The sequence below is a fragment of the Rhinoderma darwinii genome, chromosome 10 (assembly GCF_050947455.1).
Source record: "Rhinoderma darwinii isolate aRhiDar2 chromosome 10, aRhiDar2.hap1, whole genome shotgun sequence".
Taxonomy (NCBI): domain Eukaryota; kingdom Metazoa; phylum Chordata; class Amphibia; order Anura; family Rhinodermatidae; genus Rhinoderma; species Rhinoderma darwinii.
In genome coordinates, this window is record NC_134696.1 from 6212138 (window position 1) to 6281746 (window position 69609).

The following is a 69609-nucleotide window of genomic DNA, read 5'->3' on the forward strand; positions in this document are numbered from 1 at the left end:
CAAGCAGTTATTAAGTCTAAGGGGTAGATACTCTTTCTCATAGGCTATATGGATAAGTGATCACTCAAAGTGGCAATAATGCAAAAACTAGAGACCTGGGGGTGCAAATATTTTTTCACGGCACCGTATTTATGCAGTGTATCTTCGTGAACAACTTAATTGTTGGAACGCCATTGAATTCACACGGTGCGGTTAAATTGCAGTTTATTTCCACGATTACAGTGAAATTGCAGCAAATTTCTACCGTTTTGCAAAAACTGATTTGGTGATAATCGCAGCCATAGACCGCCATTGGACCACACCATGTGACTAGATCCGGAACGGTTATGTTAACACCATTCTGAAGAAATGGCTCGTTTCTTACGGCCTAATTAGGAACATTTAGAGAAAATTGATGCTAAATTAAATAAATGACATTGCGAGATGGGCTATATATACTGAAATCATTATTACAGATGAAAAGCCAAACTGATGGGACGGTTAAACAAGTTTGTGTTTTGCAGCTCGATATTGTACATAAGTCATAGAACTCACTTATAGCACAGGTTAAGATTTCGGAATATGACAGCGCTCTAGAGAAAAGCATAGATAGGACAAGAGGTTAGGACAAAGTTTGACCTTCCATCCTGTACAAGTTACAGATCCTTCAGAAGCCAAGCATCACGTTGAGGTGTCTTACAGAAAGTTATGTTTGGCTGGACATCTGACAAGCGGTGCCTCTGAGCTATCGTGCCGCCAATCCTACTGTCATAAAAGGATGGAAAATATCTTTGTGCAATATTAAGTGCTTCTAGTTATCAAAAGAGGTCAATAGATGGGACATGCATAAACCAATCATCGTCACGTGGGGCCAAAATATCAAAATGAGCGTGGCCGACTTGGCAAATATTCTAGAAGTTCTTGGATATCATCGGTTATGTAGAGATAAGAACCAGCATCCACATCTTGGCTGGTCAAACATCGACATGCCTTCAAGAAGCAACACAATAGATGTTATATGGCACGTGATGGCTGGAAGCCCAGGCCGAGAAGATGCATCAATGCTAGTTAAAAACCTGCCACCCAACAATGGTTATTAGGATGAAATATATCACCGGCTGCTTCCCAGTCCATCATGCCCCAGGGCCGTGCCAAATGTTTTCTTTAACACCCTAACAGCTTTCTCCAAATCTAATAAAAGTTGATTTACAGGCCTCCTGGACTAGAAGAAACATCAAACAAACTATCAAGAAAATGGATCTGTCCGAGTCCATTTCTCTACCCAGAGATACTTGAACAGAATTGATGGATGAGATGTAATGTTTTGTGATCGCTGACATAATGTCACCACAGTGAAGGTCAATGTGAACCATGAGCTCTGCCCTAGACCATCTTCTGGATATCGACTACATGAAATATGAACCTGCAGATCATCATTTTCCGGCTTGGGGAAGGTATTGAGAAGGTGTGATCATTGTCAGATAGCTGCTGTGTGTGTAGATTGCTCTATTCTCCTCTCGGCAGTATTGCAGGACGCTGCTCCCGGGTGGTGTTGTATCTTAGTATTTATTTTCTCACCCCTGTCTATCTTATTACAGCGCCCTGCACCACCTTTGCGTTATATAACGGCTGCTATCTGTTCTCATCACCAAATCATTACTGTGAATAGCAGAAGCCGGAGTCGCACTGGGCCCCAATGTAACACTCAGGATAAATTCTGCGCATTTAACACACATTACCAAGAATGGCTGGTTAGAAAACGAGATAATAAGCTGGACCCTACGCCACAAAACCCTATTGACCATATCAACGCTGTGACAGGGCCTCGTACTCCAGGACTTTGCTGCTCACAATTGATGCACGGGGGATATTTGTAGGGAAATAAGAAAGAATTGAATGATACATAAAAGCAGAATTGTATCTATTGAGTGTTAATTTAGAATGAACTAATTGTTACATTTAACAATAAGGTCACACATCGGTACTTCATGCAGACACCGTGTTAAGCCAAGTCACTTGCAGAGATGACAAACATTGGTATCACTTTTTATATTTTTTCAAAATAGTTCAGAATATGGAAAGTTGAGATGCCACAAATTTCGCTACGTAACAACTCCACGACTACGGATTCACTGCAGGGCAGCAGAGGTCTAGCACCAAGGGGACAAGCAAAAAGAGAGCGTCCTCACATCCTGGAGAACAAAGTCTGTACCATTATAGACGGATACACGCACCTCCCTGAGCAACCATTCCCCCTCTATATAATGCAGAGCTGGTTATACGCAGCAGTATAAGAGCCCCTGGTACCTTCCCAGTGCTGGCCCCATCTGTGTAATAATGAGTGACCTGGACGAAAATAGCCCCCCTGGCCCCTTACCGCCCTCCTTCCTATAGTGTGTTATATAACAAGTACCCACAAAGTACCCAGTTGTTTGGCTCCTATTCTTCTATTTTGTTATTTCATTCACTTCATATCAGTTTGCGAAAATCTGTTGTAAAATTTCTAACCAAAAATTCTACCCTTCCTTAGGTCTTTCTGCCACCTCCAGGTACCAGACAAGATTCTGCAGAAAGCCAGTAAAGAAGCTTTAGATATTGAAGAGCTCATTATATAGACGGCCTCTGAACTCCTTCTTTATGAAATCAGTCATTCAGCCCCATTGCCCTCACAAAAGGCAATTTCCATCCTCCCAGCAGTGACATGTTCTTCTCATTTCTACCCCCCCCCCCCCCCTGTAATATCAGCCACAGATGCACCATACAGGAGGCCAGATCTGGGCATATAACTACATTTAAGATGAGACCTCGCAGGATGGTCTTACATAAAGCCCACGGTCTGCAAATTGTCACAGGTGGAACGGAGACATGAGGGCAATAAAGTCTGCCACTGCTGCAGAAAGCCTTGGAACGAGCTTACATTTATAAGCCTTGATGCACAATTCCAGCACAATGAGCTTTCCAAGATCCCCCTCTGCAGATAAAGCCTTTACGCTCAGTCTATATATGCAGCAGAATTAATATACCTCTCACTAGGTAGACGACCATTAAACTATACGGAACATATCCGCATGACTGGACCTGTTGGGCGAGATTGTGTCAGACAAAGTGTCATCCCTATCAATTGATGCCAATCCACCCCCATACGTCTTACAGCCCCTTCACACTCCAAGGAACCTATGCCCATCCAGGCGATCACGACAATATCACCCACCCTTGCCATTTATCATCCCCAAAGCACAATCTTGAAGCTGAGTAGGGGTGGTCTCACCCATAATAAGTAAGTGAAGGCTTAGTAGTGGTATATCATTTCACGAAAGCCTATTAAAGGGCGCCAGATAAATGCAGTTGCTAAGTGACTTGCTTCGAAGCCTGAGGCTCATATCTACAATCAACTGATGCAAAACTAAATGTAAAAGTTATGGGGGAGGAAATACTTGTATTCTGCACTTCCCCCTCCATCAGTAGGCACCAGTACTATCAGTGCGGTGCAGGTGGAGACAGGAGAGGAAACACAGGCACTGACCAAGCAATATAGACACCACAGTGGATCTGGTGGTAGAGGGATGAAGTGAATGGACCATACCTCATTGTGGAAAGAAGAGCGGCTCCATTCTCTACTCTGATCTCTGACTCTCATTCATTCCTTAATCCTTCCTGCTCTGGGAACAGAGAACAATTCACGTCCGCTCAGTGCATCCTTTGTGTGTACCGCAGAGCTGCTCACAAGGATCCTGGGTCTCAAGGCACAAGATCCTCAATCAGATCACACAGGAGTCTTGACAGGCTCATAGATATTGCACAACTGTGGTCGCAGGGCTGCAGATGTTCACCCTCCTGCCCGGCGGTCAGTGATGCGCCGCATGGACCAGTAGATAGCTATTGCATCCAAGACCCAGACAAAGCCCCAGCTCCTTACATGCAGCACAGAGACCGAGCTGCTCACATAGAGACACAGCGAACTGCACAGTGCATGGTCTCTACCAATCTACCAACGTTGTGGGGGGAAGCAGCAGGCAGAACAATACACTTGGTACAAGCTGCAACGCCTCTTGGAATCCAAAATACATCGCCTTTCATAGAGCAGGTGGTGGACGGGGCAGGCGGCCTTTACTAGTTTACATAGGAGCTGCCCACTGCTCTCCCTCAAGTCCATTTTTGAGTCAACTTGCAATAGACCACCATCCATATGACGAGTGTGATAGAGGAGATGTGAGCTGGGCTGTAATCGGTGCCGTTCACGGATAAACGGGACATGGACAGATTTATTTTTTTTGCAAAACAAACAATCCAATATTTTCTAGATCTTCGCACAATTGTCTTATAATAACTATCCCACACGTAACGATTATTTAAGTGATTTTTTGGGGGTTTGGTCTACAGAATGGATCACAGTTCCCCCAATTATAAGCTGATAAACTAGCCCCCTTTGTGATCAGCTGTTATTGACGGAGGACGTAGCCCCCTCCCGAGTCCTCATACAAAATAAGGCACCGTGTAATGAATGGACACGTCGGGTATCCAGAAAATTTGATTCCCCTCTATAACCTCCGAATGCTCTTATAGGACATTTTAAAAGCAGTTTCTAACCAGACAGTCCCTTTAAATTGACCAGTCCTGATTTATCCTCATATAAATACATGACAATATCTGATGGCTGCTATGAACAGATTAAAGTAATTCAATAGGTCGCATCAGACGGCCTTGGTGACATAGACAACCCAACCTGGCATAAAACAAACTGCAAATCCACCTAGTTATATAGCCATAGATTCCCCCAGTCCTATGCCGCTGCATGACGAGGATAATTTGCCATTCAGGACCAAAGAAAGCTGGGTGACAATCTCAGTGGGAATTATAATAGTGCCATATTGGTTGTCACACAGCTTTCCCAGAAACAGATAGGACTAAGAAATAGCTAAACAGACTTTACAGGCAACTCAAGGTAACAATGACAGTACTGGTGAAGTTGTATAAAACCCTGCATGATATTTTATGTTTGCTGCACAACGGGGGTTTTCCACCTAAGTCCATTGGATATGACGTAAAAACAGAAAATCACATTGTCACAATTATATATATTTATTTGCATTGTGCACAGAGAAATAAGTATTTGATCCCTTTGGCAAACAAGACTTAATACTTGGTGGCAAAACCCTTGTTGGCAAGCACAGCAGTCAGACTTTTTTTGTAGTTGATGATGAGGTTTGCACATATGTTAGATGGAATTTTGGCCCACTCCTCTTTGCAGATCATCTGTAAATCATTAAGATTTCGAGGCTGTCACTTGGCAACTCGGATCTTCAGCTCCCTCCATAAGTTTTCGATGGGATTAAGGTCTGGAGACTGGCTAGGCCACTCCATGACCTTAATGTGCTTCTTTTTGAGCCACTCCTTTGTTGCCTTGGCTGTATGTTTTGGGTCATTGTCGTGCTGGAAGACCCAGCCACGAGCCATTTTTAATGTCCTTGTGGAGGGAAGGAGGTTGTCACTCAGGATTTGACGGTACATGGCTCCATCCATTCTCCCATTGATGCGGTGAAGTAGTCCTGTGCCCTTAGCAGAGAAACACCCCCAAAACATAATGTTTCCACCTCCATGCTTGATAGTGGGGACGGTGTTCTTTGGGTCATAGGCAGCATTTCTCTTCCTCCAAACACGACGAGTTGAGTTAATGCCAAAGAGCTCAATTTTAGTCTCATCTGACCACAGCACCTTCTCCCAATCACTCTCACAATCATCCAGATGTTCATTTGCAAACTTCAGACGGGCCTGTACATGTGCCTTCTTGAGCAGGGGGACCTTGCGGGCACTGCAGGATTTTAATCCATTACGGCGTAATGCGTTACCAATGGTTTTCTTGGTGACTGTGGTCCCAGCTGCCTTGAGATCATTAACAAGTTCCCCCCGTGTAGTTTTGGGCTGAGCTCTCATCTTCGTTAGGATCAAGGATACCCCACAAGGTGAGATTTTGCATGGAGCCCCAGATCGATGTCGATTGACAGTCATTTTGTATGTCTTCCATGTTCTTACTATTGCACCAACAGTTGTCTCCTTCTCACCCAGCGTCTTACTTATGGTTTTGTAGCCCATTCCAGCCTTGTGCAGGTCTATAATCTTGTCCCTGACATCCTTAGAAAGCTCTTTGGTCTTGCCCATGTTGTAGAGGTTAGAGTCAGACTGATTCATTGAGTCTGTGGACAGGAGTCTTTTATACAGATGACCATGTAAGAGCTGTCTATAATGCAGGCACCAAGTTGATTTGGAGCGTGTAACTGGTCTGGAGGAGGCTGAACTCTTAATGGTTGGTAGGGGATCAAATACTTATTTCTCTGTGCACAATGCAAATAAATATATATCATTTTGACAATGTGATTTTCTTTTTTTTATATAATCTATCTCTCACTGGTAAAATTAACCTAGCCTAAAAATTCTAGACTGTTCATGTCTTTGACAGTGGGCAAACTTACAAAATCAGCAAGGGATCAAATACTTATTTCCTTCACTGTATATACATATATATATATATATATATATATACAGCTCCCATAGAATTACAGGATAACATTCTTCTGCCTGCAGTCACCAATAGGGGGAGCTCACTGCATACAGATATATAAAGCTGCCATAGAGTTACATGATAACATTCCAGCTATCTTCAGCCACCACTAGGGGAGCTAAATGTATACAGATTTATTCAGCTCCCATAAGGTTACATGATAACATTCTTCTACCTGCAGCCACCACTAGGGGGAGCTCACTACATACAGATATATACAGCTCCCATAGAGTTACATGATAAGATTCCGCTGCCTCCAGCTACTTACTACCAGGGGGAGCTCACTACATGCAGATTTATGCAGCGCTCAGTTATCCAGTTGCTAAAAATTGATGGCCATCAATAGCTGATGGGTCGGATTCACATTCCCGCAGCTGTTTTGAAGGGGGTGCAGAGCTCGTACGAGCGCTGCTTCCCCTCCATTTCTTCTTGCTCACTGTGAATCGTCGACATGGATGTAGCGGCGATTTACAAGTATTGCAGCCTCTTCTCCCATTCACTTCACATCAATGGGAAAAAAGGCTGCAATACCTGTGAATCGCCGCTACATCAGCGTTGACGAATCAAGGTGAGCAAGTAAAAATGAAGGGGTAGCATCGCTTGTTCGAGCACTGAACTCCCACAAAACAGCTGATCGGCGGGGGTCCCAGGAGATGGACCCCGACCCATCAGCTATTGATGGCCTATCCTTTAAATAAACTCCTCAGCTCCCATAGAAATGGCTACAGACAGTCATAATGTTATCACCGGTCCCATCGTGGTATTCTTTCGGACGGCTATACTTTATGGATAGATTGCAACAGCAATTACATTTCAACTTAGGTACAATCCTACAATATACTAAGTTGATGCAAGCAATGATTCTGTCGGGGTAACCCAGGTAGTGACAGCCATTAGTTTCTATAAAACCTCCAGCTTCCTGCTGACTGTTTCCACACATGTAACAAGGCAGCAGTCATGGATATATTTAATCATTCTCCTGCCCCAGATTATGAGATGTGACAATAATGACCGAAGCAGCTTTAATTGACCAGAATCTGGCAAACCAAGCAATCTGTAATGATTTTAGGTTTGAAAACCACTTAGCTGTGAAATGTCAGGTGGCCCTACAGTAAATCACTCATTTAAAGCAGTTAAGTAAGTAGTGCATTGTATGCTCAATAACCTCCACTGCGCTGCTACAAACATAGAACATGAATCATTCTTGATTGTGTTTTGCTCATTGCCTGTCCCTCTCCGACCATCACCCAGGAAAACATCAAAAAACACCAAAAACACGTGCAGTTGCAGCAGAGCCGAGTTTGTCATTTAGCACAGCTCATTGTGATATCTCAATGTGTTATCTGTCGTTTTCTACAGGACTGTAGGCGAGTCCACTACATCTTAAAGGAGTTTGTCAACCCCAAGTAAATAAAGTATCATTATTGTATACTAGTTCTTTAATATAATTTTTTCTAAAATCTATGTTTGCTGTCAGTGAATGTAAATATTCTGCCAGAGGATGGTAGTGCTGAGGTGGTCCAGGTCACAGCTAGGAGTTTGCTACAATAGTATCCATTCTACATAATCCTCTGTAACATGAAGTTACATATTACCTGCACTGATACATTGTTACAATTTATCAGCACAGGAGAGAGATGATGATGTGTTTAGCTCTAAAGGGATTGTCAAGACTGGAAACAATAGTAGCAAATTCTGAGCTGTGAGAAGTATTGGGTCTGTACAGGTGTAATGCTTGGTTTTCCAAATCGTGATGACTGGTTGCTCCCCTCCTGTCAATAATAATGGCCAAACAAAATGACCGATATAGCGCCTCCTCCCTGTACAGTCAGCTCTGCACACAACACAGAGCATGCCCACTACACTCTACCATAGAAGTCAATGAGTCATTTTCTAACTTATGTCCAGATGTCTGCTGTAAAGCAAATTTCTGAAACTACAGTTCCCAGCTCAGAGCAGCAATGGCTAGCATTATGGCCGCCCCCAACATCATGTAAAAAAACAAAAAAAACAAAAATAGAATAGAATAAAATTAGATGAGAAAAACCCCCAAAGTTATTATTTGTATTTACTTTTAATACAAGTAATGCAGTAAAAAAGGTGATACTTGCGTAAATGGAAGATGCTAGATCACCTCCCGCTGGTCACAAATCCTAATTTTTTAATTTATTTTTTTTTGTAAATATGAGATAAAAAAATGGTGTGAAAGTAAGTAATTAGCGGATTACATGGGAATTGCATGTCACAATGGACAAAAATCTACATCGACAATGGGAACGGATTCAAGTACAGAGAAATTATGTTTAGCAGATGCAACATTGTAAGTCACAAAGTCTGGCGTGATAGACCTGCGCTTCTTTATTTGCTGTGTGCGGCCAGTCTGTCATGGGATCCTACACAGCAGAAACTAAATGGCCGGGGCCCCCTGCAAATGCTCTCTGTGATCTGCCAATTAACTAAACTTATGGCAGCGAGAAGACAAGTGATACCTACAGGGCTGATCTTCAGAAAGCGGACACAGGGGCCCTGCACAATGGAGATGGCACAAAGACACTTTGTCTTTAAGAAGAAATATAGCGCTGAGCACATAGCAACAGAAAGGGGTTGATGGTAAAATCCATTCATCTTCGGATGTGCAGCAGCAGCAGGGAAATCTCCCAGTGCCTGTAGCATGTCAGGCTCAGTTCAGTCTTGGTTTCAGTCTACTTTACAGGCGATAATCCTCAGATAAATGTCCCCCAAGATGCATTAGACTAAGCTGACTACCATAGGATACATATGCTGTAACATCTGGAGCTTAGAAAACATCAAGCTCTCCAGCAGAGCTGGCTTATTCGTGTCATAGCAGCGTTACTTGCAGTCCTCTGTGGCTCTCAACCTGTAATGGACAGAGCCGGAAACATTCTGCCATGCTTTGCGGCTTGCAGTATCAACCGCCTGCAGTGAATATTTCGCATAAAAGCATAACTAGGTCTCACTGTATGATTTGCAGATTTATTGTCAGTTCACACAGCGGTTTTTGCATGGAGGGTCCCGCTGAAAAATACACTGTGTAATTATTCCTCCTCCCAATGACTTCAATGTGAGGTTCGGGCAGAATCCGCCCAAAGATAGGGCGGGATGCTTCTTTTTCCTGCTAGCTGAAAAAATCCACTAGAAGGAAAAACAAGCGTCTGACTCCCATTGAAATAAATGGGAGGTGTAATTTTGTGGCGGGTTCTGCTGCAAAAATTCCGCCGTGTTTACAGGGGACCTAAAAGGGTAACTAAACTTTCAAAAACTTCTGACATGTCATAGTGACCTGTCAGAAATTCTGATCGGAGAGGCTCTAAACACAGAGACCCCCACCGATCGCTAAAACTTAGCAGCTGAAGTGTTGGGTGAGCCCTGAGCCGATTCGTTTCTAATCGGCTTTTCTCATGAAGCCGAGCAGTTGGTGTACGGGCTTCATAGACTTTCTATTGAGTCTGTACAACAATTGCTGGGCTTTCCGAGAAAAGCTGCACACCAGTGGGAGTCTGAGTGCTCTGACCCTCTCGGATCAAAACTTGTGACGTGTCACTATGACACGTCAGAAGTTTTTTGATAGTTTAGTTACCCTTTAAAGAGACCTTTCACAATAACCTTCCTTATCAGGGTCATGCTGGGGTTCCGTGGGCCCGCCAGAGGAGATGATCCTGAGGACCCCCTCTATCTATACAGAACATATACATGTCCACTTTAAATTGCATTGTAATCTTTATTACTATAATTGTACACACCGGACATATAAGGTCTAATAGGTTCGATTTGATTCATCCCACAAGAAATAGACCCTTGTGACAAGGGATTGATTAGATCCAAAAGTCAGGTCCAAATGGGGTTGTCTTCTGCTGAATCACTGGGGCCCATTATTGTGTCAGAGACTGTGCCCATTCGGAGATCCCCTGGTACCCCGGTGCGCCAATCCAACCCTTTTCTTTATCATTTATTGTAGCATCACATTGTGCATCATGTAGTACAAAGTTAGAGGGTTTCCGGGGGACACTATTCACTTCTATCCAAATCACAAACTATTCACCTCTTTCTAAGATACATCCCAGCCTGAAGGACCTTGTTCCGGTCTCTTGAGATCACACATAGACAGGCATGAGATTACTTTTTCGGCAAACTCTTGATTTACGTATATTCCCTATAGGCTGCTTGGGGTTTATTCTTGCTCCTGATGAATGTCATTGGGATGTTTGTCACCTTTTCAATTCTTTATTGCCAAAAAGAAAAACTATTTTAATAAATTCAGAATTTGCTAAATTTAGGCCTTCCCCAGTTTTGAAATGGAGCACAATGAACCGTATGGATGAGAACTATTCAAAAGGGTCTGCGGAAGGATATAGAACATGTTTATGACAATGTATCTACACGAATAGGCTGCTTGTTATAACTTATACTGCAGGGTTTCTCAACCATGGTTCTCCAAAACATCAGGTATTCCAGCTCTTTGTAGCAGCTGACAGACCTAGGTCCTGTACAGGATCCCCTCCCCTAACTAACACAAAGTTCCCCAATTTGAAGAGGAGTTGTCTTAACCAAATGGGATGATTTTCTGTCCCCCTGAATTTATAGGAGCTCATTTTAGCAGTAAGGGGTGTAACGGACGATAAGCTTACTCATTGTTTCCAATGACAGCCAACAGAACTGTAAATGCAGCTCTGGAGTATATTACAGGATCGGTAAGAGAAAAGTGATACAATGCAATTGATAAGATATTTAGCATTAACAGTTAAGTAAATCTAACTCTAAATTGTATTCAAAAAGGTATACATATGTTCTAAGTGCTTTAAGAGAAACTTATACCATATTGAACACAGTTGTTTCATGCTTCTCAGCCCTTATCAAAGCATGATATTGAGACCATGGCTCTGAGGAGGAGGAGAAGGAAACACCATCACAGGTAACAGATTTAATTAATTTGCATGTCAAAACCTCATTGTGCTGCATGAATGGAGATATTTTTCCCTAAAAGTAATGGTCTTAGGAGAAAACACCTCCGGACATAAAACATCCAATGGAACATACATACATACATATATACATACATACATGAAATCGGTGGTATACGGAGGTAGAGTACGGACTTCATGCATACCTATGAAAACCCTATATACTTTTGGGGTACAGGGAGAATGTATCATTAGGTATTTCAGTTGCTATTTTTGGGATAAAGCCTTTAGCAGATTATCAATTCTAGCAATTTACCATAATAAGTGACACCATAGACAGTAGTAAACCTTGTTCTGTAACCGAATTATACTCCTGAAGGCAACAAGGATGAACAAAAGCAATTATAATAATAATGATCATAATGTTCTAATTCTGCCCCCAACTGCATCCGGATATATACTGAACTGCCTGCAAGCTACAGGCAAACATGCAATTCAGCCGCACACAGCGACATCAAGGAAATCAGTCCCAGTATCCCCATGAAAGTCTGAGGAGTCCAATCAATATTCTCCTAAAGCCACCGAGACAAACTGAACAAAACAAGCCCAAGATACAGCGACGACTGCAGCTCAAGGCTTTTATACGAACTGCTACAAAGGAACGGTCATTGCTGAGACCCATATACAGTAATCCATGAGAAGGGAAGGTTCAATGGAAAGGGATATTTTGTGGCGTAATAAAAATATAATCCTACCAGCCTGCGTCTCTCATGACATGCTGGGACGTGTAGTTTCACCGTGGTTAGAGTAAGGCTATATTCACACAGTGACACAGATGTGCCCACAGAAGGTTGCAGCTTGACCACTATCAACAAGTCAACAAGCTTTTGTACATCCCCACCCCTAAACATCTTAGTGGAGCTGCTCTAACCCAAGGGAGTTAATTTGTTTTCCCTACTTTAGATTACTATACAGAACCTGGTGTAAAGATTACATTTTCCACAATGTAAATCACCAAACAGGAAATACTGGGAGATTTCAGCTCTGAAGCCTGCAGAACTGTGAATACAGCTCTGAATTATAATATAGCCAGAGAGTAATGTTAAATTTTTCTCCTGCAATTGTTGGGAAGGGAGTAGCAAGCACCGGGTTGATCTTTTCCAGCATAGTGGTGGTGGCGGCATGTAGCATCACATGCAGTGGGCCAGTTTTTCTTTTTGTAACAGGACCCTCTTTGCTCTACATATGTACACAGGGTCGGTGTAAGCACCCGGAGAAGTGCCAGGCGCCACTTCACTTGGGGGGGCCCACTCGGCCGCTGAGTGCTGACGCTGCCGTCGTCACGTCATCACTGTCCATATATGGACAGTGATGTAAGGAGGAGTGAAGGAGTCCCAGGCAGTGGCGTAGCTATAGGGGTTGCAATGGTCGCAACTGCGCCCCAAAGCCTGGGGGGCCCACAGAGCCCCCATTGCCACACAGCGCTGACTGTGCTGGTCCCGCTTCCAACTGAATCTGCATTCGCAGGACGCACATTCACTTGGGTTCAACGCTGGAGCCTTGCTGTACTATGCAGCGAGCGACTCAGCGCAGGCAAGCACGATGTAGTGACGTCATTGTGCCTGTCTGCGCCGAGTCACTCAAAGCCCAGGGCAGAGGAGGAGAATGATCCTCCACCCATCGTGGAAACGGGGATAGGTAAGTAAATATGTTATTTTTCTATTAGGTACATACATATGGGGGCATTATACTGGGTGTGGGAGGGGGGCTCATATGGTAGCTGCTGAGGGGGGCATTATAATGTATGTGGCAGCTAAGGGGGCAATATACTGTATGGGGGCATTATACAGTATGGGACAGCTTTGGGGGGCATTATACTGTATGTGGCAGCTATGGGGGCATTATACTGTATGGGACAGATATGGGGGGGCACTATTCTGTATGGGGGCCTTATACTGTATGGGGCAGCTATGGGGGGGCATTATACCAAATGTAGCCTTAGTGTATAGGGCAACTATGGGGGCATTATACTGTATGTGGCAGCTATGGGTGGCAATATACTGTGGGGGTCAGCTATGGGGGGCATTATACTGTATGGTGCAGCTATGGGGGGCATTATACTGTATGGGGGCATTATACTGTATGTGGCAGCTATGGGTGGCAATATACTGTGGGGCAGCTATAGGGGCATTATACTGTGGGGGCAGCCATGGGGGCATTATACTGTGGTGGTCAGCTATGGGGGGCATTATACTGTGGGGGGCATTATACTGTGGGGATCAGCTATGGGGGCATTATACTGTTTGGGGGGGGCAGCGATGGGGGACATTATGCTGTGTGGTGGCATTATACTGTGGGGGGCGTTATACTGTGGGGGCATTCATGGGTTCTGTCGGGCAAAGCAGCTGGGCATAGGCGTGCGCAGGGGTCTGGTGGTGTTGGGGAGGGGTAGGGGGGCCCAAGCTGAATTCATGCACCAGGGCCCATGAGCCTTTAGCTACACCCCTTGTCCCAGGCAGAGTGCCATGTGAACACAGCCCATAGAGTAACTTCCTAGTGAACAGGTGTATGGTATATCTCTGTTATGTGGTGCTTTATAGATTCCGAACCACAGATCCACCACCACCTGATGTGATATGGAAGACACATAGCAAAGAGAACGTGATCAAAGATGCTTTGATTCAAAGGCTGTTTTGATTCAGTAATGTGCATTGGTACAAATACAACAAAAAGTGGCAGACATACAAGGACACCATCAGCATTTAAACTTTTTCCCAGGCAGAGCTTCTCCGGGTTTGGAAACCTTGTCAATATGTAGTATAATGTTTTATTCTGAATGTTATGATCTATCATGCATATTGTCCTGTGCTAATAGGATTCAATCTTCACAGGCACAGTAGAAATGTATCACATATATGAGCTGCAAGGACCACCAACCATGGAGGCTGTACATGCAGGTGCTGGGAGGTAATGGGAATTAGGGCTCCAGCTTAGGTTGGTCCTTCTCGATGGGCATTTGTACCTTCCTAGGACTTCTCTTCTAAAGGCTCCACAATGGTAACACAGAAGGGAGAGATGGTGCGGGTTTCCAAAGAAAATGTATGAAGTTACGACAGGTTGGATCGTCCGGAATTTAGTGAAGGATTATATGTATTTTGAGGAATTGGTGTGACATTTCAGCTTTAACTGATCTGCTTCATCCCACATCTACAAAATTCACACACATCCATGCATTTTTTATATATACAGTACTGTGCAAAAGTTTTAGGCAGTTGATGAAAAATGTTGGAAAGTAAGAATGCTTTCAAAATAGAAGCATTAATAGTTTTTTTTATCAATTAAAATAAAAAGGGAATTTACAGGAGAGAAATCTAAATCAAAGCAATATTTGGTGTGACCACCCTTTGCCTTCAAAACAGCATCAATTCTTCTAGGTACACTTGCAAACAATTTTTGAAGGAACTCGGCAGAGAGGTTGTTCCAAACATCTTGGAGAAGTAACCACAGATCTTCTGTGGATGTCTCTTCCTCAAATCCTTCTGTCTCTTCGTGTAATCCCAGACAGACTCGATGTTGAGATCTGGGCTCTGCGTGGGGCCATATCCTCACTTCCGGAGCTCCTTGTTCTTCTTTACACTGCAGATAGTTTTTAATGACATTTCTGTATGTTTGGGGTCGTTGTCCTGCTGCAGAATAAATTTGGAGCCAATCGGACGCCTCCCTGATGGTATTGCATGATGGATAAGTATCTGCCTGTATTTCTCAGCATTGACGACATCATTAACCCTGACCAAATCTCCAACTCCATTTGCTGAAACACAGCTCCAAACGTGCAAGGAACCTCTACCATGCGTCACTGTTACTTGCAGACACTCATTATTGTATCGATCTCCAGCTCTTCAGAGGACAAGCTGCCTTCTGTTACAGCCAAATAGTTCACATCTTGACTAATCAGTCTGGAGCACCTGCGGCCATTCTTCTGCACCCCGGTTCCTATGTTTTCATGCATTGTTTAGTCGCTTGGCCTTGTTTCCACGTCGTTGGTATGGCTTTTTGGCCTCAATTCTTCCATGAAGATCACTTCTGGCCAGACTTCTCCGAACAGTAGATGGGTACCTGGTTCCCACTGGTTCCTGCCAGTTCAGAGCTGATGACACTGCTGGAGATCTTCTGATTACGAAGAAAAATAAGCAGGCTGTATCTTTAATCTACTGCACTTCAGTTTCCTCGGCCGACCACTGTATCTACGTTGCCCGTTTCTTTGTGCTTCTTCAAAAGAGCTTGAACAGCACATCTTGAAACCCCAATCTGCTTTGAAATCTTTGCCTGGGAGAGACTTGCTGATTCATTATAACTACCCTGTGTCTTGTTGCGGTGCTCAGTCTTGCCATGGTGGACCTGTAACATGAAACGGTCTTCCACAACCTCAACCTTGTAGCAGGGTTTGGCTGTTCCTCATCCAGTTTTAAGCCTCCTACATAGCGGTTTCTGTTACAGTTAATGACTGTGGTATAACCTATGAAAATTATGATCATTATCACCTGTTTGGTATAATTGGATATATACATTGTAAAGGATCTGCCAGGCACAGCTTCGGGGTTAACGCCCATAGATAATCAGTCTGCACCTGCTTCTATGTCTGTGAGACTGACTCCATCTTCCACCACTCAGGGTGGCAGGCTTAGGAGTGGGAGAACCTATCACAGCCTGGCCAGACGGAGCTAGCTCCCGCCCTCTGTCTATTTATCCTGCCTTTCCTGTTCCTCCTTTGCTTGTGATTCTTCTCGTTTGGTTTCCTGGCCCTGCTGCAGCTTCTTGTACTATTGTCCTTGCTTCATATTGACCCCGGCTTGCTGACTACTCTCTTGCTCTGCGTTTGGTACCTCGTACACTCCTGGTTTGACTCGGCTTGTTTACTACTCTTCTGCTCTGCGTTTGGCACCTCGTACTCTCCTGGTTTGACTCGGCTTGTTCACTTCTCTTGTTGCTCACGGTGTTGCCGTGGGCAACTGCCCCTTTCTCCCCCTAGCTCTGTGTACCCTTGTCTGTTTGTCTGTTGTGCACTTATTGAGCGTAGGGACCGTCGCCCAGTTGTACCCCGTCGCCTAGGGCGGGTTGTTGCAAGTAGGCAGGGACTGAGTGGCAGGTAGATTAGGGCTCACTTGTCTGTCTCCCCACCCCCGTCATTACATAGGGAGGGTTAACTATGATATTGGCAACCGCGAACTCTTAGCCTTTAAATGGGCATTTGAAGAGTGGCGCCACTTCCTGGAAGGGGCTAGGCACCAGGTAACGGTCCTTACCGACCACAAGAATCTGGTTTTCCTAGAATCTGCCCGGAGGCTAAACCCGAGACAAGCTCGTTGGGCGTTATTTTTTACCAGATTCAACTTTTTGGTTACCTATAGGGCTGGGTCTAAAAATGTTAAGGCTGATGCACTGTCACGTAGCTTCATGGCCAGCCCTCCTTCGGAGGAAGATCCTGCTTGTATTTTGCTTCCAGGTATAATAATTTCCGCTATTGATTCTGATTTAGTCTCTGAAATTGCGGCTGATCAAGGTTCAGCTCCCGGGAGCCTTCCTCAGAACAAGCTGTTTGTTCCCCTGCAATTCCGGCTAAGGGTACTTAGGGAAAATCATGACTCTGCACTATCTGGCCATCCAGGCATCCTGGGTACCAAGCACCTCATTGCCAGAAACTATTGGTGGCCTGGGTTGCCTAAAGACGTTAAGGCCTACGTCGCCGCTTGTGAAGTTTGTGCTAGGTCCAAGACTCCCAGGTCTTGACCAGCGGGCTTACTATGTTCTTTGCCCATTCCCCAGAGACCTTGGACCCATATCTCCATGGATTTTATCACCGATTTGCCTCCATCTCAAGGCAAGTCGGTGGTGTGGGTTGTAGTAGACCACTTCAGTAAGATGTGCCATTTTGTGCCCCTCAAGAAACTACCCAATGCTAAGACGTTAGCTACCTTGTTTGTCAAACACATCCTGCGTCTCCATGGGGTCCCTGTCAATATTGTTTCTGATAGAGCGGTACAATTTGTTTCATTGTTTTGGAGAGCCTTCTGTAAAAAGTTGGAGATTGATCTGTCCTTCTCCTCTGCCTCCCATCCTGAAACTAATGGCCAAACTGAGAGGACTAATCAGTCTCTAGAACAATATTTAAGGTGTTTTATCTCCTACTGTCAATATGATTGGGTCTCATTCATTCCCCTCGCCAAATTTTCCCTTAATAAACGGGTCAGTAACTCGTCAGGGGTCTCCCCCTTTTTCTGTAATTTTGGGTTTAATCCACAGTTCTCTTACGTTTCACCTGGTAGTTCCAACAATCCCAAGGTAGAGGTCATTCATCGAGAACTGTGCACAGTCTGGGCTCAGGTTCAGAAGAACCTAGAGGCGTCCCAGAGCATACAAAAAACTCAGGCAGATAGAAAACTTTCTGCTAACCCCTTGTTTATGGTCGGGGATCTGGTGTGGCTATCGTCTAAAAATTTGCGCCTTAAGGTCCCGTCCAAGAAGTTTGCTCCCCGGTTTATGGGGCCGTAAAAGGTCATTGAAGTCCTCAATTAGGTCTCCTTCCGACTGGAGTTGCCCCCATCTTTTCGAGTACACGACGTGTTCCATGCCTCCCTCCTTAAACGCTGCTCCCCATCCTTGGCTCCCTCGAGGAAACCTCCGGTCCCTGTTCTCACCCCTGAGGGGGCAGAATTCGAGGTGGCTAAGATTGTGGACAGCAGGATGGTCCAAGGCTCCCTCCAGTACCTGGTCCATTGGAGAGGATACGGGCCTGAGGAGAGGACTTGGGTACCCGCTCGGGATGTTCACGCTGGGATATTGTTCATGAGGTTTCACCTTCGTTTCCCCAGTAAACCAGGTCCACTTAGAAAGGGTCCGGTGGCCCCTCATAAAAGGGGGGGTACTGTAAAGGATCTGCCAGGCACAGCTTCGGGGTTAACGCCCATAGATAATCAGTCTGCACCTGCTTCTATGTCTGTGAGACTGACTCTATCTTCCACCACTCAGAGTGGCAGGCTTAGGAGTGGGAGAACCTATCACAGCCTACAGCCTGGCCAGACGGAGCTAGCTCCCGCCCTCTGTCTATTTATACCTGCCTTTCCTGTTCCTCCTTTGCTTGTGATTCCTCTCGTTTGGTTTCCTGGCCTTGCTGCAGCTTCTTGTACTATTGTCTTGCTTCATATTGACCCCGGCTTGCTGACTACTCTCCTGCTCTGCGTTTGGTACCTCGTACACTCCTGGTTTGACTTGGCTTGTTTACTACTCTTCTGCTCTGCGATTGGCACCTCGTACTCTCCTGATTTGACTCGGCTTGTTCACTTCTCTTGTTGCTCACGGTGTTACCGTGGGCAACTGCCCCTTTCTCCCCCTAGCTCTGTGTACCCTTGTCTGTTTGTCTGTCGTGCACTTATTGAGCGTAGGGACCGTCGCCCAGTTGTACCCCGTTGCCTAGGGCGGGTCGTTGCAAGTAGGCAGGGACTGAGTGGCGGGTAGATTAGGGCTCACTTGTCTGTCTCCCCACCCCCGTCATTACATACATATCTTACTGTACAAAAGTTTTAGGTAGTTGTGAAAAAATGCTGCAAAGTAAGAATGCTTTCAAAAATAGAAGTGTTAATAGTTTTTTATTATATATATATATATATATATATATACACATACATACACACACACACACACACAGTTCATCACTGAAATTGCAACTCCAAGAAGGAAACATTTTGTAATTGTGGAAATCACAGACATGCTAATGATATTCATGTGATAAAAACACATAAACAAAATATTCCAAACACCTTGATTTATTCAGTATCGAGTATAAGCGCCACAAGCTGAAATACAGGCACTTTCATGCCTTGGCATGCTATCAATGAGGTTATTAATGGTTGTCTGAGGAATGTTGTGCCATGCTGAATGCACCTGGGTGCTCAAATCATCAAGATTGGCTGCTGGCAGATCCCTTTGCAATTGCCAACCAATGATGTCCTAGATGTGCTCGATGGGAGACAAGTCCAAAGACGCTACAGGACATGTTAGCACATTTAGGCCACACAGGCTGCTCACAGTAGTACAAGCAACATGCAACCTGGTGTTGTCCTGTTGGAAAACGGCTTCTGGGACATTTTGGAGAAATGTCCGTACCACTAGTTTCACTAAATGAAGACTGTACCTGAAATGAAGACTAGAGTGGTCCGGCTACTGCACATTATGCCACCCCACACTATAATCCCAGGAGTAGGACCTGTATGATGTTCCCTGGTGAAGAACACTTTATGGCGTTGCCCATGTGGTCTCCAGACCAATCTCCGGCTATCATCACTGAAGAGTATAGACCTCCATTCCTGCCTCCGTTGCCATCTTGCTGTGCACCATGATAGCCTTTAAGAGCGGTGGCGTGTGGTCAATGGAACACCTGTAGCTGGACGTCTGGCTCCTAGCCCAATGTTGTGCAAACGCCTTCTGCTGGTTTGTTTCGACACTGGTTGCCGCCCTAGGCTTGGGATGTGACGTCCAATATTCAACTGTAGTACTGAATGTATCACTACACAACACGCGTCCGTGCAGAGGTTCGCTTCCGTTCACCTCTTGCTGTCATTCCTGTTCGTTTTTGTTCTCCCAACCTCCGAGACATGCAACATTGAACAGTGGTGACCACTCGGCCTAGGCACGTAGCGATCTGCCGGAGTGCTAAACCAAGGTCTCTCAGTTGAAGGACTCTGTCCCTCTCAGTTTGCGACAAGTGGTGATAATTGACACGTCGACGAACAGGAGGCATCACACAATCAGCCCTCACCACTTGATCCGATTTTTGAGGTTTCATATGGCTAAAAAAACTTTGCTTTTAATCTGGCTTTTATGCTCCACCACATGCCACAAATTGGAGCTAGGTGCTTGAAAATTTGATAATTTGCAGATCCTAGCGACACCAGCTACTTCCTCGATTTGCATACTTTTACAGCTTGTCCTTCTTGTGTTGCAAATTCATTGATATAGAGATATATATATATATATATATATATATATATATATATATCTATATATCTATGAACCATAGGACAAAAGTTGGGGAATTGATTCATCCTCTGGTAACGTGCACATGGCCTAATATATAGCTGTGTGGTGTGCTGTGTTCATCTACAATTGAACTGTGTGTGTATATATATATATATATATATATATATATATATATATATACACACACACACACATATATACAAACACGCATATATACACACACACATACATGTGTTATATTTGCATTTTCTGTACTTCTCTATTTAGAAAGAACATAAGAAATCCCCCCCCACATCAACGTACACACAGTAAAGGAAGCAATATAAACAAGGCCTATAGATCCCCCGTAAACCTCAGCATATAATACACTGTTTAGTTTATTAATTACTTTGTAGGCTTAATTGTCCATTAAAGTGGTTATGCATATTTTGATTAATATTTTGGTGTCTGTCTAGGGAGTTAACATAGATTTATGCTGCCCTGTCAGTTAATCAACATACAACTGCAAATGTATGATGGTTTTTTAATTGCCATTCAACCTTGTACGGTCTTCATGACTTTCATGGCATTGTCTATAACTCTCCTGTTGCAGATGTATTTTTTTTTCCATATTCATCAGATTTCTGTGCGAGCCTCCACTTCAGCAATTGTCACCCGAACTCCTTTGGTTGTTTTATAGTTTCTATGTTGATATAATCTTCATATAAAGTTGGGTCACTGTGTACATATATTACATTACTTATCCTGTACTGATCCTGAGTTACATCCTGTATTATACTCCAGAGCTGTACTTGCTATTCTGCTGGTGGAGTCACTCTGTACATACATTACATTACTGATCCTGAGTTGCATCCTGTATTATACTCCAGAGCAGCACTCACTATTCTGCTGGTGGAGTCACTGTGTACATACATTACATTACTTATCCTGTACTGATCCTGAGTTACATCCTGTATTATACTCCATAGCTGCACTCACTATTCTGCTGGTGGAGTCACTGTGTACATACATGACATTACCTATCCTGTACTGATCCTAATTTATAATCTGTATTATATTCCAGAGCTGCACTCACTATTCTGCTGGTGGAGTCACTGTGTACATACATTACATTACTTATCCTGTACTGATCCTGAGTTACATCCTGTATTATACTCCAGAGCTGCACTCACTATTCTGCTGGTGGAGTCACTGTGTACATACATTACATTACTTATCCTGTACTGATCCTGAGTTACATCCTGTATTATACTCCAGAGCTGCACTCACTATTCTGCTGATGGAGTCACAGTGTACATATATTACATTACTTATCCTGTACTGATCCTGAGTTATATCCTGTATTATACTCCAGAGCTGCACTCACTATTCTGCTGGTGGAGTCACTGTGTACATACATTACATTACTTATCCTGTACTGATCCTGAGTTACATCCTGTATTATACTCCAGAGCTGCACCCACTATTCTGCTGGTGGAGTCACTGTGTACATACATTACATTACTTATCCTGTACTGATCCTGAGTTACATCCTATATTATACTCCAGAGCTGCACTCACTATTCTGCTGGTGGAGTCACTGTGTACATACATTACATTACTTATCCTGTACTGGTCCTGAGTTACATCTTGTATTATATTCCAGAGCTGCACTCACTATTCTGAGGGTGGAGTCACTGTGTATATACATTACATTACTTATCCTGTACTGATCCTGAGTTACATCCTGTATTATACTCCAGAGCTGCACTCACTATTCTGCTGGTGGAGTCACAGTGTACATACATTACATTACTTATCCTGTACTGATCCTGAGTTACATCCTGTATTATACTCCAGAGCTGCACTCACTATTCTGCTGGTGGAGTCACTGTGTACATACATTACATTACTTATCCTGTACTGATCCTGAGTTACATCCTGTATTATACTCCAGAGCTGCACTCACTATTCTGCTGGTGGAGTCACTGTGTACATACATTACATTACTTATCCTGTACTGATCCTGTATTATACTCCAGAACTGCACTCACTATTCTGCTGGTGGAGTCACTATATCCTGACTCCACACTATGGAACCCCCTCTATGAGCCAGAGTGGAGAGGTGCTAACAACCATATTACATACTACATATTAGGCTTCGTTCACACTTTCGTCAGGGCTCTGTTCTGGCGTTCCATCTGAGCTTTCCATCAGAACGGAACCCTTATGATGCAGCAACTGTGTATTGTGGAAACAATAATGATTTTCTGCATCACATTGAGGAGCACAATCTGACTGCATTGTCATCTATGAGACTGTAGATAACGGAGCGCCTTACAATCGATGCTGCCAGACTAATGAGAGGCTGTAATGGATTAACGTATATAAAAAACAATGGCAAGGGCAAAGGTGAATGTTCCCACGGTTTGTTAAAAGTTACATATTCTATTACAATTAGAAATGGCTTCATTAGGAGATTTTATCTGGGCACATCCAAAGGAGCCCTAGTAATGGGTGAAGGCGGGGATCTCAAGGCTCGGAAATCCTGCAGCGGAGTTGCTAATGATCTTAAATAAATGAATTGTGCCGCTACCTGATAAAGTGAATTCACATCTGCAGATCTCAGCGCACAGTGGACTGAAATCTATCACCTTATTGTCTGCTCTGCAAATAGGATGTGAGCAATTTTTTTTGTCATTAAAGATCCGTTCAAGTAAGACCCTGCAGTTCTGAGCCACGGGCATCGCTCAATCATCTGTTTTATTGCAAACATTGCTTTTATTTTACTGTTTAGTTATTTTTAGATCTGTCCAGCCACAAAGCTATGCAAAGCAGATCAAGCAGATTCTCGATTCTATAGTTATGTCATTCTGGTCATAAACCAGGAAGCTCAGGATGAACAATGAAGACCATCTGACACACCGGCAGGTAAGAGACAGGGAATTTAAAGAGGCTCTGTCACCATATTTTGCAACCCCTATCTCCTATTGCAGCAGATCGGCGCTGCAATGGAGATAAGAGTAACGTTTTGTTTTTTTTAAAACGAGCATTTTTGGCCAAGTTATGACCATTTTTATATTTATGTAAATGAGGCTTTCTAAAGTACTGGGCGTGTATTGTGTTCGTTACATCGGGGCGTTTTTACTTCTTTTACTAGCTGGGCGTTGTGTAGAGAAGTATCATCCACTTCTCTTCGTTACCACCCAGCTTCTGGCAGTGCAGACACACAGCGTGTTCTCGAGAGATCACGCTGTGACGTCACTCACTTCCTGCCCCAGGTCCTGCATCGTGTCGGCCACATCGGCACCAGAGGCTACATTTGATTCTGCAGCAGCATCAGCGTTTGCAGGTAAGTAGCTACATCGACTTACCTGCAAACGCTGATGCTGCTGCAGAATCAAATGTAGCCTCTGGTGCCGATGTGTCCTCGCTGGTCCGACACGATGCAGGACCTGGGGCAGGAAGTGAGTGACGTCACAGCGTGATCTCTCGAGAACACGCTGTGTGTCTGTGCACTGCCAGAAGCTGGGCGTTCTGAAGAGAAGTGGATGATACTTCTCGTCAGAACGCCCAGCTAGTAAAAGTAGTAAACACGCCCAGTTGTACTTTTACTGTAAACACGCCCACTTGTACTTTAGAAAGCCTCATTTACATAAATATAAAAATGGTCATAACTTGGCCAAAAATGCTCGTTTTTAAAAAAAAAAACGTTACTCTTATCTCCATTGCAGCGCCGATCTGCTGCAATACCAGATAGGGGTTGCAAAATCTGGTGACAGAGCCTCTTTAACTGCATAAGAATACAGATTTCTATGCCATTCAGGGTCTGTGAAAAGCTTGGATACAGCCTGTGGGCAATGTAATGGTATTTATTAGCAGTTGTTCTTTTTAGCAAGGACAGTGCAGTGTTGTAATTTGCTCTCTGCGTGAACGTGGTCCCAATAATGAAATCTCAAGTATACGTTGTACGGATGGAGTTTGTGTTTGTTAACACATGCATGTTCAAACAGTAGGGTCCTATTAGATGGCCCGAAGTTGGCCACGTAAATGAGCGCGGATCAACGAGACCGTTTGTTGATCAGCGCGCATTTGCTCCTTTCCCAGGGAGATGTGCGGTCAAAAACAATAATATTTTCTGTTGCAGAAACGTTACGATCAGCCGATAAACTGAGGTTTCCTGGTTCATCGGTTGATCGTTGCCCAGTTTACACAGGGCAATGATCGGGAACGAGCATTCTGTGAACGTCCATTTGCCCGATGATTGGCCCGTGAAAAAGGGCCATTATTCTTTGGACATTAATAGTCGGATCACCGTACGGACACTCATGAATAAACAAAGAAACGCACATCCATACAGAGAGGTTCCTGAGATCTCATGTAGATACCTGTTGTTATGAATGATCACGTCTGAAGGCAGTGCGGTGCACAATAAGATATCGGCTGGCGTATGCCGGGGCCATTGCATAGCAACAGTGCGTATCTGGTGACAACAGCAGATCCCCATCATCCTGTGTGATCTGCGGTCATCCTCATTGCCCCTTCCTGACCACTAGCAATTGATCCCAGTATTTCCATAAAGGAATGTTTTTTACATGCGGTTTTTAGCAACCCTTAGGCACTGTTCACATTGAGGCTTTTTTGGTGTTGATTTTGAAGCAGAAACTGTGACGGAATCAGCGCCAAAAAATAGTCAAAATCGCCCCCCTTTGATTTTAATGGGAGGCAGAGTCATTTTTTCCCCGGGCGGCCTTTAGCCGTTTGCGGGAGAAAAAAGGCAGCATATCCTTTCTTGCCAATTTCTGGACGTTTTTTGTGGCGTTTTTTTGCCCGTAATCCTTGCACTAGCATCAATGGCCGCGGGCGAGAAATGCAGCAAAAAAGCACAGGCAGGGCAAAATCGTTTTTCTGCCTACAAAAATAAAATAAAAACGTAAATGAGACTTTTAAAAATCTCATAACATTTAAAATAGCTTTTCTGCTTTTAATAATCCCCTTTTGTTAGAGGGGTCCCTAACGATATCCCGCCGTGATCAGCTATAATCTGGCAGCAAGTGTTCAATTCCTCTGCAGCGCCACCACAGGAGAAACTAAACACTGCACGATGCCTAATCAAAATGATTGCACAGACGTGCTGCCAGTCCTCCAGTGGGAAATGTTCTTTGTGGCGTCTCTCTGTTCTGGCTAAAAGATGAGGGTCCTGAACACACAGAGTTTCCGGATAGGGTATTTGAAAATTTGTTTTCTAAACCAGACACCCCTTTACGGACCATCTGGACCAGGCAGGTTTTCCACGACAAAAAAAAAAACGAAGATGAAAAACTACAATTTTGGGGAACCGGACAATTATCGAATGTGTTTGGGTGTGTACCGACTCTACCCCAAGGGTATATGCCGGTGGAAAGAAGGATCGGGCATGTTTAGTCTCAACATGCTCATGTTCCAGCGGGAGATAGGTTGCCTACTGAGGGATCTGGCAGGGGTTTATATCCCTCTCCCCATAGAAAACACATGCATGCTTGGCCAAGTCTTCTTTGGTAGACCAGTTCTTATTCCCTCTGCCCATACATATTGGGTAAACAGCCGCGTCCTAAACGTTTCATATTTATTGCATAAAAAGGGTTGGAAGTTATTTTTTTCCCTTGGGAACTCCTGGGTAGTTGAGTTGCATTCAATCCTATTGTGCTGGGTGATTCCGGTGGGAGGTTGTCACCGTCATTCATAAAGCCCATTTTGTTGAATTAGCACCCAGGTGTCACGCAGACAAAACACGCTTTCCACTGTATGCGAGCTCTCTAGAGTGCTGGGATATTGATTGCTGTTTTATCACTAATGTAAGACTTCCATTTGATTGTTCTAGAGAATTAAACATGAAGTGTCGCTTTTCTAATAAAGATGACTCCTGCAAAGACTGCTGAGCCGTATCGCTGTCACTTAAGGCGTCTTGTGACAAGTTTGATGCCTTGTATCTCTTTTAATGTATTATTCCATTAGAAAGCCACACGGGGAAGAATATCATGTCATATCTAACACTGCGCAGAATCTTGCCGAAATGGTAATGACGGTCGCACTTACTGCTGACGCTGAAGAAGAGAGAAGAAAGACGCTCCCTGGATATAAAAGGTGGAGATCAAGGAGTTCTGTGATCTCGGCAGCAGGAAGTAGAGCAGGGATTACAGGTGAATTGTGGATCATATTAGTCATATTACACAATTGCTCAGAACGCTAACATTTCGTTATCGGGTTATCCACATTATATGCCATAAATGCCTGAAAAATTACAACCATCTCTTCAGTCTAAGGCTTCGTTCACATCTGCGTTGGGACTCCGTTCATGGGTTCCATCTGACCTATCTGTCAGGGGAAATCATGAATGGAACCCAAACGGAAACCATAGGTTTCTGTTTGCAGCACCATTGATTTCAATGGTGACGGATCCAGTGCAAATGGTGTACGTTTGTCACGGTTATTTAAGGGTTCAGTCGTTTTGACCAAATGAATAGCGCAGTCGACTACCGTATTGCTTCTGTCAAAACGATGAAACCCTTCCACAACGAGGACAAATGGAAACCATTTGCACCAGATCCGTCACCATTGAAATCTATAGTGATGCAAACGGAGACCTATGGTTTCCGTTTGGATTCCGTTCATGGGTTTCCCTGATGGAAAGGTCAGATGGAACTCATGAACGGAGCCCTGACGCAGATGTGAACGAAGCCTAAGTCTGGATGCAGCTGCCACTCACCTCCTCACCTTGCATAACTAGGGTCAGGGGACCCGTTCTCTTGAAAGTTGGGGGTCCTAGAGGTGGGACCCCACTTATCAGAAATTTATGGTAAATCCCGTGGATATGTCATAAGATTAGCTAAAAAGTAATAATTGTATAATGAAATGTTCTTCAACTTTGAAATATACTTTGAATTTCAATTCCTCACCAGTTTAAAAATCTCTGTTCGCAGTTACTGAATGTAAACAATCTGATTTACATTCAAGCTGAAAAACTGCCCGCTGCGTGGTTCGGTACAAGAGAGAGATCTGATACACTGTAACAAGCCGTGCACCTGTGTCAGCTGGACAGGTTTTCATCCCCTGAATGTAAACAATAATTTCTCCATTCACAGGCCTCAAGCAGAGATCTTTAAAAGTCTCAGGAAATGAAACAAAAAGTATTTTAAAAAGTTGCAAAACTTTTCATGAGTACTCTTTATTTACATAAAACCCGCTTAAAAAACAATTGCGCTTAGTACTCGAGTGGAAAATGTTATTTTCTCCATACTCTGAAAAACAAAGCAAGTACATTCTGGAACAATCATAGCACTATATGTGCTTATTCTTTGAAGCTCGTCGGTAAATTGTTTTTTCATTAATGGCCGGAGTTGACTCTGTTATGACCGGACGGCCTAAGGGCTCATGAATGTTAAGCAGAATGGATTCTGTATGAAGAAAACGCATTATTATTCTATTATAGACTGTGATATATTCGCTGCCTGTAATAAGCTTCATAGGACAGGAGAGGACAGGCTGCAGGTGTCATAAACTTCCGCTTGTTCCTTGGAGTTGCACTTCAATAATCTTTAGGGCTCCGCCACATGTAGCCGAATTGCTGCGTATGTTCTGTCCGGAATTGCGGACGGAAAATCCGCAGCAGAATATAGTAGCAGCAAAGTGGGTGAGATCTAACATCTCATCCACACGCTGCGTAAAAATTACGAGCAGAAATTGACCCGCTGTGCGTATTTTTCGTACCGCAGCATGTCAATTCCTGCTGCGGAAAGTGACTGAATTGCTTTGTTTTTCAAAGGAGACACCATCTTCCAGCATTGCGAAAAACTAAGCAAAATACGCACCAATTTCTACAGTCAAAAGCGCAGGAAATGGTGAGTTTTTGTTGCAGCGGAAAGTCCGATACTTTCAACGGTACTGCTGCAGAAATTTTCTGCAGCAATTCCGTTATGTGTGGACAAGCTCTTACTGCTCGCATGTTTAAATGACAATTCCTGCCTGCTTTAACACACTGCAATATCAGACTGGCAAATTGTTATACAATTTGTGGATGACAAGCAAATATTCAATTAGTAACTACTACATAATTCACCACCACCCATAGAACTGCACTAAAATCTCACATTTATTAAAGCATCTAACATATAAAAATCCATAAAAGCTCATATGAACGTAATAACATCATCACTACAGCAACACGCAACGCGTAAGTGCGTATGTAAATTTCAAATAGGGCAGTCAGCTAATATTATGAAATACTTTGAATCAAGTCCAACACGAATTTCTGGCACTAAAATATCCTCCCCTACAAGCTGAAAGAGTGAGAAACTGTGTAATGTGTATAGATGATTTTATGATAATTATTATTGACAATATAAAATAATTATTAGCGGACAGCAACCATCACGGCACCATCAGAAAACATTCACTTTTCATGCATGATATATAACTTACCCTTCTGAAGACTATTTAAAGCCGCACTCCGTGGCCATCAAAACCTTAAAGGGGATTGTTTAGACCCATGTAAATATTTAAAAAATCCACAGGATATATAATACATGTATGATCGCTGGGGGTCCCACTACTGTGCTCGGCTGTCCCAGTCAGTCCCATAGATTCTCAACGCAGCACCATGTCCAAGCAACGACAATGCTTAGGAAGAATAGGGAACTCAAGACCCCGACCTAGTGATCGGTGGGGTCCCCCGCGATCATACAAATATCTCCTATCCTCTGCTGCTGCAGGGTTTAGCTCACAGACTACTGCCTGGAGTCGTACAGTGTTTCAAGCCTACACTGATTCCATTCAATGACAAAAAGCAGAAATCATGAAAATGGTGAAGAGTTGAACCACAAAGTATATTAGAAGGTTGCAAAACTTTGCTGTATACAATGATTAAGCTTTACTTACATACGAATGGAAACTCCCATTTAACTGGGAATTTTCTTGGCTGCAGATACATAGGGAGTGAAGTCATTATTGCTACAGACAGCTGACTGGATGTACTTCAGCTACTGATTCCTGCTTTAGTGCTGGGAAATCCTGCTGTGAGAGAGGCAAGAAGAGCAGCTTTAGCTACAGTATGGAATCTGATCTTTTCACATAGTCGCTGCAGTAATTGTATATTATTATTTTTTTAGAGGGGGGAGGGTGGATTTTGTGTTTACAACCCCTTAAAAATACATCACAATAAATTTTAAGTCACATTTATACATAATGACATTTCTAAATATTATTTAATCACATTAGATATCAGAAATTTTACTAGTTTATGGATTATTACCCTTGATTATTGGGGATTATGTTTCAAACAATGGGCCTTATGCATAAAAGCTAGTGCAGCCAAGAAGTGGATTAGACGCCCATGACAACCAATCAGATTGCTTCTTTTAACCTGCGCTGGAAGGTGATTGGTTGTATTGAGCAAATGATCCACTTTTTATCTGCAGTAATGTTTTAATTCATGTTGCCCAAAATTTCTTTCCGAGATGTCATTAGTCCCTACTAAAGGAAAGACGTTGAGAATTAGCCGGCTGCCCCATCATGTCTTCATCTCTCCCTATTTGTCTATATATTGGAAGAGTTGTGCGAGGAGCTGTGTAAATCTTATCTTAAGGCATAAAAATGTAACTCGGCATCCATAATCCATGCAGCAAGCAATCACAATACTATAGTCTGAAGTCACCGAGTATAAAAGGTTCAAACAGCAGCGGCTGATTTTTCTCAATTTGAGAGTTTAAAGGCAAAATTGACTTAACATGCAAAGTGGATCTCTGGATCATCATTATTCGCCGCAGAAAGTTCTCATTAAATTTTCACAGCGATGGAAGTGCCGTGTTAATCTGCAGGAATGTTTTATTCAGATGTGTTAAATGAATGCAGCTGAAACCCAGCAGATACATACCACACATCCCAGGGGGCCATACCTTCTTTACGTTTTTATGCCAGCCTTAGTCTTAATCATCATGACAAATGCTATTTTGAGCTTGCCCTCCGTAGTTTCACCCTTCGAAATATTAAGAGATACCCCCTCAGAGGACTAGAACAGAGCCTGGTCGCCAATGAACACTTAATATTCCGTATACAGCCAACTAAATATAGTCCTGAACATTATTTTACATTGATGACCCGTAGCGCACCAGTGATTATCCCACTTTGATAATCATAGCGCGAGACCCTAAGATTTTTTTTTTTTACTACCCATGATGCATCATTTCCAGTTGGCATTTTTAAATCTCCTCCCCCATGGGTGGTGCAGCGCTGTCACATGACTGTCACCGGTCAACTCACATTTATATAGAGATGACAGTCACTAGCTGCTACAATGTAGAAACCATACTGTAACAGGGAATACACAGAGCACAAATCCATCATGATCAAGAACTTATATAGACACTGTGTGAGGGAGTTATTAATTTTTTATGTGTTTTCCCCTAAATTAAAGAAATTAGCAGCCAATGACACAGAGGTATTAACAATAAACAATCTAGTTTATACTTTACATGAAGAACATTACAGAATCTACACTGCATTCCAAATTATTATGCAAATGCTATTTTTCGCTGATTTTCCTAAATAGTCGATGCAAATGACAGTCAGTATAATCTTCAAGCCGTCAACCATTGGAGTATAAAGCAAAATTTTATTGAACAAATCTCCTAATGATAACAGATTTTTTTTTAGAAGTAAAAAACTCAAAATGCTTCACATTATTATGCACAACAGAGATCAAAACATTTTACAGGTTGTAAAGAGAACTAAAATGGTAATTTGTTGAATTTGCAGCATCAGGAGGTCATATTTACATAAATAAAAAGCGCTTTCAATAAAAAAAACTTAGCAGGCCCCTTCTTTGATATCACCTTCACAATTCTTGCATCCATTGAATTTGTGAGTATTTGGACAGTTTCTACTTGAATATCTTTGCAGGATGTCAGAATCGCCTCCCAGAGCTTCTGTTTTGATGTGAACTGCCTCCCACCCTCATAGATATTTTGCTTGAGGATGCTCCAAAGGTTCTCAATAGGGTTGAGGTCAGGGGAACATGGGGGCCACACCATGAGTTTCTCTCCTTTTATGCCCATAGCAACCAATGACACAGAGGTATTCTTTACAGCATGAGATGGTGCATTGTCATGCATGAAGATAATTTTGCTACGGAAGGCATGGTTCTTTTTTTTGTACCACGGAAGAAAGTAGTCAGTCATAAACTCTACGTACTTTGCAGAGGTAATTTTCACACCGTCAGGGACCCTAAAGGGGCCTACCAGCTCTCTCTCCATGATTTCAGCCCAAAACATGACTCCGCCACCTCCTTGCTGACGTCGCAGCCTTGTTGGGACATGGTGGCCATTCACCAACCATCCACTACTCCATCCATCTGGACCATCCAGGGTTGCACGGCACTCATCAGTAAACAACACAGTTTGAAAATTAGTCTTCATGTATTTCTGAGCCTACTGCGACCGTTTCTGCTTGTGAGCATTGTTTAGCGGTGGCCGAATAATAGTTTTATGCACACTTGCAAACCTCTGGAGGATCCTACACCTTGAGGTTCGTGGGACTCCAGAGGCACCAGCGGCTTCAAATACCTGTTTGCTGCTTTGCAATGCCATTTTAGCAGCTGCTCTCCTAATCCTATTAATTTGTCTGGCAGAAACCTTCCTCATTATGCCTTTATCTGAACGAACCTGTCTGTGCTCTGAATCAGCCACAAATCTTTTCACAGTACGATGATCACGCTTAAGTTTTCTTGAAATATCCAATGTTTTCATACCTTGTCCAAGGTATTGCACTATTTCACGCTTTTCGGCAGCGGAGAGATCCTTTTTCTTTCCCATATTGCTTGAAACCTGTGGCTGCTTAATAATGTGGAACGTTCTTCTTAAGTAGTTTTCCTTTGATTGGGCACACCTGGCAAACTAATTATCACAGGTGTCTGAGATTGATTACAATGATCCAAAGAGCCCAAAGGGTATGTTCACACGGCCAAATTTCAGACGTATACGAGGCGTATTATGCCTCGTTTTACGTCTGAAAATAGGGCTGCAATACGTCGGCAAACATCTGCCCATTCATTTGAATGGGTTTGCCGACGTACTGTGCAGACGACCTGTAATTTACGCGTCGTCGTTTGACAGCTGTCAAACGACGACGCGTAAATTTACTGCCTCGGCAAAGAAGTGCAGGGCACTTCTTTGCCACGTAATTTGAGCCGTTCTTCATTGAAATCAATGAAGCACAGCTCAAGGTTTACGAGCGTCTCAGACGCCTCGTAAATTACGAGGAGGAGCTTTTACGTGTGAAACGAGGCAGCTGTTAACAGTCTGTCTTTTCACACGTAACTGCCTCTCAGCGTGTGAACATACCCTAAGACACAATACCATCCATGAGTTTCATTGAAAAACTAATAATTAAATCCAATGTGCATAATAATTTGGAACACGGTGTAGACAAGGCTCAAATAAATTAATTTAAAGTCTATGGGGTAGGGCTGGGCAATTAATAGAAAAAAAACAAAAACTGAAATTCAGTGCAATTAACCGACGTCATCTTGTGAATTAGACGGTGTATATCTAAGGCTTCATTCATATCTACGTCAGGGCTCCGTTCATGGGTTCCGTCTGAGCTTTTTGTCAGGGGAAACCATGAACGAAATCCAAAAAAACAGAAACCATACATTTCCGTTTGCAACACCATTGATTTCAATGGTGACGGATCCGATGCAAATGGTTTTTAAGGGTTCCGTCATTTTGATGGAATCAATACCGTAGTCAACTGCGCTATTCATTCTGTCAAAACGACAGAACCCTTAAACAACGGTGACAAATGGAAACCATTGGCATCGGATCCGTCACCACTGAAATAAATCGTGATGCAAACGGAAACCTATGGTGAACAAAGCCGAACATGAACTTGTTTCTAATAAATAACCAGAGCATGTGGTATTTCATGTCAAGCTATATAATCAAAAAGTTGTGTGATAATATTATGTTATTTTAATAAAAACTGGCAATGATTACTGTCTGGTTCTGTAATCATAAGCATTAGCAGTGATCTACACTAAATACTGTATAATTATATATAATTACACACACACACACTCACACACACACACACACACACACACACACACACCATAGTGATCCTGTATATTGTCTCTTTGGTTATTCCCATCCTATAAGTCATTCGTAGTCCGATCTCTTCTAGTGCTGCAGCCCCTTCATTGTTTTTCTCTTCACAGCAGTGCGCTGGGCCTCAAGCAGGGAACTATTTAAAGGGCAACTAAAAAAACTTTTGACCTGTCAGAAATTTTGATTGGTGGGGGTCCGAGCACTGAGACCCCCGACGATTGCTAAAACGAAGCGGCAGAAAAGCTTGGTTGAGCGCTATGCTGCTTAGCTTCTGATCGTCTTTCCTCAGAAAGATGTGCAAGCAGTTTACGGACTCACAGAATTTCTATTGAGCCCGTACACCACTCACTCCGAGGAATGCCGAACAAAAACGAAGCGGCACCGCTCTCCCCCGAGCACTTATCCTGCTTCGTTTTAGCGATGGGTAGGGTCTCAGTGCTCCGACCCCCACTGATCAAAACTTCTGACATGTCAAAGTTTTTTTAAAAGTTTACTTACACTTTAAGCGAATGAGGCTGCAGTTCCCTGTACAGTCAATGGCGAGGAGCACCAACGTGCAGGGAAAACCTTGAAGGTGAGGCAGAACTAGAACAGTCTCTTCAATCTCAGGATCAGTGGGGGTCCCCTAGGCCGGATCCCACCAATCACAAAGTGATGGCATATACTAAAAGATGGGAATAGCCCTTTCAGACTTTGCTTGCTTGATTTTTTAGATTAGGATTTTTGTCCACAAGACTGGACGAGCCCTTTAAGTAGTTCCGGACTTTGATTCTGTAGATTACAGATCAGTTAATGATTTTGCTTGTTCTTTCTCATCAGACAGAGATGATTTGGTCTCCTTGCAATGGGTGAAGCGATATTTTAGAATGTCTTTCCCCTTTTAGAATTTGAGGGAGTCAGCAGAGGGATTTGATAGGTCAGCAGTTAGCGAGGAGTAATGAAACTGATGGATGGTTCTGACAGGCATTTAGGATGGATTGGATTGGGGCTATACGGGTGACAGCAATGCCAATCATTGGATATCATGATAGAGCACGCACTAAACAGGCTTTTTCGATAGTACACTGGCAGTGGAAGCCGCATGTAGCACAGATGACAGATAAAGATATTATCCCAAGTTCATTTTGATTTAGTGAGCAACTAGGACTTGTCGCCGAGTATCTTGGACATTTGCTCAGGTACAGGTGTAAAATATGGTTGGAAATAAAGCTTAATCCTTGTTTAATGAAGAGTTCTGCAACTATCATTCTTTTTAATTCATCACCATTTTCAAGATCTGTGCTAACTGTCAGTGAATTGAACCATTCTTCCTTATACCCAGAGGTGTAAAGACCTTATTTCACTGTATCGGTGAGTTTTTTTGGGTACAGAATTTGGACTCCCATTGACTATGAGAATTAGGCGCGTTAGCCACACGTTTTATGTGCCAAGAATTGACCTGATGCTTCTTTTTTTATACGACGCATTTTAAACATGCGCACGTAAAAAAAACGCGTCGTATGCACTACAATGCGTTTTCCCATTGATGTCAATGGGAAGCTTAAAGCATGCATTTTTTACACCTTTTTTCAGCGCGTAAAATGCGACAAAAACACGTCGAAAACACGCAGCATGAACAAGCCCTTAAGTAGCCATGGCAATACAGCCCTCTGCCGTCCTGCAGGCCGGCCTCATCATTTACGCAGCATGTGGATGAGATTTGTTCAAATCTCATCCACTTCACTGCTACTCTATTTTGCGGCAGATTTTCCACAACAAAATCAGTATTTCCGCTACGTGTGAACTCATCCTCTGCCTCCTGTTCTACTGTCTATAGATTTTCAAGAAGATGGATAGGAGTAAAACATGACTGCAGAATCAGATTCCAGAATCAGGTTTGTTTGTAGTCTGTAACTATGGAGACACAGACCTACATAGGAGCTGTATACACAAAACGGTTGAAGATTTTTAATCAAGATGATTTACAAAGTTGCTTAACTTTTTAGATGCATTGGATCAATAAATAAAATGGTTGAAATAGTGTACATACCCGCAAATGCATGCCAGAAATTACATGACACAATTTACATGTACCGTCTATTGTTTTATGCTTTATTTTTTATTTGTGAATATTATAATTTACTATACAAACAAGACATTACAGTATTGTGCACAGCAAACATTTACAAAGGCTACTAAAAAAAAAAATAATACAAAAATCATGGTAAAACCATTTTGCCCCTCCTGATGTGGCACCAATATTTTAACACATAGGTGTTGGTAAAAATAACCAATGGCAGAACATTACAGGAGGCCTATGTGCAACAAACGGGGAATACACATGGTCTACCCATCATCTATTACAACATTGTATCTACCCATCATCTTTTACAACATTGTATCTACCCATCATCTTTTACAACATTGTATCTACCCATCATCTTTTACAACATTGTATCTACCCCATCATCTTTTACAGGATTGTATCTACCCATCATCTTTTACAACATTGTATCTACCCATCATCTTTTACAACATTGTATCTACCCATCATCTTTTACAACATTGTATCTACCCATCATCTTTTACAGGATTGTATCTACCCATCATCTTTTACAACATTGTATCTACCCATCATCTTTTACAACCTTGTATTTACCCATCATCTTTTACAACATTGTATCTACCCATCATCTTTTACAACATTGTATCTACCCATCATCTTTTACAACATTGTATCTACCCATCATCTTTTACAACATTGTATCTACCCATCATCTTTTACAACATTGTATCTACCCATCATCTTTTACAACATTGTATCTACCCATCATCTTTTACAACATTGTATCTACCCCATCATCTATTACAACATTATATCTACCCATCATCTTTTACAACATTGTATCTACGCCATCATCTTTTACAACATTGTATCTACCCATCATCTTTTACAACATTGTATCTACCCCATGATCTTTTACAACATTGTATCTACCCCATCATCTTTTAGACATTATATCTACCCATCATCCTTTGTATCTAGCTGTATCGGTTATTATTGATCATGAGAAGAGCCGTCAAAAGAACCTTGCGGAGTCACAGCGGCACTTGGGGAGATGTATCTGGTGCCTGCAGTTTCCACTTGGCGGTTAATCTATGATACTAAGTTACATTTTTGGAATCTGACTTGTTTAGGTGATGAAGTTCTTGCTGGGTGGATTCCAGCTCTGGTCATTAGAAGGCACTTATGTCATTGTAGCCAGTGACTTAATTGTTTTATGAGCGCACTTACTCATCTCTAATTGGCTAATAATGTCATTAGGCTACACTTTCTTCTTCTCTCCGTCCCCTGTAATGTTCGTCGAGAATACTATTGAAGTCTATTTACTTCATGGGAGCCTTTGAAGTGTAACTGCAAAGATACTATATAAACACAATGTATAATTATTATTAATGTTATCATTATGAAATGTAGCAGGGCTTCCCTTATAAGTGAAACTTAATTAGATGCAATAATGTTAAAGCTTGGGCATTAGCATGTATAGCAGTAAATCATCCCTATAATGGCTGCATATAATTAGAATTATTCTTTAAGTCACTTTCTTGCTTAATCAACAATTTCGTTGAGAAATTGCAGATCTTAAACAAGATGCAAGAGCTGATAGTATGTTAATGCCGGCTGGGCTTACACAAATAGATTAAAATGTGCGCTAAGAACCTCACATTAATAAGTTTAGTAAATATAATAGTAATGCAATTTAAAATAATACATATATACAAAGTTTGCAAATATCTTAGCGCCCGCAGACTGCCCCTGCGTTTTTTGCTGTTGCATTAAAGTCTCAGCCGATTTGCACCTGCCCATTTATTTCACTTTGTTAGGAGTTGCCAAACTTAGTCTTTTGCATTTTTAGGGGATGGAGCCGAATTTTCTGTTCTAGAGCTAAAAAAAATCCCCTGTAGAGCCATACTAATACAATGCGGCCAGCCAGCAGCCTCCATTAGGGGGAGCTCACTGCATACAAAGTATATAAATTTACTTCAATGGTAATATAGAGTATATGGCGCTCTATGTCAGAAAAACGGAGCTCCAACCCCTATAAAGATTTATTCTGAAATTGAGCATCGCATAATTTTGTATCTTAAAATAAAATGGCGTTCAAAAGGTGGATATTACCTTGATTGATATAAAACTGCAAGGTGTATTAAAGACACAAAAAATAAGAAGGCCATAAAAAGAGCCAATAGCAGCAACTAACATGCTTGCTGATGGTTTCCATTTAGCATTTTGTTTTTAAAAGTTTGCAGCGTATCCACCATGTGCGCCGCAGGGCAGGGGCGTAACTAGGAAACACTGGGCTCCTTAGAAAACTTTTGACTGGGCCCCCCTCCCCTGGGTACCACACACAGCCCAAATAGATCAGGAAGTGGGAGAGGGGGAAAGAATGTGGTCTGTAGGTAAATTAATATTTAACTTTTATTGATTTGCATTAAAAGGAATTAATATAATTAAAAGTCCAGTGGTGCAAACAGGTATGTGTGAGTGACCCCCAAGCTCACATACCCTTGGCCATAGATAGTGTAGTGAAGTATTGTTATGGATGATTGTGCTGTCAATATGCTCAAGTGACAAAACATAGATTTCTAGGCTGTCGAGATGCCACAAAATACGTTGCAGGTCAATTTTAATAAAGCTAGTAGTCTTAGGACAGTAAGAATATGCTGTAAAGCTAAGACTAAGATTGTCTCAACTGCGCTGTTAATTGTAACAGGCAGCACAGCTGAAACAAATGAGGTGTGCCTTGCTGTATGGTAAATGTTGACAGTGCGGTGAGCAAAGACAGGCCCCGCAAAACGCACTTCCATGCGTGGTTCTTGCGATACAGTGTGACAGCTGAGAGCGGTTGCAGTACTCATCACGGCCGCTCCCCACGCTGCTGCTCTGGTTTGCAGGGACACCAGCGTGAGGGTGCGGTTGACTAACTGTTCACACTGTATGGCAACAACCACGCATGGAAGTGCGTTTTGCGGGGCCTGTCTTTGCTCACCGCACTATCAACATTTACCATACAGCAAGGCACACCTCATTTGTTTCAGCTGTGCTGGAAAATACTCAGCAATTCCGTTATGGGTGGACGAGCCCATAACCCTCACACTTTTCACACTGAAAAGAAAGTTAAAATTAAGTAAACACAGCAAAAAAGAGATAAATATATTTTAAAATTATGCTGCATTTTTCATTTGCTGACTATGGAGACTGTAGTGGTGATTCACTTTTAGGCGGATAGCATCTTTTTTTGGGCGTAACAATGACCGCCGATCAAGGAGACAGCTCGTTCGCTCATTTGCTCCTTTCACAAGGAGCTATTATCAGTAATGTATGGGGACGAGCGCTCGTTACCCATTTCTCGTTCATCGGCTGATCGTTGACCTGTTTACACAGGGCACTGATCGGGAACAAGCATTCTGTGAACGCTCATTACCCAATAATTGACTCGTGTAAAAGAGCCTTTAGCCAGAGAAGCTCCAATGTGAGGCCTCATTTACACGAGCGTATTATACGCGCGTGCGACGCGCGTGCTTTTCACGCGTGTCGTACGCACCTATAATAGTCTATGGGGCTGTTTAGACGATGCGTGAATTTTGCGCAGCGTGAGTGCGTTGCGTAAAACTCACGACATGTTCTATATTCTTGCGTTTTTCACGCAACACGCACCCATTGACTTCAATGGGTGCGTGAAAACAACGCATGCCACACTGACGGTCCTGCGTTGCATGCGCGAAAATCACGCAAGAGCTGTCAAACTCCTGAATGTAAACAGAAAAGCACCACGTGCTTTTCTGGTTACAAACATCCAAACGGAGTGTCAAATTAGAGATGAGCGCACCGAACTTCACCGGGTTCGGCCGAACTCGTTTTAACCGAACCCGGCAAAAAATGTTCGGGTACGCGACGTCAGGAGACAGTCACTGCCCACGGTGCTGAAAGACTTAAACTGTTTCAGCACCATGGACAGTGACTTTCGATCACAATATACATATACGTGTAAAAAAAAAAAAGAAGTTCTGACTTACCGATAACTCCCGGCTTCTTCCTCCAGTCCGACCTCCCGGGATGACAATTCAGGCCAAGTGACAGCTGCAGCCAATCACAGGCCAAGCACAGGCTGCAGCCAATCACAGGCTGCAGCGGTCTCATGGCCTGCCGCGTCATCCTGGGAGGTGGGGCCGGATGACAAGAGAGGGACGCGTCACCAAGGCAACGGCCGGGAGACCGGACTGGAGGAAGCAGGCAGTTCATGGTAAGTGTGAACGTCTTTTTTTATTCACAGGTTGGTGTAGATTGTGATCGGCATTCACTGTCGAGGGTGCTGAAAGAGTTACTGCCGATCAGTTAGCTCTTTCAGCACCTTGGACAGTGACGGGCGTCGACTACCTCATCTCTATGATGGCGGCTGCGCGAAAATCACGCAGCCGCGCATCATACACGGATGACACACGGAGCTGTCAATTGCCTTTTGCGCACGCAAAACGCAGCGTTTTTTTGCGTGCGCAAAACGCACACGCTCGTGTAAATGAGGCCTGATGCTGCATTTTATGTTTTGTCTTTATATTTATCAGGGATTATCATTGTGAATTGGTTAATACCCCTCCCCCCCCCCCATTACATTCGGTCTATCTTCATTAAATACAGATGGAGAACTTCACTAATCTGATAAAACAAAGTAACGCATAGGTATTGTGCTAATCAAAGACAACAACAGTATGCGGAGACGGGTGATAATAACAGCAAGCGCTATGTGATCGATACAGAAGAGAAATAAACAACAAAGGGCATGTCAATGAAGCTTTATAGGCATCAAAGCCAGTAATAATTTAATAATAAATCAGAAGAGCACATTGAGGGTGCAAGACAACAGGGGGACCTGGCTGTACATGGGTCAAAGTAAAATAAAGAAATCAATGCCGAAAACTCATAGCTCTGCAGGACTCCTGGACCAAACTAGAACAATATGAACACAATAATAGAGGGAAGCAATGAAATAAACAAGAACATCACATGCTACGTTCAGAGGGGAACCAAATGCAAATGTTAAAAAGAGGGGAAAAAACAGGATTAGATCGAAGTCAGATCTTGATTATATATATATATATATATATATATATATATATATATATATATACCGTATATAAAATTATAATATGTATGTATGTAGTGAACTCCCCCAGTGGTGGCTGCAGGCAGCAGAGTGATATCATGTAACTCTATGGGAGCTGTATGTAGTGAGCTCCCCCCAGTGGTGGCTGGATGTAGGAGAATGATATCATGTAACTCTATGGTTGCTGTATACAGTGAAGGAAATAAGTATTTGATCCCTTGCTGATTTTGTAAGTTTGCCCACTGTCAAAGACATGAACAGTCTAGAATTTTTAGGCTAGGTTTAATTTTACCAGTGAGAGATAGATTATATTAAAAAAAAACAGAAAATCACATTGTCAAAATGATATATATTTATTTGCATTGTGCAGAGAGAAATAAGTATTTGATCCCCTACCAACCATTAAGAGTTCAGCCTCCTCCAGACCAGTTACTGCTCCAAATCAACTTGGTGCCTGCATTATAGACAGCTCTTACATGGTCACCTGTATAAGAGACTCCTGTCCACAGACTCAATGATCAGTCTGACTCTAACCTCTACAACATGGGTAAGACCAAAGAGCTTTCTAAGGATGTCAGGGACAAGATCATAGACCTACACAAGGCTGGAATGGGCTACAATACCATAAGCAAGACGCTGGGTGAGAAGGAGACAACTGTTGGTGCAATAGTAAGAAAATGGAAGACATACAAAATGACTGTCAATCGACATCGATCTGGGGCTCCATGCAAAATCTCACCTCGTGGGGTATCCTTGATCCTGAGGAAGGTGAGAGCTCAGCCGAAAACTACACGGGGGGAACTTGTTAATGATCTCAAGGCAGCTGGGACCACAGTCACCAAGAAAACCATTGGTAACACATTACGCCGTAATGGATTAAAATCCTGCAGTGCCCGCAAGGTCCCCCTGCTCAAGAAGGCACATGTACAGGCCCATCTGAAGTTTGCAAATGAACATCTGGATGATTCTGAGAGTGATTGGGAGAAGGTGCTGTGGTCAGATGAGACTAAAATTTAGCTCTTTGGCATTAACTCAACTCGCCGTGTTTGGAGGAAGAGAAATGCTGCCTATGACCCAAAGAACACCGTCCCCACTGTCAAGCATGGAGGTGGAACCATTATGTTTTGGGGGTGTTTCTCTGCTAAGGGCACAGGACTACTTCACCGCATCAATGGGAGAATGGATCCAGCCATGTACCGTCAAATCCTGAGTGACAACCTCCTTCCCTCCACCAGGACATTAAAAATGGCTCGTGGCTGGGTGTTCCAGCACGACAATGACCCGAAACATACAGCCAAGGCAACAAAGGAGTGGCTCAAAAAGAAGCACATTAAGGTCATGGAGTGGCCTAGCCAGTCTCCAGACCTTAATCCTATCGAAATCTTATGGCGAGAGCTGAAGATCCGAGTTGCCAAGCGACAGCTTCGAAATCATAACGATTTACAGATGATCTGCAAAGAGGAGTGGTCCAAAATTCCATCTAACATGTGTGCAAACCTCATCATCAACTACAAAAAACGTGTGACGTCTGTGCTTGCCAACAAGGGTTTTGCCACCTAGTATTAAGTCTTGTTTGCCAAAGGGATCAAATACTTATTTCTCTGTGCAAAATGCAAATAAATATATATCATTTTGACAATGTGATTTTCTGTTTTGTTTTTTTTATATAATCTATCTCTCACTGGTAAAATTAACCTAGCCAAAAAAATTCTAGACTGTTCATGTCTTTGACAGTGGGCAAACTTACAAAATCAGCAAGGGATCAAATACTTATTTCCTTCACTGTATATCTGTATGTAGTGAGGTCCCGCCAGTGGTGACTGGAGGTAGGAGAACATAAAATTGTCTGGGTGAACCCAAACTTTTGAACGGTAGTGTATATTGGACGAGGTGTCCGAGGTACAGTTGGGGTTTTTTTTTACTCAGCTGCTTTTCTCTCTTTTACCAAATACAACGAAACGCTATGATACGCGCCAAACCTCATTTCTCTCCTTCTTTCCAATTCCTTATTATTTCATTTAGAAGATAAAAGCAACAACAGGTAAGTGTTACTGGATGTTTTGGACAAGAGTAGAAGCATAGGATTTTTGGTTGGGAGTGGTCGAGTGGTGGATATTCGAGTAGGAGTGGTCGAGTGGTGGATATTCGAGTAGGAGTGGTCGAGTGGTGGATATTCGAGTAGGAGTGGTCGAGTGGTGGATATTCGAGTAGGAGTGGTCGAGTGGTGGATATTCGAGTAGGAGTGGTCGAGTGGTGGATATTCGAGTAGGAGTGGTCGAGTGGTGGATATTCGAGTAGGAGTGGTCGAGTGGTGGATATTCGAGTAGGAGTGGTCGAGTGGTGGATATTCGAGTAGGAGTGGTCGAGTGGTGGATATTCGAGTAGGAGTGGTCGAGTGGTGGATATTCGAGTAGGAGTGGTCGAGTGGTGGATATTCGAGTAGGAGTGGTCGAGTGGTGGATATTCGAGTAGGAGTGGTCGAGTGGTGGATATTCGAGTAGGAGTGGTCGAGTGGTGGATATTCGAGTAGGAGTGGTCGAGTGGTGGATATTCGAGTAGGAGTGGTCGAGTGGTGGATATTCGAGTAGGAGTGGTCGAGTGGTGGATATTCGAGTAGGAGTGGTCGAGTGGTGGATATTCGAGTAGGAGTGGTCGAGTGGTGGATATTCGAGTAGGAGTGGTCGAGTGGTGGATATTCGAGTAGGAGTGGTCGAGTGGTGGATATTCGAGTAGGAGTGGTCGAGTGGTGGATATTCGAGTAGGAGTGGTCGAGTGGTGGATATTCGAGTAGGAGTGGTCGAGTGGTGGATATTCGAGTAGGAGTGGACCACTCCTACTCGAATATCCACCACTCGACCACTCCTACTCGAATATCCACCACTCGACCACTCCTACTCGAATATCCACCACTCGACCACTCCTACTCGAATATCCACCACTCGACCACTCCTACTCGAATATCCACCACTCGACCACTCCTACTCGAATATCCACCACTCGACCACTCCTACTCGAATATCCACCACTCGACCACTCCTACTCGAATATCCACCACTCGACCACTCCTACTCGAATATCCACCACTCGACCACTCCTACTCGAATATCCACCACTCGACCACTCCTACTCGAATATCCACCACTCGACCACTCCTACTCTAATATCCACCACTCGACCACTCCCAACCAAAAATCCTATGCTTCTACTCTTGTCCAAAACATCCAGTAACACTTACCTGTTGTTGCTTTTATCTTCTAAATGAAATAATAAGGAATTGGAAAGAAGGAGAGAAATGAGGTTTGGCGCGTATCATAGCGTTTCGTTGTATTTGGTAAAAGAGAGAAAAGCAGCTGAGTAAAAAAAAACCCCAACTGTACCTCGGACACCTCGTCCAATATACACTACCGTTCAAAAGTTTGGGTTCACCCAGACAATTTTATGTTCTCCTACCTCCAGTCACCACTGGCGGGAGCTCACTACATACAGATATACAGTGAAGGAAATAAGTATTTGATCCCTTGCTGATTTTGTAAGTTTGCCCACTGTCAAAGACATGAACAGTCTAGAATTTTTTTGGCTAGGTTAATTTTACCAGTGAGAGATAGATTATATAAAAAAAACAAAACAGAAAATCACATTGTCAAAATGATATATATTTATTTGCATTTTGCACAGAGAAATAAGTATTTGATCCCTTTGGCAAACAAGACTTAATACTAGGTGGCAAAACCCTTGTTGGCAAGCACAGACGTCACACGTTTTTTGTAGTTGATGATGAGGTTTGCACACATGTTAGATGGAATTTTGGACCACTCCTCTTTGCAGATCATCTGTAAATCGTTATGATTTCGAAGCTGTCGCTTGGCAACTCGGATCTTCAGCTCTCGCCATAAGTTTTCGATAGGATTAAGGTCTGGAGACTGGCTAGGCCACTCCATGACCTTAATGTGCTTCTTTTTGAGCCACTCCTTTGTTGCCTTGGCTGTATGTTTCGGGTCATTGTCGTGCTGGAACACCCAGCCACGAGCCATTTTTAATGTCCTGGTGGAGGGAAGGAGGTTGTCACTCAGGATTTGACGGTACATGGCTGGATCCATTCTCCCATTGATGCGGTGAAGTAGTCCTGTGCCCTTAGCAGAGAAACACCCCCAAAACATAATGGTTCCACCTCCATGCTTGACAGTGGGGACGGTGTTCTTTGGGTCATAGGCAGCATTTCTCTTCCTCCAAACACGGCGAGTTGAGTTAATGCCAAAGAGCTAAATTTTAGTCTCATCTGACCACAGCACCTTCTCCCAATCACTCTCAGAATCATCCAGATGTTCATTTGCAAACTTCAGATGGGCCTGTACATGTGCCTTCTTGAGCAGGGGGACCTTGCGGGCACTGCAGGATTTTAATCCATTACGGCGTAATGTGTTACCAATGGTTTTCTTGGTGACTGTGGTCCCAGCTGCCTTGAGATCATTAACAAGTTCCCCCCGTGTAGTTTTCGGCTGAGCTCTCACCTTCCTCAGGATCAAGGATACCCCACGAGGTGAGATTTTGCATGGAGCCCCAGATCGATGTCGATTGACAGTCATTTTGTATGTCTTCCATTTTCTTACTATTGCACCAACAGTTGTCTCCTTCTCACCCAGCGTCTTACTTATGGTTGGGAGTGGTCGAGTGGTGGATATTAGAGTAGGAGTGGTCGAGTGGTGGATATTCGAGTAGGAGTGGTCGAGTGGTGGATATTCGAGTAGGAGTGGTCGAGTGGTGGATATTCGAGTAGGAGTGGTCAAGTGGTGGATATTCGATCATCATTCCTTTTGCTAGCAAACCCGTGTAACAGGTTTTCTATACTAGTGATTAAATAATGTGGATGTTTTCCCATCTTCTGGCTTCCTCAGAAATAGCTCATAAAGGAGAACACTTCACAATGGCCACTTTGGTATTAGACAGAGGCTGATATTGAGGGATGAAGGACTAGAGGACTAAGAGCCAGGATTTCTGAGGACTGCAGGGATAGATTTCATAAAATGAGATCATGATATGGTTTGTTTGTTTGTTTGTTTGTTTGTTTAGTTCCTCTGTATGAGATGTGAACAAACACAGGAGAAAGGACTATCCATACTTGATGCTTAACGTGGAATTACAGAGTAATTATACTCTATGAGGAGTTATCAAAAGTTACAGACATCATGTTAGAAGAGCTTTGTTATCTGTGTCCTCATGACAACACTTCCGGTTTCTACAGCTCAGTGATATGACAGACACTTGATTAATTCACCAGCATTTTATTTTCCTTGGTAGGTCCGCCACACTCAGACCCCAGCGCTTCCACTCAACCAAACTAGGATCATGGAAAAACCCCAACTGTGAAATTGGCCTTAAAGGCTACGTAAACCTTTGAAAACTTTTTTTTTTATATATAAAAATGTGTATCCGAGGGTGTTTGGTGCAACGTTCTACTTACTTTTTATTTAAAATTATTTTTATTTTTTGAGATACAGCTGTTTTGTATACTGTATACAGAGCAGCTGTATCTTGTGCTGAGACCTGTATCCGTCAGGTCAGTGGCACTGACGGGTTCAGTGTCTTTGGGTCCTGAGTGTCTCTGACATGCAGGATCCAATTGTTATCGATCACATCTAAGTTATGATCTTAGATGTGATCGGTAACAGCTCGATCCTGCGTATCAGAAACAAGCAGTATTCGCTGATACAACCTGATACAACCAGGATACAAAGCAGCTGTATCTCAAAAAGTAAAAATATTTTTTTATAAAAAGTCATAAGAAAGTTGCACCAATCACACAGATTCAGATTTTTTTATTAAAAAAAACCCATAACACGTTTTCAAAAGGTGTTCATAGCCTTTAATGCGATCAATATGATTTCTTCAATTATTTTCTTAACAATGCTAGAAAAATTAAAGATGGATTCTGATTGGCTGTTTTGAGACCCAGTGTCCGTATTAGAACATGGAGCTGCTAGAACATAGGAGCAAGAAGTGTTGTCATGGGGACACAAACTGAGAAGATCTTCCCACAACTCATTTATCACCACTGCTCTCCCCAGAGGTCAGTGACTTCTTTCCACAAAAGGAATAATTACATGGAAAGCAATATTGAACATAGAGTACTTGGCCTGTGAATAAGTAGTATTTACATGACGATTACAAATGCAAACCCCGGACTACAGCGCGTTTAGTGAGCTTATAGAACCAGACACCACCAGGCTGCGGCAGAAGAGCAGTGGTCTCCAACCTGTGGCTCTCCTGCGGTTAAAATCTACATCTTGTAACATATCCTGGCAGCCGGGATGCTGGGAGTTGTATGTCACGATCTGTGGGTGTGTGGACAGACTAGGCCGCACCGCCGTAGCGGGATGGCAGATGGCCAAACTACAGTGTACCCAATAATACAAATTCCAGCACAAGGGTACCTGAATAGTCTAGACAGTGGCAGTGGCTAGGCACAGATGAAACTTCAGAAGGCAGATGATGCAAAGCGTGGCAGATGACAGCAGGCATGACTGGAGTCACAACACGACTCCAACTTCTAAGGCATAGGAACAACGGTAGCATGGGATACAGGTAACAGGGCACGGGTAACAACGGGAACAGGAGAACACTAAGGGACCATTTGCAGACTAACATGGGAATACTAACAACGCTCAGGCAATGAGCAAAGGGGCAGGGCCCTTCTTATAGTCCAGGGTGATCATGGGCTAATTACTAATTCTAAACATGTGTGCACGCTGGCCCTTTAAGGCCAGGAATGAGCTTGTGCGCGCACCCTAGTGGTCACTGCAGGACAGGACAGCCGCATGTGCTGGCATCTGCGGGGAGGAAGACGTCGGCAAGATGAAAGGGGTCTGCGGTCTGTTACCGCGGCCGTTACATTGTAGTTTTGCAAAAGCAGGAGATTCTCAGGTTTGGGAAACATAAATTATCTATAGGCTTATACTGTAAGGCTGATGCATTGATTTCCAAGAAAAGACTTGCAAATTATATCCTTACTTATAATAATGCCATATCTTCAGTTTCTTCACATTGTCCCTAATGGTCCAGAAACCCATAATTTGTGCAGTAAATGCGACGCTTATAATAACAATCTGCAATGTTCCAGAAATTGTCCAATTCTCCTTGCATTTCCCTATTATTGCGTATTTCTGCTACTCTTGCTCGCAGCGATTATTGATCCCAACAACCTCACTTTCTGTGGCTACAACTCCAGCAATATAAATCTGGTGGCAATGTACTAATGATTGAATTGATTGATTATGCCTGGATTGTGAGCACGGAGCATGGTTTTTAGCGACTGATTGATTAGGCCTGTCATTAAACCGGTTTTAGCTCCTGCTTACTCACCATGGAAATATTTTGCTGAAGTCAGGTTTCTAGTGGATTTTTCATTATTGAATGTAATCTGATCTGCATGTTATGTAAGACATGGGGTCAATCTGTTACCAAAACTTCTCATTTTAAATTCCAGCATACAGCCTGTCACTCATGTGAATGTTTTCAAAGAAATACGATCTACGCGGTAATAAGGAAGGATGAACAATTATTTAATTTTCATATTATTCTATGTGTAATATCTTTTTATGCCTACGTGTCAGGACGATGTTTATCTGACATTGCGTGACTTGTGTAACATTTCTCTTCTTAGCTTATCTTGGGTGGTCAGACATCTTAGACTGACCCCGCCTTTATCTGTACATTTCAGCAAACAGCTTGACCACGTTTTGCTGAGTAATTGTGGTTTTGTCCTATATATATATGTGTTATGCTTGCCAATAAATCAGAGAGATATTCTGACAGACAATCATGACTGCTGTGCCTGATTTGATGTACAGAGGGCCCGTATATATTTCTCAAGGCCGACATTAATTTGAACACCACTCAACAAAGAAGGGAAGTCCATTTTGCTTCTGACAAACACAGTCTACCTGAAGGGGGCTTCCATGACAGTTTAAATGGTGCCGAAACCCGGGATTCCAGCATGCTGCAGCAAAATATGTACAAAGCTGCATGATCTGTGCACAGCACAACCCAGGAAAGGTAGTAAAAACACCAGCAAAACACACACCCAAGTCCTACTACCCCTTTCAGAGACTGCAGGTGGATTACATACAGCTACCTCAGGTGGGGCCATATAAATATGTCCTAGTCTGTATTGATTTGTTTTCAGGATGGCCTGAAGCCTTTCCAGTATCAAAAGCAAATGCTGCTAGCACAGCGGATAAGCTACTAAATGAAATAGTATGCAGGTATGGTGTCCCAGAGACCATAGAAAGCGATAGAGGAACACATTTTACTCAGGAGTTACTGGGGAAGATCTTAAAAAGCCTAGGAATAGAGCAAGCATTTCATACCCCATACCATCCGCAGAGTAGCGGCAAAGTAGAAAGGTTAAATGGAACATTGAAATTGAAAATTCAGAAAGCCATGGATGAGACTTCCTTGCCATGGACGAAATGCTTGCCTATGGCCCTGTTTTCTGTAAGAAGCACCCCAAGGGGAAAGGATCAACTCTCCCCTTTTGAGATTCTTTTTGGGTGTCCTCCAAAGACTGGTTTATATTTTCCTCAACAATTGCAGAGTAATTATGATAAGATGACACAATATCTGATGGCCTTACATAAACGACTCGAAAGAGTGCACAAATTGACACTGTCTTCTATTCCAGATCCTAACTCTCTTGCAGGAACCCACTCCTTGCAACCAGGAGATTGGGTTGTGGTAAAGATCCACGATCGCACCAGCCTACAGCCTCGCTATACAGCACCTCATCAAGTGCAGCTGGTGACCGCTACTTCAGTAAAACTCCAAGGAAGAGCCACTTGGATACACGCTAGCCACTGCAAGAAGATAGTGAGCCAAGATGTGGTACCTGGTAGTGACACTCCTGAACCTGATGCTAGTCAACACACTGCCGCCTTACCTAAATAAGGACGATTGGGACAATACATTCATCAAGCACCACCAAGTTTTATATCAGGCCTTGAAGGGCCAGGATAACCTGACTGATTGTTGGACTTGTATTCATAGTCCTGTTAACTCCAAAAGTATGCCCTACCTTGCCATCCCTGTCACCTTGAATGAAATTAGAGAACTGTGTAACAACACTGTAATTACTACCCTGACAGGGAAAAGTAAGGATAAAAATGTACCATTGCCAGTAGCTGCATGGATGGAAGAGCCGTGGATGTTGTTTAACAGGAGTGGTCCACCCCTAAAGATGGCACAGACGCCTTGGGCTTCTGCGCGAGTGGACCTTGCCTGTTATCCCAGCTTCTCATCCTGCAGCTGTATACACATTAAATCCGGCAGAATACCTTTTTCATTAATGAACTACACAGAATGCAATGGTACCAGTTCCATCGATACTCAGTGTGTAGGAATTGATGCCACGTTAGGTCAGATGCCCCCCTGCGTAACTACCACCTTACAAATGATCAGGGAAGCCCTACTATTACAGGTTAACAATACCACCAACATTACAGCCTTCTCCTCTGCACTAGAGGGTAACATGGTAGCCAAATGGGTGGCAAACTTATTTAACGGGTCAGTCGTAGGAGTACCAAAGAACATGTATATCGTATGCGAACACCAGGCGTATAAATGGCTCCCAAGTAACTTTACAGGTACATGTACACTGGCTTATCTAACACCTGCCACGTTCATCATACCACATGTAGATATAAATGTTAATGCAGTGCCCAGACACACATTATATAAAAGGAAAGCAGACAATAGGCCTCGGCCAGATGGACGACCCCATGTGGTGAGCATAGGAACTGCAAATGCAATTATAAGCACCCTGTTAGTCTATCCCATGATTACGCAGATGTGGGATAAACTAGTAGAGGCTACAGACTATCTGGATCAGCAAATATTTGAGATACTCAACTTACTAAATGCCACCAATATAATACAAAGACAATTGATCGTGGTAGCCAATCAACACACCATAGTACTCGATTACCTAACTGCCTCTCAAGGAGGAATGTGTCAGATTGTGGGACCAGCCTGTTGTCATTATATTGATCCCGCAGGAAGCCTCCGTATTAAAGCTAGCATAACAAAAGTAGCTGACTTCAGAGAGAAATGGCTAAAGGAACATAAAGAGAATGAGGACAGCTGGTGGGGAAACACCTTCTCATTCTTGAACCCTGCAAATTGGTTTAAGGGTATAGGAGGATGGATTGCAGGAATAATACAGGGGATTTTACACATACTACTCATTATATTAGTATTATATATACTTGTTAAACTAGTCATTTATTTAGTACCAATGATATGTAAGAAGACCAAAAAGATTGTTCATCACAAACCTAAGCCGAAAAGTTTTGACGACCAATACCCTATGTCCTGAAGTAATATTCAAGATCATTTACCGGTGAATGGACTCAGGTCCCATTTGATGGAAACACCAAGTGAAGTAGCTGGACAATGAGAATGAATATGAAAAACAGGAGGGTTTAATAAGGAAGGATGAACAATTATTTAATTTTCATATTATTCTATGTGTAATATCTTTTTATGCCTACGTGTCAGGACGATGTTTATCGCACATTGCGTGACTTGTGTAACATTTCTCTTCTTAGCTTATCTTGGGTGGTCAGACATCTTAGACTGACCCCGCCTTTATCTGTACATTTCAGCAAACAGCTTGACCACGTTTTGCTGAGTAATTGTGGTTTTGTCCTATATATATATATGTGTTATGCTTGCCAATAAATCAGAGAGATATTCTGACAGACAATCATGACTGCTGTGCCTGATTTGATGTACAGAGGGCCCGTATATATTTCTCAAGGCCGACATTAATTTGAACACCACTCAACAAAGAAGGGAAGTCCATTTTGCTTCTGACAAACACAGTCTACCTGAAGGGGGCTTCCATGACAGCGGTGTCCAAAATTTGCAGCAAAAAAAATTACTCTGCCTAATTGGTGATATACTTTATGCACTCAATGATAATCATAAAAAGTTGAGTTACTTTGAAAATACATGACATTACTTATCCTGTACTGATCCTAAATTACATCCTGTATTATACTCCAGAGCTGTCCTCACTATTCTGCTGGTGGAGTCACTGTGTACATACATTACATTACTTATCCTGTACTGATCCTGAGTTACATCCTGTATTATACTCCAGAGCTGCACTCACTATTCTGCTGGTGGAGTCACTGTGTACATACATTACATTACTTATCCTGTACTGATCCTGAGTTACATCCTGTATTATACTCCAGAGCTGCACTCACTATTCTGCTGGTGGAGTCACTGTGTACATACATTACATTACTTATCCTGTACTGATCCTGAGTTACATCCTGTATTATACTCCAGAGCTGCACTCACTATTCTGCTGGTGGAGTCACTGTGTACATACATTACTTATCCTGTACTGATCCTGAGTTACATCCTGTATTATACTCCAGAGCTGCACTCACTATTCTGCTGGTGGAGTCACGGTGTACATACATTACTTATCCTGTGCTGATCCTGAGTTACACCCTGTATTATACTCCAGAGCTGCACTCACTATTCTGCTGGTGGAGTCACTGTGTACATACATTACTTATCCTGTGCTGATCCTGAGTTACACCTTGTATTATACTTGTGAAAGAAATTAAATAATTCCACCATTTTGTCTCATATTCTATACTTCCATTTTAATTTCAATATAAGAATGATATTTTGAGAGAATATATTAAGGCCTCATGCACACGACCGTAGCCATGTGCACGGCCGTGATTTTCGGGTCGGCCGGCAGTGGACTGTCAGCCGCGAGCCGCCCGCAAATCGCAGGCCGTGCACATGGCCGCGACCGGCCATTATTTTCATTGAGCCCGGACCGCAGAACACGGCCCTAATAAGACATGCCCGTTCTTTCTGCTGTGTGGGCTCCTGGGCCATGCACGGACCGTAAAAACCACGGTCGTGTGCATGGCCCCATAGGAATGAATGGGGCCGCAATTCTTCCGTGGATTTTCGGGGGAATTGCGGCCGCAAAAGCACGTTCGTGTGCATGAGGCCTTACTGGATTTGCTGTGTTTAGGAAAATATTTACTAGATAAAAAAAAGTGTCGAAAGAATTGAATCAGCAAGAATAAAGACTGAGGGAAAACTGATGACTCAAGACCCCACACTCTACGCCCTCCTTACAGAATACAGAAGATGATAAGGACTTAACATTCAATAAAATTGATAGGAAAATATTGCAATGCTAAGAAAATATTGTGAATGTCATATTTTTTGTGCAAACTCAAGAGAAAATATTATAGCTGAGTAAAAGTTCAGTCTAAAAAACTGTATATAAACCCACTCATGATGTATGGAAAGGGCAGTCTGCCATCATTTGCTAAGTGACATCATTGTGACACTTCTGTGAAACCTTCTCTTGAGAAAATAAATATGAATGAATCTGGAGCAACTGTTTGACTTTGAATTACCAACATCATACTCCAGAGCTGTCCTCACTATTCTGCTGGTGGAGTCACTGTGTACATACATTACATTACTTCTCCTGTACTGATCCTGAGTTACATCCTGTATTATACTCAGGGCCGCCATCAGGAATTTCAGGGCCCCCTACAGCTACATTTTCTGGGCCCCCCTACCGTGGCACCGCCTGTTAACGGTACTCCGTCCAGTACTATATCATGGTACCCAGGGCCGCCATCAGGGGGGGTATTAGGGGTACTGATGTGAGAGGCCCGGCCAAACCTAATTGAAAGGGGGGCCCGGCAAACTGCCGCGACTTGCCTTTGGTAGAAAAAAAACAGGCCCCGTTTTTTTCACCAAAAGAATGTCATGAGCTGCGGGCCCCCCTTTCAATTAGGTTTGGCCGGGCCTCTCACATCAGTACCCCTAATACCCCCCCTGATGGCGGCCCTGGGTAGCATGGGGGCCGTCAAACACCGCCGCCCGTGCGACCGATCACGCGCACCATGCAAACTCCCGCGCATGCGCACCGGCGACCGCCTGGAAGCGCGCACCGAATTTTGAGGCAGATTTTGACCTGCCCACACTATCTTGCCGCGTTTTTTGCCCACGGCGATTGAGGACAGCAGACAGAAAACGCAGCGAAAAATGCATTTTCTGCCTCCCATTGATTTCGATGGCAGGTCAGAGGCAGAACCGCGGCAAGAAAGGATGTGCTGCTTTTTCTTTTTTCCGCGACTGGCTCCCATTGATTTCAGATTAAATCAATGGGAGGCGGTTTTGGAAGTTTTTTGGTGCTGATTCTGACGCAGTGTCCGAGTCAATATCAAGGCCCAAAAACGTTGAACTGGGCCTTATTGTTAGGGCTTATTCAGACGAACGTGTAATACGTCCGTGAAACGTGTGTGATTTTCACGCGCCTTGCACAGACCTATGTTACTCTATGGTGCCGTGCAGACTGTCAGTGATTTTCACGCAGCGCGAGTCCGCTGCGTAAAACTCACGACATGTCCGATATTTGTGCATTGTTCGCGCATCACGCACCCATTGAAGTCAATGGGTGCGTGAAAATCACGCCCAGCGCTTCCGCAGCCGTATAAACTATGAATGAAAACAGAAAAGCACCACGTGCTACAAACATACAAACAGAGTGTCATAATGATGGCGGCTGCGCGAAAATCACACAGCCGCGCATCATACGCTGCTGACACACGGAGCTGTTATGGACCTTTTGCAAGCGCAAAACGCCACGTTTTTGCGCGCGCAAAAAGCACACGCTTGTGTAAATCCGGCCTTAGGGTAGGAACACACTAGGCATGAACACTGCGGATTTTATGCAACACATTTTATTGTGGATAATCCGCAGCGTATCACAGTCGCAGCAGAGGGGATGAGGTTTGAACAAATCTCATCCACACGCTGCAAAAATAATGGACCTGCAGTGTGACTTTTTGGCTTTTTAAGTCGCATGTCAATGTATTCTGTGGAATCGCCGCTCCTCTGTTGCAGAAATGCTGCGGTTCTGCCGCAAAAATCACAAATGAGAAAAAAAAAAAAAGCCACTTTTTTAAATTGATAAAGTTTAGACTTGCCCCGGCCGTAGTCCTGGTGACGCGATCCTCTATTCTTAGCGCAGCCCGGCCTCCTGTGATGACGTTTCATCCCATGTGACTGCTGCAGCGGTCACATGGTCTACAGCGTCATCCCAGGAGGCGGGGCTACGTTCAGAAGAGAGAGATGCGTCACTTAAACTACGGCCGGGGTAAGTCTAAACTTTTTTAGGCCCACTTACCCGGCCGAGTTTGAGACCCCTGATCTAAAGCATGGCTGCGGCAGAGAACACAGGGACTGAAATCCTGGGGTAAAAAAATGTGTCACCATGCAAGCTACTCTTTGGGACCCTGGGGCCCCTTCGTTTTGCTGGATAACACTACCACATCTAAACCACCCATGGTCAAGAGGGTCTAACTCCTATTTGCACACCCAGCCTTAGGGCTCGTCCACACGTAACGGAATTCTTGCAGAAAATTTACGCAGCATTTCTGTTAAAACATGAGACAATCCGCTGTGGAAAAACCGCACCATTTCCTGCAGTTTTTACTGCAGAAAATGGTGCAGATTTTGCGGTGTTTTTCTCAATGTTGGGAGATGGTGATATCTCCTCTGAAAAACGCAGCCATACAGTCCCCTTTCCGCAGCAGAATTTACCTGCTGCGGTACGAAAAATATGCACCGCAGGTCAATTTCTGCTTGGAAATTTTACGCAGCGTGTGGATGAGATTTGTTAAATCTCATCCACTATACTGCTACTGTATTCTGCCATGTATTTTGCGACCACAATTCCGGATGAAAAATACGCAGCAATTCTGTTACGTGTGGACAAACCCTTACTATACGGTGTGACCCACAGCTGGCAACCTGTCCATGCCTTGGAGAGAAAAAAAAAATTGTGTTGGCTCTCTCAGCTTTATTTGTCCAGAGAAACCGTGAAGATGGCAACTGCGCCCCACTCTCTATATGGGGCACCTTAAATGAGTTGAAGTTTATACATTCTCCCATTACTTTTTTTCCTTTCACGTTTATCATTGTCTTTCCAGCACATTACATTTTACTAATCTGTAACATCTTTTTCCCCATATAAAAAAATCAACTAAAAAGAGGTTGTCACAGCCCAGTCCTCATTATTAGCATCACTATGTAGAAATTTGCACATGACCGTTCTGATTCTAATAATATGCAGAGTAAAAGGATAACACCTCCCAAAAATCTGCTCATTGCAAATATTAATAGAATTTGGAAGAGATTTGGCAGGATTATAAAGATATAAATGGGTAAAAAAAAAGAAAAAACAAAATCAATCAATAAAACTGCACAGAATTCTGAACAGGCCGTGCAAGTCTGACTGTTGTGTTTGTCATGGAGACAGGATCCTGCACAAAGCTGTATTGCCGCAGGACGGAGGTAATGAAAGCTTTATCTGGAGGGAGCTTCATTATAAGGAGCGCACAGCCCCACCACTTTCTATAAACTCCTAAGGGCTGCAATTTAAAGCGCCCTGAAAAGCTGAGTGTTTTACTGCAGCCATGCAAGACGGCACCAGCATTTATTTTCACAGGTGAAGCACCAGATCCTGTCTCTGGTATCAAATGAAGAAACTGATCATTTCAATTGACTTTGTCTGACCCTTACACCAGTTACATGGAATATCTTATTACACTGCACAGACAAGCAGTAGACAATCAATGAAAACCTATATGTGTATAAAACCTTATGTGAAGAATACAAGCGGGGACTGTATGCAAGCAAGAGCTTAGGGCAATACAAGTAGAAGACCATTACAATCACATGCAGTGCTACCATAGTCAGGTAGGACTTAAAGGGAACCTGTCACCAGCATTTCACCTATTCAACCAGCAATACCTGGTGGTAGCAGGGGAATAAGCTAGAATTGTTTTCTTAGTCGGCTCCGTAGCTTTAGTATATATCTTTTTAGTGTTCCCAGACCGTATGCTAATGAGCATAAGAGTCATATCTTCGTTTGAAAAGAGTCATATCTTCATTCCTAAAGCCTTTCCGAGTTGACCCCGCCTCCTTACTTTTGATTGACAGCTCCTCGCCTTCCGCCAGCACACAAAATCCCACGCTTGTGTATTGATATCCTCTTCAGGTGTGGGCGCACAAAGGGAAACCGGATTATTACGATAAAAAGCGTGAAATGTGTGTAGACCGTTATTTACAGCCGGAGGAGGAGTTTAGGAGCGGGGATAACGGCAATGAACTTTTGAGAGCAGCGGCCAGTGAGGGTTAATTAAAGCTCAATGGGTGAAATGCTGGTGACAGGTGCCCTTTAATCATGAGAGCGTGGGAACTTATTTACCAAACTACATGCACCAGAAAAGGGGTTTAGTATGCACCCAAAAGATTATACAAACTAAATCTATCAATCACTACTCACATTATTCTGTGACAGAGATAAAGGCCAAAGGATGTGCCAAATTTAATATGTGCGTGTGCCCTTTTATTTTTTGTAAAACTATTGGTGTACATGTTTACTAGTTATAAAGAGGTGTAAGTATAAAAGATGTTTAGTATTGCTACATTTATTATGTTGTGTGGAGGAATTTGCTCAATTTGTTGCAATTTGAACCTTTGAACTTGTGCTCTGTTCTTATGAAACTAATGATAAATGTGCCCTATTGTGACAAGTTTAGGGGCATTATACTGTGTGGGGGCAGTTATAGGGGCATTATAATGTGTGAGGGCAGCTATAAGGGCATTATACTGTGTGGGGGCAGCTGTAAAGGATCTGCCAGGCACTACGTCTGTGGATACTCCCAGGATTAATCAGTCGACACCTGAGGCCAGACCTCTTAGACTGACACCGGCTCCCACCAATCAGGGTGGTAGGCTCAGGAGTGGGAGAGCCTATCGCGGCCTGGTCAGTCGGAGTTAGCTCCGCCCCCTGTCCATTTATACCTGCCGTTTTCTCTTCCTCATTGCTTGTTATTCTTCTTGGATTCCTGGCCCCACTGCTGCCTTGCTCCAGCCTGCTTCTGCCGTGCTTCTGCCTTTGCTTCAGTTCCAGCTTATCCTGCTTCGCTCTGCCCCTGGCTTGCTTCCTGCTCCGTGCTCTGCGTTGGTATACTCCACTACATCCTGATCCTGACTGGCTCGTTCACCCCTCCGTTTCCTCACGGTGTTCCGTGGGCTACTGCCCCTTCCCTTGCTTGTCCCCTGTTGGTATCCCTTTGCACTTAGTCAGCGTAGGGACCGCCGCCAAGTTGTACCCCGTCGCCTAGGGCGGGTCGTTGCAAGTAGGCAGGGACAGGGCGGTGGGTAGATTAGGGCTCACTTGTTCCCTTCACCTCCTTCCTGCCATAACAGCAGCTATAGGGGAATTATACTGTGTGGGGGCAGCTATAGGGGAATTATACTGTGTGGGGGCAGCTATAAGGGAATTATACTGTGTGGGGGCAGCTATAAGGGAATTATACTGTGTGGGGGCAGCTATAAGGGAATTATACTGTGTGGGGGCAGCTATAAGGGAATTAAAAATGTTTAGCATTGCTACATTTATTATGCCTTGTGGAGGAATTTGATCAATTTGTTGCAATTTGAACCTTTTCTACCAACTTGTTAGTGCTCTGTTCTTCTGACACTAATGATAAATGTCCCCCATTGTGCCCAGCGTAAAATATCACAATCACCCGTAATGTTCCAAATGGATGTTCTCTTGCAGGTTTTAGAATAGAAGCCAAATTGTGATTAGTTGGTGGAGGGGGGATTATATTCCCAAACCACCCCAGATAATTCCGAGTTCCTGAACAAAGCTCCCGCTTTCTTTAAAACATAGAAATATTGGGATCCTGGACTCGAGATGAATATCCAAACTGGTTGTGTTGCTGCCACCATGAAATTAGCTGGATTGGCAAGCATTCACTGCCATGATTATTCTCTAATACTTGTCTTGGGTGTCTGCCAGGGATAAGCTTCTCATTTATTCCGGGCTTGAAAAGCTCCTAAATCTTCTACTAGTTAGATAAGGAAGATACAAGGAGAACAATAAAGTCTTTTTTGTTTTGTGGATCACCCGATCGGCACCAGCTGTGTAGACCTGTTTGTGTCGGGGGTAATTTTTTTTAAAAATACTTATAATTTTATGTATTTCTAACATTTAGATGGAACTATATGGAAACTGTGGCGGGAACACAGGTGTAGGCTACTCTTGAGGTATGTCTCTGCGGCCTCTGAAGCAATGAGCCATACATCACTGTTATTAGTGAAGCAGTGGCAGCTGATATTGGATCACTATTGATCTGTGGCAGAAGTGAAGCAGGACAGGTTGTATTTCTTCTGCTTGACTAAGAACAGCCCTTTTCTTGGAACCCGCGTTGTCACATTCTTTGCACGGGAACCATTAGTAAGCCATAGATATAAAACAGTCAGCACCAACTCCACATAAACATTCTGAACGGGAACTACAATGTAGGATCTCTCAGAATTTTAGACCTGGACTAGATGACAACCTCAGTCACTTTACTTATTCATCCATAGGAAGGAGTCATAGAAAACACAATGTATCTGTGACATGGTTGCGCAGAAATTGTATTCTGGTGCAGCTTTCAATACAATGTATCTGTGACACAGCTGCGCAGAAGTTGTATTTTGGTGCAGCTTTTAATACTATGTATCTGTGACACAGTGGAGCAGAAGTTGTATTTTGGTGCAGCTTTTAATACAATGTACATGTGACACAGCTGAGCAGAAGTTGTATTTTGGTGCAGCTTTCAACACAATGTATCTGTGACACAGCTGAGCAGAAGTTGTATTTTGGTGCAGCTTTCAACACAATGTATCTGTGACACAGCTGAGCAGAAGTTGTATTTTGGTGCAGCTTTCAACACAATGTATCTGTGACACAGCTGCGCAGATGTTGTATTTTGGTGCAGCTTTGAAAAGACAGAATAGTTGTGCAACTATCATTTTTTTCCATTTTCTTCTATTGAAGGTCAACATAAACTGTGTAAAGATGTGCAACAATAATGCAATTCGAACCACAAGACCTGCCTTTTGAAAATCCCATTCCTTTTCGATAGGTCACCCATGACTAGTGAGTCGACCAGGAAACTCCATCGACCTGAATGAGCTGCAGTTCTCTTCACAGCACCTGCACGAAAGCAGCCCTGTACGGAGAAATGTCTTCTGATCTGTGGGGGTCCTAGCAGGCAGAACCCCACCACTAACAAGTGATGACTAAGATGGGAAAACCCTTTAAACTTTCTGCAAAGGAAGCTGTCCAGTCCTCCACATAACCTTACTAGTACAGTCAGTGGAGCACCTATCAGAAATGGGCTTAATACAATAAAGTATTTTATTCTGTGTTATACAAAGATAACTGGCACCGAAGAAATAATTTTTTTTTAAAACCGAGGCAATAGAAACACAACCAACACGCGTTTCGCCCTCGCTTCTTCCGGACTTGTGCAATCTTCTCCTTCCACTGTTTAGCAATGTCAGGTGACTACTATGTTATACTTTTCAGGTTGTATTTTGACCTTATAATTGGTAAATTAATTCCTCTTTAATCTGCATACACAATTGTATTTATGACTAATGTATATCGAATAGCGAATACCATTCTGTGGTTGTGTATTCCCATACTTAGATCTTTTAGTGCATTTTATATCTGTCGACATTTGAATAAATATGTATTTATATATATATTTGCATTACTATTGTTTCCATACTATGGTTAGTGGGACAGATTTCCAGAAAATCATTCGACCGGCTTGTCAAACTACATTTTTGCTAGAATGAAAGCAAATGTCGTAATATTACATTTATTCCATAGAAGCAGAGGGATCTAATGCTGCAATATAAAAGTAATAAGTTCAACTTATGAGCAGCCAAATGCTATATATCCCTCACATTAGAAACCGGAGAAATGAGGCCCTTTCCTTAATCGCATCTAGCAAAATGCAATGAAATTCTGCAAAGCGCGTATTCCTTACCAAGCCTAATACATGTAATAAATCACATCCGTCAAAATGCAGATAAGATATTTCCATTTGGCAATATCCAGTCTAAGCTACATAATGTCTATTTTCCAGGGACTTGCGTTGTAATCACCTGGCAGAATTCAGTGTTTATCATTTAGAAAAAAACTGAGATTTATAAATCGTATAGGATTCCTCAAAGGACTCTTGGTTATTCTTGGCGAAATGTTTGTTTATAAATGTTGGAAAATGGATAACGGCCAGATTTCTGAAGTGAAAATCGGTGCAAGCCCCCAAAATCATGCAATTTTTGCATGCATAATATATGCAAATCCTCCTGAGAGGGATCAGGAAGGGTAAGGCCACACGGAGCGGCCCTGAAACAATAGCAACGCGGTCAACAACCGTGCCGGCACCATGTTCGGTGCGGCTGTCAAATAGCCTGTTAGTGGCCGCACGTTAATGCGGGTAAACCTTCCCTTTACCTGCATAATCGTGCAGCGATGAATTAATAAACTCTTTATGGCCGCACGATTTTGCAAGTTACAAGTTACCCCCTAGTCATTCCCTATGGCAGCGCCGGAAAAAGCCGAACACTGCACTCGGCTATCTCCGGCGCTCCTCTAGAGAATGAATGGAGCGGCAGTGCGCATGGGCATGTAACTGAAATACCCCTTAACAAGGTATTTGACAGCCGCACTTACATAGTGCCAGCGCGGATGTTGGCCACGTTGCGACCGTATCAGGGCCGCTCGGTGTGGCCTTACCCTAACTTACATACAACACATGTCAACAAACATCCCCCTGATCGCAGGATAGGTAGTACAGTTGGTGCGATATGGGTGCATCATTTCTTAAAGAGTTTATTCTGATGGACGTTTCCATTCTGTAACACCCCCATCAATAGGGCTAGATAATCGCACTGGCATGCAAGGTGCGTAGGTGCATATGTCGAATATATCCATAGAGCCCCACAGACTTGACCTATGCAAAAAGAGTATCCATTTTGAAATGTATCGAAAAGCATGGTCGATCACACTATTCAATACAGAGGAATCACACACAAAAAAAAAAATAGGTCTACCGCGTCAATATGAGCATGCACAGTGTTCTCCAACGTGTAGTACCACATTAACCACAATTTATGTAAAAATAATTGTACACCTTTGACTTTCTCTTTTTTTAGTGCTTATTATCTTGATATCTTTTCATATTGTGATTGAAGCGCCAGACACCTCTTCTTTTTAAGAAAATGACTTGTTGCTGACGACTTGTCGTCCATAGGGTTTGCTACGTCTTTTCAAGGAGAATCTGTCCAGCACTTGTGTCACCGAAAAAGTCCCCAGTCCTGCTCAGACATAAAATCTCTTCCGCAGCAGACAGAAAATTGATTAATCTACGGATCTGTTTCTCTTGCGGATCGATAAGAGCAAAGGCTTCGACTGCTCTGCACTTGGAGATTGTCCTTCCCACACATTCTCAGTCGGACCTGCTCCATGGTAGTAAGCGGGTGTCCAATTAAGCTGCACTGGTAGTAATGTATAAAATAATTAAGTCTAAATAAAGTTGCAGGTAAAACATTACAGGTGGAGAAGGCTGAATTGCTGCGTTTACCATCCTAGAATTCAAGTTCCAGTGATAGTATTAAATAATGAATTAACAGCTGAAGGTAGGAATGATAATTGCGAAATCTGATGAAGTTGAATTCATAAGTCTTAGGTCATGTCCCATTTATAAGGAAAACCACAACATATTGCCGGATCCGTTGCACGACAGATGCCATTGACTTACAAAGGGGTTCGTTGGGTTTAGCCGAGGGGTTCGAGGTTTTGATTACAAAAATAGCGCTGCATCAAAACTGACGGATTCTGTGACAGAGGCTTCTAACTGAGCAGATGTGAACATAGCCTTAGGCTCCATTTAAATAGGCTTTAGAGCCTCCGATGGGGGTTCCGTTGGCCATATCTTTGACGGCGAGAAAACCCGCAGTCTGCGGCGCGATACTTGAATACAAAAATACCAGAACCCCTGATGGTAAATGGCAACGACACTAGTGTGAACAGAGCCTTCAAATTTCAAGCAAGATAAATATAATCAGATGGTCCTGCCACATCCGAGCAGCAGGTGTTAGGCCAATCAGACGCGTCCCGTTCAGTCTGAGACTTGACGGCTCTATCGATGGTCGGAGAAGAAGAACTACTTAGGTTTCCACTGACTGTTTTTTGTTCAGTAGGATTGCAGTCATTTACCACAGCAGCAGAATGTGCCATTGTAGGGAATCGAAATGGATAAAATCCCATGCATAAACAAAGCGGCCAAAAAAGGGTTGTTTTTAAGGGCATGACACGCTTTAGTAAGGATTTTACATGTCGTATGCATTATGGTTTTGTCTCGATTTGCGGCAGTTTTCACTATGGAGATTAATGGGGAAACCCGAGGTATTAAAGTACTGCGATTATAGCTTTTACATGCAGTACCGAGAGAACGTTTTCAATAGACGCAGATGTAGGCACGTTTCCTAGAATTGTCCTGTTCACACAGAGGTTTTTTTGCAGGCAGAAAAATCTGCCTCAAAATTCCGTCTGTGATTTTGAGGTAGCTTTTGACCTGCCTGTACGCCATTTGCGGCGTTTTCCGGCTGCAGCCATTTATTGCTGCAGGCAAAAAACGCAGCGAAAAATGCTTTCTCTGCCTACCATTGATGTCAATGGGAGGTCAGAGATGGAAACGCCAGTAGAAGGGTCATGTCGCTTTTCTCCCGCGAGCATTTTTTTCCCCTCGTTGGAAAAAAAACGCCTCTGCCTCCCAATGGGAGGCGAGTTCGGACGTTTTTTGTTGCGGTTTTTCTTTTTGTGGTAGTGTTGCAGCTGTGAACAGGCCTGGGCTACACAGCTACAAAGTCGCTGGATGATACAACTATTGCTCCTATTGAGGTCGCCAACAAATCACTTCTTAAAGGAGTTGTCCACGCACACCCGGACCCCGCAACGATCAGCTGTTCTGGGCGCCGGATGTTATGAAGGGTATGCAGTATTTGAAGCCGAAAGCAGACAGCTCCAACTACTGCATAGCGGCCATAGGCAGCCGGAGCAGCTGATCAGTCCGGGTGTCGGACCCCCACCGATCATAAACTGATGACCTATTCTGTGGAGAGGTCATCAGTTGCCCATGCATGGACAAACCTTTTAAAGGGGTTGTCCACTACCGGACAACTGATAACCTATCCACCGGATAGGTCATCAGTATATGATCGGTGAGGATCCAACACCTGGACCCCCACCGATCCGGCTGCCTGCGGGCACGGGATGCTATTACACAGTATGCAGTGTACGGAGCTGGAATCCACCATAGTTGTAACTTCTGTGCTTTTCTTTCTTGCAGACACTTTGCATTGCACACACAGTACAACTTAATGCATTACTTCATATGTACCTATCGTGCAACAGTTACTTGTATTAGGTAATTATCGGGTCCATTATCCATTATCCACAATAGTGCTCCGGTCAATTTAGAGAGTTCGATCAGACATGGGGGTTGTTTTGTGCACAATACACACTTCAATAGCGAGCCAACTCCCTAATATTCAGTGGCACAGTCACTTAAATGAACGCATTCACTACCAAGCATTGAAAATAAAAGTTCACCCTTTATTTAAATGGAAAACAGACAAATATTCTATACTCCCAAGAGAAGTGTGAAAGGTCAGACTACAACTCCTCACCTCCGTTTTATTGTTTCAGCTGAAAATCAATCGATAGAGGCCAAATCCTTTTAAATAAATTATTCATGTCAAATTGGTTTATTGACAGTGTAAAAGTAGAATCCAGGAAAATATTCTGTTATCATACGAGTGCACTGCAATTTGGGGTGATGCAAGCATTTCTGCTACTTGAGGTGGAACATTAAATTGTATCCCGCCTTAATGAAGAAGAACACCAACCACAGTGTCCACACATGGGGCAGATGTACTAATGTGTTGGCAGCTCGAATATGTCCTAAATTGTGCCAAAATCCTTTGCAGATTGGCGCATATCTTGTTAAACCAGATGTTTGAGCCCCACCAGACACTTTTTAAAGTATACCGTAAAGGGATGAGGCTTAATTTACGGCAAAAACACTGGCACAAAATTGGTGGTGGTATGACTAGGAGAAAGTGCCTAGCAGGTCAAGTAAGATGAGCCAAATTTATCATACAGCATTCACCACTGATTAATTTTGTGCCTCATCTGACCGCCTGGTCTGTTTCCACTGTCTAAATCTTAGACTGCATTTGTTCATGGTGTAAATTTTATATACCAGCCACAGTGGCCATATAAACTTCAATAAAAGAAATGTATCACCTAATATAGGTGATAAATGTATGATTGCTGGGTGTCCCACACTGGGACCACCACAGATCACTAGAGCAGGGGTGCCGAGTCCCCCTCACCACTGGACTGCAGCAGCAGTAGAGTATCCGCTGCCGCTCCATTCAGTCTACAGGGCTGACGGGCACAGCCGAGTGCTGGAACACCTGTTTTAGGCTATGTTCACACGGAGTATTTTGCCGAGTTTTTTGACGCGGAAACCGCGTTGCAAATCTCGGCAAAAACGGCCCTAAAATGCCTCCCATTGATTTCAATGGGAGGGGTCTGCGTCTTTTTCCCGCGAGCAGTAAAACTACCTCGCGGGAAAAAGAAGCGACATGCCCGATCTTCGGACGTTTACGCCTCTGACCTCCCATTGACTTCAATGGGAGGCAGAGAAAGCGTATTTCACTGTGTTTTATGCCCGCGGCGCTCAATGGCCGTGGGCGAAAAACGGCGCGAAAATCGGCGTGCAGGGAGAGGAAAATCTGCCTCAAACTTCCAAACGGAATTTTGAGGCAGATATTCCGCCTGCAAAATACTCTGTGTAAACATAGCCTTAGTGATCCAAGGGGGTTCCCAATTATCACCTATACTGTGGTTTGGTGATAAAGGTTTTTATTATTTTGGAAAACCCCAGTAAATTTTGTCTGCAATACCCATAATAAAGAATAGCACATTTATTTACTACATATTCCGTCACATATTGGTAGCGGTCCATCCACCCTGCACAGGACTCCATACTACTGTACGTTGGGTGTTGGATTGGGCGGTCTCTGTTATTGGCACCTGCCTGCCAGGGTCTACCCTCCTTTAAGAAACTTCAGCCAAATATGTTCGCTTTGTACATGTCAGGAAGTTTTCCATAACCAGACTATGTATACTGTTCCAGCCCAAAGAACAAGTAGATGCCATCAAGCTCTGCTCCAATGCCAAAGCATTTGTCCACTCAAGCAGAGACGTCTTTCGGTGACCAGTGAGGCTTATGAGATGGACTGAAACAACTGACCAAATGTACTCTATGAATATAGCGACCACAATAAATTCAGGAGAAATGGCTTGAAGCCGACTATAGAAGCTATATTTGCGCACATATGTTCACATTACAATGTATAGGATCTATATATACCAGCGATTCATAACTGCTTTACCGGAGTGAAACCATTGGATCGAGCAGTCTGAAATCCGTTTTCATCCCTACTCTAAGGCCCAGTTCACACAGTTTTGCGACGTGGAAACCGCGTCATCAACCGCGCCAAAAAATGGCCAAAAATGCCTCCCTTTGATTTCAATGGGAGGCGGATGCGTTTTTTCCCCCCACGTGTGGTAAAAAACGCTCGCGGGAAAAAGAAGTGACATGCCCTATCTACAGGCGTTTACACCTCTGACCGCCCATTGACATCAATGGGTGGCAGAGAAAGTGTATTTCGCGGCGTTTTTTGCCAGTGGTGCTCAATGGGTGCGAGCGAAAAATGCCACGAAAAACGCGGCAAACGGCGTGCAGGCAGATCAAAAGCTGCCTCAAAATTCCAAACTGCCTGCCTGCAAAAAACTCAGCCTAAGGCCCTGTTCACACAGAGTTTTCTGCCGTGGTATTTGCTGCGGAAATCGCGGCAAAAAACTGACGAAATTGACTCCCATTGATTTCAATAGGAGGTGGAGGCGTTTTTTTACCGCGAGCAAAAAAAAAAAACGCTCGTGGGAAAAAGAAGCGACATGCCCTAACTTGAAGCGTTTTCCGCCTCAAAAACCCCATTGAAATCAATGGGGGACGGAAAAAAACTCATTTTTTGACGCGTTTTGTCTCAATCTTTGACGCGTTTTTAGTTAAAAAACACACGTGGAATTTCATTTTGTCTCTTGAAGAAATAGGGAACAAAACGCCGGGCCGTGGAAAGTGTCCGTAACAAATAGGACATGTAGGGAAATTCTTTGTCCGTAAAATTCTTTATTGTACGGACCGTGCTCCCATACTTTGTAATTGGACCACAGCCCACAAATGCGGGTGACTATCCACGGCCATCCGCGGTTGTCCATGCGCATAATCACGGACCGTGATTAAGGGCGCGGTCGTGTGCATGGGACCTAAGAGCCCCGCTGCAACTTCCACCTCTGCATTGCTTCTGACTTATTATTAAATAGTTTGTCTTACCGTGTTCGCATTATTACAGGCAACTGAAAGCTGGAATTATTTTGTATACCCCCCCCCCCCCATGTAACATAAAAGACATCTCGTGATTCCCATGGTCAGTTTGACGCTGTCGCTGCTTCCAAGATGCTGATTCTATTGTGACTTGTATGAAAAGGAATAATCGTGTGAGATTAACCGGAGCGCAGTAAATACAAAACATACACGTAAACCTTGGCCCCGACATTCCAGCGCAGTGCGATTTTCAGAGACGCGTCTCGTGAATAGACACACACATTCCGGTAACACTAAGAAAGTCTGAAAGGTTTCTCAAGGATACGTTACCAGGAACACAATAAATAACATACATTTATTTAACCCCGGGGGACACTATGAAAACGCTGAAGTGTCTGATGAGGATTGATGGAAATGGATTAAAAGCAGTTAAATTCTCAGCACGGTTTATTGATCATTTCCACATAATCCAATGAAATATCATTGAAATTTGCTGAGAGACGGAGGTGTTACTCTCAGATTGACATGGGAGTATATAGTTCATGAACATAACCACAGCCGCGGTGCTCTACGGTCTATATCTAGTACAATACATGAAAGGCCACAGCGTGGGCAGCGCAGGCTAATAGGGTTTAGAGAAAGCGCTCTGGTTGTAGGAAGCGAGCACATCTCTAATGTGGAAGTGATATGAGAAGTTGTATCCAGGTGAGAGCTGGAGCACACAACGGACTGATAAGCCAGCGTCTGTCTGCTCATAAATGGCGCAGGGGAGCACGAGCTTTAGATTCTATCCTGCCTACAAGTCAAGGGTCAGCGGAGCAAAGCAAATCTCTGACACATTTCAGTCTAGAAATTAAAAGGAAGTCCCTGACTAAAGCTGAATTTCTGAGCGATGGGCGAGCGTGGAAAAAAAAAGCATGCGGTGTAATCTAAGCGTATTTAAAAGGGAACCGGTCACGCTGAACACGCGGTCTGTTCATTTTAGGGTCTAGTCATATGTTGCAGTTATATGTTTTTGCAGAAATAAATAAAAAATAAAAAGCCTCAACCCTAAGGCTATGTTCACACGGAGTATTTTGCAGGCAGAATTTCTGCCTCAAAATTCCGTTTGGAAGTTTGAGGCAGATTTTCCTCTCCATGCACGCCGATTTTCGCTGCGTAAAACACATCTAATTCCCATAGTCAACGGGAGTCCTAATTATGCACCAAAAAACAATAGCGTTTTTGACACAATTACATGTGTTTTGTTTTTTTAACGCTGTGTGAACAAGGCCTAAATGTGTCAAAAACGCTAGTGCTTTTTAAAATGCTCGCGTTTTTTACGTTTCGTCGTGGTTTTTTTTACGCATTTTCTGCACATTTCCAGCATGTTTTTAGATCACGTAATTAGGACTCCCATTAACCATGAGAATTAGGCGCGTTTTGGGTGCATTTTACACTCCAAAGGATTGCCCTGAAGCTTTTTTTTTACGTGGTACGTTTTTTAAATATACCCGCGTAAAAAGTGCCGAACGCTGCATCAATTACACGCCGTGTGAACAGGGCCTATCTTGTAATTGTGTTAAAGGCTATGTACATCTTTGTAAGCAACTTTTTTTTTAAATTAAATTACTGTACTTTGTGTTTTTATCCAACTCCCAAATTAACTTCTAATAAAAAATGTTTTGCTTTTTAAGATACAGCTTCTATGTATTTTGTGTACATAGAAGCTGTATCGTTGTGTCTCAGCCGAGTCCGTCAGTTCAGCTGAAATGACGGCTTGGCTGAGAGCAAGTCCTGGGTTTCTCTGACACACACGATCCAGCTAATATCGATCTTATCTAAGTTTACACCTTGTATGTGATCGATATTGGCTGGATCCTGCGTATTAGCTTCACGCAGGTCCTGTTCTCAGTTTAGCCGTCAGTTCAGCTGAACTGACAGACTTAGCTGAGACACAAAGATTCAGCGTCTACGTATACAGGATAAATAGTAGCTGTATCTTCAAAAGTAAAAAAACATTTTTTTAATAAAAGTGAATTAAAAATTTGGTTAAAAAAACAAAATACATTCTTTTAATAAAAAATGTGCTTACAATAGTCGTACATAGCCTTTAAATCTCATTCTGGGCTTAAGAGTCCAGTGGGCGGTCCTATTCAGTGATTGACATCCCTGCCTGTATGTTAAAAATAAATAAATATGCAGAGCAAATGTAAAAAGAGCGCACAAAGAGATGAAAATAATTTAAAAAGAAAGTCACGGAAACTATCCTCCATACACCAAGAAGTGTATCCTAAATGAGAACCTTCACTAAATGGCTGTCACTAAAATGCTGTCACTTTTTATAAAAAAAAGAAAAAAAAGTAAGAGACAGTTAAGGAAAACAGGAAAAAAAACAGCAGACAGGGATGGACTAACCAGATGTACAACAACTTCTGCAGCAGAGCAGGGGCC

At 43.2% G+C, this 69609-nt stretch overlaps 2 protein-coding genes across 4 annotated transcripts in view; one reads left to right on the forward strand and one right to left on the reverse strand.

The window, feature by feature from the left end:
* The window catches only part of B3GAT1 (beta-1,3-glucuronyltransferase 1), a 67949-nt gene extending 63982 nt beyond the window's left edge, over window positions 1-3967 (reverse strand). For all 3 annotated transcript variants that reach the window (XM_075839261.1, XM_075839259.1, XM_075839260.1), the window contains exon 1: window positions 3563-3967. The gene's annotated coding sequence lies outside the window, so the exon portion shown is untranslated. The remainder of the gene's footprint in view (window positions 1-3562) is intronic.
* A 22508-nt stretch (window positions 3968-26475) lies between these two features.
* On the forward strand, window positions 26476-51487 carry LOC142662408 (uncharacterized). The gene is made up of 2 exons (XM_075840624.1): window positions 26476-26645; window positions 49422-51487. The coding sequence occupies exon 2, from the start codon at window positions 49617-49619 to the stop codon at window positions 51108-51110; it is 1494 nt and encodes a 497-aa protein (XP_075696739.1). The 5' UTR covers window positions 26476-26645; window positions 49422-49616; the 3' UTR covers window positions 51111-51487.
* Window positions 51488-69609: the final 18122 nt, after the last annotated feature.

What these genes read in the sequence shown, in the direction of transcription:
- LOC142662408 (XM_075840624.1), top strand. Translation starts at nt 49,617, where the DNA reads ATGTGGTACCTGGTAGTGACACTCCTGAACCTGATGCTAGTCAACACA.